A 70271-nucleotide genomic window follows, 5' to 3' on the forward strand; every position below is an offset into this window, starting at 1 on the left:
GTAGGAGCCAAAACATGCATAGGGCAGATCAGAGACTACACACTCAGGCACCTCTAGACTGAGCATGATATTCTTGACTTGATATTCCTTGATATCCGAGCATATTGCATTTCGCATGAATCATATCAGTTTGTATACTCGTACATTCTCGTATTGGGCGATTGTCGCTCATGTCCTTGTTTTCATCTTGGGCACCCCATTCCACAGGGCAGGTATTAGGTTGGACGGTTCGGATGACCAAGGCAGTGGCTAGAGCAGTTGGGTTTTCTGTGGTGATCAAGTGGAGGTTTTATGTGGTTTATCATTTTCTCGTTCACAATTATGTTTTCGATATGGTTGTATTAATTTTTAAGACTGCTGTTATTTATTCTATTTTTCGTTTGGGTTAAGATGATTAAGTTATTTGGTTTCTGATGTTTAATTGTTGTTATTAAATCTTACAAACAAACTATAATAGCCACATCCACGATGAAATCTAAGTTTATAGCTCTCGACAAGTGTGTCGAAGAGGCTGAATGACCGCGTCCATTCTTAGAAGATGTTACAAGATGAGAAAAACTTTTGTCGGCTATATGTGTACATTGTGATAGTTAATCTGCGATTGGAAGGACACAAAATAATATATATAATGGTAAGTCCAGGCATATATGTTTTAGACATACTACCATTAGACAACTACTCTCAACTGAAGTTATCTCTATTGACTATGTAAAGTCAAAGGATAATATAACGGATCTACAAACCAAATGATTAAACAGAGAGTTGGTTGTTAAATCGTCTAGGGGAATGTGGATTAAGTCTATAGAATAAATTGGTGCGAAGGAAAAGCCAACATATACTGAGTGGAGATCCCAAGAACTAGGTTCAATGGGACAATCTAATTGCACTGATTTCTAGCTCATTCCTATGATGCAACAATGAATGGTGAGGATAAGTATACAACCTTTAATGATTATGATAAAATCGATAAAGAATCACCTATGTCAGAGAGAAGTGGGGCCGCTTCAAGGATTGTTAGGCTCAATTCTAGACCCTCTTGCAGAACAAGACGTGTGTTCATGGCCAAAACGAACACGATCATGAGAACTAAATAGTATCAGAGAGAGTCATGTGTGCAGTATATCTTAATTTACATAAACAACAGAACAGTTCAAGGACATCATGTCTACTGGTCAGCTAGTAAAAAAAATATATTTCATACGTGAAGTTACAAAAAGTAAATCTACATATCCTATGAAGGATTCAAATGTAGAACTTTATCATCAAGATTTATATAAATTTTCATTCATGTGGGGGATTGTTGAAAATTTGAATCAAATTTAGAGTTTGAATGAAATTTTCCAGGGATAGCGCTAAGATTACGGACCAAAGCCAGACCCCTTATTTAGCTGTAACATTGAACTAATAGTTACCTATAGGCAGGAGTGAGGAGCTTGTGACTCATAAATATGGGAGTTTTGGCTCTCCACATTCTTCAGTTAGTTGTGGCTCATGATTATAGAAATGTCTTTTGACTTTCCACATTTTTAGGTTGATTGAAAACTTTATGCTCTTCATATTCTTGAGTTGATTGAAAGATTAATTGAGTTAATTAATCTTGCATGACTCTTGGTGTGTATTTTGGGGCTTATAAATAGTATGTTCATTTCATCATTTCAAATACATGAAAATGATTTTTAAAACACTCAAGATCTCTATCAAGCATTTTCTTGCATTTCATATTGCTAGCTTTCCATTTGGCCTCCGTTAAATTTTGATGATAAAGTAAAGGTACGTTTTCAGTTCGTCGGTGTAGTTACTTTGTGCTAAGTTGCTGCAAGGTTTTTGTCATTGTATCCGTCGGAGGGGACAAATCTGTTTTAAGAAAACTATACTTCGTACAGACCTTGGTTTGATTTATTGTTCTCTTATTGTTCTTTTATACACGATATTCATATTTTTAATAAAATATTCATTTTCGTTTATTGCTTTATCTTTAGGAGATTGTTTTCATTCTCTGTTTTTATATTTTATCTTTACGAGATTGTTTTCATTCTCTGCTTTTATATTTTGTTATTAGCAACTTGGCTAACAATTACTTAATGGAGATGCTCTTGTCACCATAAACCACCTGCATAGGGCGGTTGCCGCCACCGCTGCACGGCAATTAGGGAGCTGAGCATAACGGCCATTATGTTGTTTCGAAGAGTTTGCACCGATAGAATACTGTTCTTGGATGGATCCTTTAATTTCACATAAAAAAGGATTCAAAACTTATTTCCAGTTATCGGCCTTTCAATTCTAGAATAACATTCAAAGAACAGCTGTCAAGGAAACCTGAAAGTGATTTCGACTTATTCCGACAGCAATGTATGATTAATCTTAATTAGAATGCTTGAAAACATATAGTAGATAGCTCAAAGTAGTTGTCGTCATCCTTCAACTTTGAAATCCATCGAATCAGTCTTGATCGTGTGTATATATATATATATATATATATATATATATATATATATATATATATATATATATATATATATATATATAACGCCCACAAGCTTTAGTTTTGTCCATTCATAATTGAAAAAAAATTTATATTAGACAAATCAAATTTATATATATATATATATATATGTATATATATATATATATATATATATATATATATATATATATATATACTAGAAAAGTGCACGTACGTTGTACGTGAACAACTAAACTGCTGAAAATATATGAATAAAATTTTGATAATATTTAAATGAATTAAAATATGGATAATAGCATTTATCAATTGAAACAAATCAAATCACAAAAAATAAAAATCATGATCATAGACGGTATATGAATCAGAAAAGTTATCTTATCCATATGACACAATTTTCAATATGCTTCTTGGTTGATATTGACAACTCAGCAGCTCTTTGTCGTGGTTTTTATAATATGTCTATAACTATTTTAGTATACTAAACAAGTATATGATCATCTTTAACGCTTATTATGTTATTTAGAATCATCATTGGGGATTCTTGTAGTTTGCTTATCTATCACGACATTTTTTTCAATTTTCTACATTATTTTATCTGGTAATCTTATATTTCGACTATTATTTTTTGAATGATTTTTCAGTTTATGACAATCATCAACTGTAATTCCTAAGAAAAAATTCTTTTAGTCGTGATAGGTTTTCACTTGTGAGTAAAAGTATGTATAACTTATACATCTTTCAACAACATAACCAATGAATGATGTTGTAATTTCTTCAACATCGTGATATTTGTAATATCAATTTTATATATTTAATATCAATATTATTAACATATAATTATAAGGTTAATAAATTAGAACTTTTTATATATAGCTATAAGGTTAATATATCTACTCAAATTACTATATTAGAACTGTTTCCTCGTTACCATTAAAAAAAAATGTTTCCTCGTTTAATTTGATGCAATTCAGGAAAATCATCTCGTTAGTTATTTTTTTAGGAGTGGGTCTCATGTGAGACCGTCTCACAGATCATGATCTGTGAGACGGGTCAACCATACTCATATGCACAATAAAAAGTAATATTCTTAGCATAAAAAATAATAATTTTTCATGGATGACCCAAATAAGATATTCGTCTCACAAATACGACCCGTGAGACCGTCTCACATAAGTTTTTGCATTTTTTATAAGCTTTGGAACAATGATTGCGTTCATCATATCATGATAATAATATAGTTTCAATCTCATTTGTTGTGTCTAGAATATAATATTATATTATTCATTGAAACGAAACAAATTTTCTTCTATCGAGTTTATATTTTGTTTATAATATTTTATATCTTGTGGAATGACATAGAAAATTAATTATTGTATTTTACAAATTTTGAGAAGAGACATGAATAACATAATTAAGATGCAAATGAGATAATAAATATATTCAAATATATATAAAAGTTTTTTTTTTCAATATCTCATCTAATCATACAACTGTTTAGATTTCATGAGCATTTTATAATAGTCAAAACTAATTTGATGAAATATTGTAGAATTATATTTGTATTCCACTATTTGGCTAAGTGAATGTATTTGGCGAGGAGTTTTCAATACTACCATATTATATTTTATGAATTACCTGATTAGTCACTTTGACTAAATAAAAGACAAAAATAATCTCTTAGCCACCTCGAAATATATCGAGATGATATTAGATGAAATAAAGTGCAATTGGCTCAATGTCTCAATTTACTAAAAAAATCACAAAATTGATCTATTGTGTCCACAAAGATTTAGAATTGTTCTCATACTATTATAAATAGAATGAAAATTGTGTACACTTTGTTTTTCATGTATTTCTTTTTTTGGATGAAGAATTTATTCTTTTTGGAAACGATTTTATTCTCTTAGAAATATTGACATGGTATATGACATTCATACAACATAATCAACACAAATGACATATAACAATAAAACATATTAACAGTAGGGTAAAAAACTCATCTCATTGCAAGAACACTAAATGATTAGAGGAATCATATTATTTAGTAATATTTATTTAGCAGCATATATAAAAAAATTGACCAAATTACTTAAAAACAATGTTTGAAATCAGTTACGTACAAACATTTCTCTCAATCACGTGTCTCAATTGACACATAAAGAGTCTGAAAATATCTCTATTCTAAATGGGAGAAAGAAGTTGAAGTTTTTAAACTAACATAAAAAATGACTTAAATAACATCATGAATATGACGAATATTGTAAAACAAAAAATTGGTAATATAGTAAGCTTACAATTGAAAGTCATATATTTAATAGATAATTTATTATTTAAGGATATATTTTTGCATCATATATCGAAATTGATTAAATACTTAAATATTTGTATTGAAATAACTTACATATAAACATTTTCTCTCAATCATGTATTTATGTTGATACATAATTAATCTAAAAATATAACTATTTTAAATGAGAAAAATAAGTTTTATATGATCTTAATAGTTATTAATAATTTAATTTTATTAAACATCACTCATGTACATTCGTCTTCCTATCATTACCTTAATATTCGGAATATTAACAATTTTTTTTAATTTATAACATTATTATAGTAGTTTTCTATGATTTGATGTCAATGTATAATTAAAGTTTATTTTTTCTATGAATTTGATATCAATGTATAATTAAAGTTTATTATAGTAATTTTCTATGAATTTGATGTCAATGTATAATTAAAGTAATTAAATTTAAATTCAAAAGTAAAAGTAAAATAATAAATACCTTAACTAAGTATTTTGTTAATAATCCTATTAAACTAACGTAGAAAATAATTTAAAAAACCTCATGAACATGACAAATTATAAAATAAATAAAATGGTATGGTAAAATAATAATCTTATTAAACTAACGTAGAAAATAATTTAAAGAACCTGATGAGCATGACAATTTATAAAACAAACAAAATGGTAAAATAGTAAGTTTACAAATGAAAATCATATATTTATAAAAGTAAAATAGATGTAATATTATTATATTTTTTAAAATATGTAACATTAATTAAATTAAATTTAAAAAATAAAATGGTATGGTAAAATAATAATCTTATTAAACTAACGTAGAAAATAATTTAAAGAACCTGATGAGCATGACAATTTATAAAACAAACAAAATGGTAAAATAGTAAGTTTACAAATGAAAATCATATATTTATAAAACTAAAATAGATGTAATATTATTAATTTTTTTTAATATGTAACATTAATTAAATTAAATTTAAAAGTAAAATTAAATTAATAATTATATTGATTGAATTAATTACACTATTAATGATCATATTAAATTAACATATAAAATTACTTAAAAAACCTCATAAACATAACAAATTGTAAATAAATGAAAGGATAAAATAGTAAGCTCACAATTCAAACTCATATATTTATAATAGTAGTAGATAGTAGATAGTAGATAGATAGATAGTAGATATATATATATATATATATATTAAAATTTGATTCGTTTAATATAAATTGTTTTTCGATTATGAATGGATAAAACTAAAGTTTGTGGGCGTGAATCATGGATATTTTTTTTAATTATAATTTTGTTATTGCTTATATTCACAAGAAGATTGTTACGAGGTCTGCTGTAAGTCTTTTGTCATCTTCCCTTTTAATTTCTCATCACATACTAGATTTATATACGAACTTCTCGTTTTATATCTATTTAATTCATTCAAAAAAATGTTTTAAGTTTTTCAAGACTTAGTTAACACAAGTATATTAGTAAAACCAAGAAAAATACAAGTAAATATAGAAAGTATACAAGTAAATCAAACTATATATTATATTAACTATATTTTTTATTATATTAAATTATTTATCTATATATTATTATCTTATCTTTAACTTCAAACGGTGCCCAAACTTCTGTGCTTGAAAAACATTGAAACTCACTTTCGAAGCCGAACTTTAATATGTAATTTGACATGAAGTGATCGACCTCTCTAGTCTCTATCTATAATGAACTGTCTTATGTGCTAGCTAAAGAAAATCTGGCCTTTACTTGAACAATTCAGAGTGTGGGGAATTCTTCGCTGAGTTCTCACTCTTTTGAGATAGAATTATTGCCTTACTTTACAAAAGTGTTGATAAATAACACAAAAACTCCTGTGAGACGGTCTCATAGGTCAATTTTGTGACACGGATATTCTATATGGGTCACCCACGAAAAAATATTATTTTTTATATCAAAAATAATATTTATTATTGTAAATATGGACATGATTGATCCGTCTCACGAATAAACATCCGTGAGACCATCTCATGAAAGACCTACTCGATAAATAAAAGGCATATGTCCCCTAAACGTACACTCACTTATCTGTTAGATGAATTATAATTATATTATATTTACCTTATAAAAAAAAGAGAGATTATTACCTTAGCCGAATAAGGAATTACATAGGAAAATTACTTATTACCACAATTCAAAGGTTTTATCTTCCACAAAAACTTTTACAAAGATTTTCTGTCCTAATAACCTATAGGTTTTATAAGATATACAAAGATAATAAAAAATAATTTGGATGACGCAACTATCGGAAATATAAAAGTCCTATTTCGTAAGAGTACTGACGCGACACCAAAAAAATATTAATGTGATATGAGAAAAATGCTGACATAACATTTAAAATTACGGACTTGTCCAATGTCACGTACAACTGAACCAAAATATCAAAAAATTAAAATTTATTGAATCAAAACCAAATCTTAAAAAATTAGCAGACAAAACCCAACATTAAACAAATCGATGCACAAAAAAAAATTCCCTTTATTTATTGTTTCTCCACAAACAAATATTGCTACCAAATGAACAAAATACAATATTTTTTTGGCTCCTAAACACAAGTATGGGCGCCAATTAAGGAAAAAGAATATTGTCACTTTCATAAACAAGTTGCCCCGGCTAATATATATCTTGTAAGATAAGTGCCCAGTTAAGTTGAATATATGTATGAACAAAAAGACAAAACACTTATTGTTAAGTTGTGGAAAATAATGAAATTAATATTATATATATTTGGTATATATATATATATATATATATATATATATATATATATATATATATATGAACAAAAAGACAAAACACTTATTGTTAAGCTGTGGAAAATAATGAAATTAATATTATATATATTTGGAATATATTCAAATAAATCTCCTTAATCTCGTGGAATATGAATTTACAAACTGGGTTGTTCATAAAATCTGCTAATTAATTGTTGTCTCGAAAACACATATTATTCCTTCTCAAATTGCTTTTTTGTTACACACTCGATCAAACTTGAAGATCTGCATGCATGAACAGTTAAAGATCAATCATTATGTAAAAAAAAAATAAGATTTTAGATCTAACTCAAAAACAAAAGATAACTAAAAAAAATTGTCCAAACTCAAGAATAAACAACTGAAACGTGAAGTTTACATGATATTATCTTGTAGCGTATAAGACAATCTGAAATTTGATATCATGTTAAAATTTATACTATAATTCAACTTCAAAATCTAGATAGTCCGAAATTCATATATACAGTCTTCAAGTAATTAAATATGCTGGTGACATAATAAATACAGTAATTAATTCTGGTCAGATATATTTAACATATTATATATACGAAACAATATTAAATATAATGTCTTGTCATTGTCGCTTTGGCAAATTGAATGAACAAGTTAAAAATCGTAAAGTTTGAAGGAGTGGTGCACACCTCCCACTTGGGCTCCGGTCCAAACATTTCCGTCCCATGCATGCAAAAATCAAATTAACATTCTAAAAACGCGTGCGTCGTTTAGCTACTGCATGTTGTCCATCCATTCGAAACAAAAATCAAAGTGCATTTATTCTTCTCTTAGAAAAATTAGAGTGAGATTAAGGAAAAAAGTATGCTCTCTTAATTAATAATATAATACGAAACGAGACTGCAGAAACAAGGAAGTCACCATACACAGACGAAGCTAACTTTCTTTCTAGCTATTGCTGTGTGTCAACTCTCTCAACTGTGCGTTTTGTGATCAATGAAGCTTGTAATTTGTTCATTTTTAATCAAAATATTGTGTCATTTTCAATTGCTATTTGCGCATGCTAAATATCCATCAAGGTTGTATTTAGATTGATGTATTTCAAATATATTTATGTAGAAATAAGACAATAAACTTCAAATTCATATGTTTCGTGTTTATATATTGTTTTATGTTAATTAGGATGTATTTTAAGTTTATTCAATAATGAAGACATTTGAAATTCATTCTACTTTGTATAACTAAGTGTAAATCATTAGGATATGAATATCAGATTTCATCTATTATTTCATTCTTAACAATAAAATAATAATCAAAATTAATAGATTTCAAATCTATCCATCCAAATACAAACTTAAATTTTTTTTGAAGTGAAAGACATGGAATTAAGTCTATCATGCCAACTGTGAATACCCCATTTTCCTTCCATTATCATGACTCGTAAAATTATTTTTAAAGTGTGGACATGGAATTAAGTTTATCATGCCAACTGTGAATACCCCACTTCCCGTTCATTATCATGAGTTTGAAGCCTGGTCAGCAGCTATATATATGTAATATATATATGTGTGTGTGATGCAAGTTCCAGTTTTAAATGTCAAATTTCCAAATATATTTATTTCCATAATGAAAGAGTCAACTGGATCTGTAGTTTACAAAACATGCCTACTCCACATGAATTCTCATGTTGCATTTAATGAACGGCACAATAAAAAAACAGTATAAACTAATATTTCTCTTGTTTTCTGCTACATTTGCACTCACAAGACTTGCTTGCCAACGTTTCTTTTTCCATTAAGTATCATTACAGGTGGTCTCTGCATATTAATTGTGTGTGGAGATGGGAAACGAAGCGTGGAGACTGGAGCAGGTCGAAGAAGAAGAGGAAACTACTCTTCTTCTAGTAAGAAAATCAAAAACTGAGAAAAATGGTAGCAAAGTCTCCGAAACTTCTACTATTATTCATGGAATGAATTATAAAGTAATTTCTGAGAGTGATGGACAAGCAATTCAGTCAACTTTCACAGCGAATGGATCTCACAAAGAAGAACCTGATGGGGTTTTTGAAGACGAAGCGGAGAACCTTGTTTTCTTTGACAAAGTTCAAGGTAATAGTTAGTGCTTCTGCTACTCTCTTGGTTTCTTCACCTTTTTTGTTGGTTTCTGAGTCTTTGTTTGTTTAAGATTAGTATACTATTCTTTACTTAACCCAATCTCCATGCTCCTTATAACACCATCTGTCTATATAACAAAAGGCCCGGCCCTCCTCATGCATGATGTACCTGTTCCCCCATCTATATATCTTGTCTGTTATCATATACAAAGATATAATAGAACGTATTGCAGTTCCATTCTTGGATGCAAGACGCCTTAATTTACTGATTTGAATTCACATGAATTATAAAAATTTCTGCGCAAAAAAGAAATATAAAGATTCGATATCACGCAAACATTTGGTTAGTTTTAGGGGATAATGCGGAGAAGAGTGTACTTGGTTCCAGTTTACATATTGTAAGTTGTAAGATCAATCAGGACCGAGCAAATATCATATCTACTTGGCTGATAAATTCTTGAAACACTGGTATCTAATACTAACGTTTCTAATCCTAAAAATGTTGCTGAAGGATTATGGAAGTGTCGAATCTGCAGTTGGACATATCAGAATGGAAGTGTCTGTATTGACCACATTCAGAATCATAATGGGCAATTTCATAAGCCGATGCATGACAAAATTTTAAATTTTGAAACTGAAGGTCAGTAGATTTTAGATATTAATTCAAAAAATGGCTTGGATATGATACTACTTTTTTTAGAAGTTGGTTATATATGATGCTTGGACTAGGTAGAACTAGTAATTCTGTGTGTTCTTGAAGGGAGAATCTAAGAAATTTGGAAGAATAGTATATGAATCCAAGGTTAAGTTTACACTTTTAGATGTAACTGCCAACTTTAGTTTAAGTTTAGAAAGATCTTACACGAAAACATATGATTTCAGGTGTTGGGCATGGAAAGATGGAGGTATCATCTGAGAGTGATAAGGCCTCGGAAGAGATTGAAAGTGCAGATATTGATCTGATAGACGAGGAAACAGAATACGACGTCGAAACAGTGTTACAAAAACAAAACACGCATGATCTATACTGTCCTAATTGCAATTCTTGCATCACAGGAAGGGTTATTCTTCGCAAAAGAAAACGCAACAAAATTCAAATTTCGGTTAAGCGTGCCAAAACAGAAAATCCACCAGTTCAGGAATCTGATGATCAAGTTCATCCTCACCATATTATTGGTGCAGAAGAAGATCGTGACTCAGGGCCCGATTTATTTAGATGTTTATCATGCTTCAGCTTTTTTATGCCAACTGGTACCGATTCGTGCATTGCTAATGAATTTTATAGGATAAACAGGAAAAATCTACTTGTCAGTTATTATGTAGTTAGCATATTCAATTCAAAAAAACTGTACCTATTCAGGAAACGGGTTCAAGTTTTGGAAATTTGGGGACAAAAGTAGGAAAGAAAATGTCCGGGATGAACAAGTACCACGTAAAAAGAGCTGGTTTCCCTCCATATTTGCACCACACAACCAGAACACAGCAATTGAGCAAGGTAATTAATTCACTTGGCTCCTTCCATTGTTCTTTACGTATTTCATTTAACTGATTAAGGCACGGTAAGGTACGGTACAGATGTTTCTCGTGCTTCTGAACCACTTTTAGGGACTGGTAAAAATTATGACACTTTGGAATGTGAAGATAAGATCTTATTGTCTCCAAGGCATGATCATTCCACAAATGGTAATCAGCTTTAACTTCTCCCATTAAAATTCTAATAGGACCAGCACTGCTGAATTCATGGTTTTTGATGAATGCCATCAAATTTTATTTTCAGATGCTAAAATGGAACAGCATGAAATAGTCGCTGGCTATCATTTGAAAGAACCGATAATAAGCAACGACCAGCTTGAAGTAGTCTCTGGCTATTATTTGAAAGAACCAATAATAAGCAAGGAGCCGCTTGCAGTATTCGCTGGTTATCATTTGAAAGAACCAATAAGAGGCGATGAAGAGGTTGGAGTAGTAGCTGGCTATCACTTGAAAGAACCAGTTATAAGCAAAGATGTCCAAGTCACTCATGGCAGTGATCTATCGGTAACAACACTTACAGTAGACGAAACAGAAATTGTTAATGAAGAACCTGCACAAGATGCTATCTCCGTTTCAAGAAAAGGTGGATCAAATCTGGTGATCTTCTCAAACGAATATGGATCTACGACTATTGAGAAATCCGAGGAAGGCCAAATATTCATTCAGACAGCTCAAAAGGGAAGCACTGGTACGTAGAAGGTTTTCACCTTGAATCTTTCATACCTATTAGTCCTTACAAGGATAATCATTATGTCCTTTAAACCGAGAGGCCAAGTATATCCAACTCAAATTTATTAAGAAGTTACTACAAAGACCAAATTAGAAGTCCAAACAGGGGAGCCAATAAAAACCATTGTTCTTTATGTATTTCATTTAATTGATTAAGGCACAGTAAGGTACGGTACAGATGTTCGTCGTGCTTCTGAAGCACTTTTAGGGACTGTGGAAAACGATGACACTTTGGAATGTGAAGATAAGATCTTATTGTCTCCAAGTCATGAACATTTCACAAATGGAATAGTAGTAATATATGGTTCGGGAAATGAACCACGGAAAATAATGGAGAAGATAGGTATGGTAATCAGCTTTAACTTCTCCCATTAAAAGTCTAATAGGACGAGCCCTGCAGAATTCATGGTTTTTGATGAATGCCACCAAATTTTATTTTCAGATGCTAAAATGGAACAGCAAGAAATACTCACTGGCTATCATTTGAAAGAACCGATAATAAGTAATGACCAGTTTGAAGTAGTCTCTGGCTATTATTTGAAAGAACCAATAATAAGCAAGGAGCCGCTTGCAGTATTCGCTGGTTATCATTTGAAAGAACCAATAAGAGGCGATGAAGAGGTTGGAGTAGTAGCTGGCTATCACTTGAAAGAACCAGTTATAAGCAAAGATGTCCCAGTCACTCATGACAGTAATCTATTGGTAACAACATTTACAGTAGAAGAAACAGAAATTGTTAATGAAGAACCTGCACAAGATGCTATCTCCGTTTCAAGAAAAGGTGGATCAAATCTGGTGATCTTCTCAAACGATGGATCTACGACTATTGAGAAATCCGAGGAAGGCCAAATACTCATTCAGACAGGCACTGGTACGTAGAAGGTTTTGACCTTGAATCTTTCATAGATTTTAGTCCTCACAAGGATAATCATTCTGTCCTTTAAACCGAGAGGCCAAGTATATCCAACTGAAATTTCTCAAGTTAACTACAAAGACAAATTAGAAGTCCAAACTGGGGAGCCAATAAAAGTTGATAGTATTTTATCCATTAAAGGCACCTCCACCGTAAATGATGGTAGTATCTTATCCAATCTTAAAGCAATCATCTGGCATCCTTTAACATTTTCTAATTTTTATCATGTAAAAAGCAACCATAAGTCTTCCTTCAACATTTCTTTTCTATTTTTTATCGTGCGATCTTTTGATGCAGGGGAGGATACTGTAATAACTATAGACTCGTATCCAGCCACTGAAATAATTCGAGGCATAGTCATTCCAGCAGAAACAGCCATTCCGACACAACCTACCACTCAGAATGGTATACCAGCGCAAGGACGAACAGAGGATGTTAGAAGAAATTCTAAAATAGAAGTTATTAAAAGCATAGTTTATGGTGGATTGGCGGAGTTGATTACCAGCCTAGGTGTTGTGTCATCTGCAGCTGGAGGTGATGCCACCACATGTAAGCATCATATAAACATTCTCATTACAATAAAGTGCTAGATCTATGGTTTTATATAATCTTCTTCTCTTGAATCACAGTGAATATTCTAGCTCTCGGAATGGCCAATCTGATAGGAGGATTCTTCGTCATTTGTCACAATGTAAGGACACTCACCCCTTTGAAACAAGAATTATCATCTACGTGTAAACATAAACAGGAAGATAAGTTGATAATACTAAAATTGCAGCTTTGGGAACTAAGATGTGAGCAGACAGACCAAGTAAACAGTCAAAGTCGATACCAAGAGCTCCTAGGCCAAAGGCAGAACTTCAAACTTCACGCAATAGTTTGCGTTCTATCATATCTCATATTTGGTTTAACGCCTATCGTAGTGTATGGTTTTTCATTCCGGCAAAGTGAAGAAAGTGAACTAAAACTTGTGGTGGTAGGAGCAGTCTCTCTCGTGTGCATTATTGCTCTATCTATTGGAAAAGCCTATGTGTGTAGACCGCCTAAGGCTTACATAAAAACAGTCGTAAATTTTGTTATATTGGGGTTCATGGCCTCAGGAATTTCATATGCTGCTGGTGTGCTGGTGAAGAGATTTTTGGAGAGGCTTGGTCTGTTCCAATCAACTTCAGTTTCTGATATGATTTTTAATCGAGACACAACATGGGCTTCTTATTGAGTGTCGAGTCTTTATTTCTCCATTTCCTTGTAAGAATTCACCTCTTTGTCCAAAACTCACGCCTGGATCCCATAGCTTTTGTTGGTTTGACTTCTGCACTGAGTGTTTGATTTATGTATTATGAGTTCTGCATTTTCAAATTGGAAACTCTTGGATTACGTGTTCAAATGGTTTCCTTGCTAAATTTTTTTTTTGAAACCCAACGACAAACTTGAACAATTTATCAGCTGTCCGATATACAAGTTACATCTATGGATTAATATCAAAGAGATAGCAAGTTACATAATGAAAATGTCACTGCTAAATGTATTAGATGTCTGATAAGCAAGTACATCTATGGAGTCATGAAGGTTGATAAAAGTATAGTTAAAGTGATGTAAATATATGCTAACCACCTAACAATCTTGAAAATTTTAAAATATAAATATGAAAATTCATACTTAAAATCATACACAACAAAAAACATAAGATAATTTGTTGGTGCAGTTCGTTTGCCTCTTACGCAGCATTGGTCGCTTTCTTGTCGAAAAACCGTCATGTCCCATTTCTGCTCAGCTTATTGGTTCCCTCTTTACATCCTCGACCTTCGGAGGCCCAAAGAACTTGAGCATGCATGCATGTATGTATATCATTTCATCAATGAAAATACACTAAAAAGTTGTTGAAAACAATTCAGATAATTCCCAAATATAACCATCCATCTTTACATTCTTTCTTCACGCCATCCCTTGGTATTTAACTCACGACTAAGGTAAAGCCAATCATATCCCACCACATCGTAGTTCAAGAAAGAGGAAACAACATTAATCCTTTCTGCCTATCCGTTTGAGCAGCCAAGCCCAGAAGCCAACGCTTTTTGTTCCACTTGACTCAACAGGCTCTCTGAATTTAGCCTTCTCGCTGAGTTCCTCAAATGATTTCACGATGTTCTGAAGTCTCGCAACAAACTCAATCAACGAAGAAGTAAATGATGCAAGTGACAATGCACTAGCACTTTCATACGTCCTTGCCTCTCTCTCATTGGAAATGGAATCGTTAATAAGTGAGAGACGTGATGGCCACATTGTTTGCTGTCTAAGCACATTTTCTCCAGAACCCCATTGTGAAACAGATATGACACTAGCGTTTGGATTATGTGGATCAAAATTTCGTATTGACAGAGATGATTTAAGATAGGCTGATTCACTGAGGGAATTCATTACAAATGGCCTTTTTTCGTTATCCTTAATTTCTTGGAGTTGTTCAGGATCTGAGAACTTTCCTGGCAGTTTTCCACTTTCCCAACTCTCTGCATTTACCAAAAGGTACGACTTTTGGTCAATCATCATCTGCAAATCCTCTGCAGCATCATGAACCTCCAAGAGTATGTCTTGTGGGCTAAGTTTCTCCATTCTCTCTACTTTTTCACCCAGAAGTCGCAACACATTAGCTCCTTCAGTCCCAACTTTCTGAATCCTATCCTTAAAAACTTGTCTTAGTTCTGTCGATGACTGTTAACGGAAGAGTTTAAATGTGAGAAAAGGAATCCATGAGCCAGGATAATCCTTTTTTGAAACTTTTTTGGCTCCACACAAAAATAAGAAAAAAGTCATGAACCGCTGCAGAATTCAGAGGAATGTCAAGCAGAACATTTTCAAGGCTCACATAATATGATTAAAGATGAATTTTGGATAATAACAAAGTTTTTGCAGCCTTAATCTCAGGTTCACTTAACAGTGCACAGACCTAAAGATAATAGGATTAGGAAACAAATCTAACCTCAAGCGACACCATGAAAGAACGCACACATCTAAATTACCTGTATTTCTGAAAGTATACACCCATGCATCGCCATCACCATGAATGCACAATGCCTCAAAGCGCCGCTGACTTTAACATATTCGTTCCAAGGATAATTGAACATTCTGTAACGGCCATGAGGCGGTTCCCATACAGCAAAATTTAACTGAAAAATGAAACGAAGAAGCTAAAAAAACAGATCATATTTTCTCTACAGAGCATAAAAGTGTGCGTACTAATCAAGAAGCATACCAAAGACTCCTCTTGGCTAATTGACTCCACCGCAGCTCTATATCCACTATACAAAGGATCATCTGACGCCTGGTAAAGTAGAATTTTTGAAGGTATTCTACTGTATTCAATAGACTGCAAGTACATGTTGATACAGCCTAGACATACAACATGAAATGTAAAGTTCAAGAATAGAAATTTCACAAACAAACATCGATTATTAATACACATGAATTTGGTACTCGTTTAACTAAACCGTAACCTTCCAGTGAAGTAGCAACACCCCTGAAATTCTTAACGACAAGCTTGTGCAAATCCTCCCCAGACCAAATTGGGTAAATACATACATTCACAAGCAAACATATACCAGCCCCAATAGCAATAAGCAGCAATCTCGAAACAGCTGTTTCAACAAATTTTGAAGATCCTGATACCAATACCATACAATACGTCAACAAGAACACCCTAAACCCATACTCATACTGCTTCATCGCTGGATGCAACTTCAAGTAGCTAGCGAGAAAAGCTAGAACACGGAAAAGCATGAACACCAGTTAATGCCACTGTCCAATTTCAGGAGAACAAAATCACATCGGTCAATTAAAACAGACCTGCCACAAAAATCCCGATTACAATAAACACTTCTTGAATCCGTCCAGCCATCTCAGACAAATGTCCAATCCCAAGAGCCAGTACTCCAGCAGACAAGGTCCCCAGTGCCCGGTTGAAACCTTTACTTAGGGTAGCTCCTATATAAAAGCAGCCCATCAACTACGTAAATTTCTGCAAACTATTGATCGATATATAAAAAATCTACAAACTAGAAAATAAATGGCAAACGATTCATGAGGAAAAAATAACCAAACTACAATAGATGAACTATTTCAATAGCAATGAAACAATGAAACAACATGTTACCTAATGCTGAATTAACACACAATAATAACGCTAAGGATAAAGGATTAAGGCACAAACAAAAAAGAACAAGTCAAAAGCAAAACTCAGTGAACCAAACGCAATAAAGGAGAACAACTTACAGACAAAAATTTTAAAACATAGCAAATATTCAAGAAGTCTCACATATTTAAAAACATCCAGCTCAGACGAAACATATTCAGAAGCTAGGGAATAAAGCTACCAAATCCACCACACAACAGCAACATTAAACATCTGTTGTAGTCAAGCAAAGGAAAAATCGTAACTTACCTACGCTAAATTCAAACACAACAACAACAGTAAGAATAGCCCAGATGTAGTGTTGGCTAATATAATTACTGGGCTTTTTAAAAAACACAAGCAACGACACCAGAGACAAAGCAATGCTCATTTTAGCCGCAAACACCACTTTTCTCGGGTCGGATCTTCCCATTTCAAACGAACCAACTGCAATTTGCTTAACATCGCTCCACAACTTGGAAAACTTTTGACCCATGACACGAAAAATCCGGTGCAAACAGCCTTCATCTGCGACGTAAGAATCACCAAATCCAACGTTAGAGTAGATTCCCCGCGAAAGCAATCTCTCTTTGCTTCTCTCTACAAAACTTTGCCTCAGTGATCCATAATTTGCAGCCATCAGCTGATAGTGTTACAAAAAAAACATGAACAAATAGAAATAGCCGTGCAAGAATTTGGGTTATGGGCTAATTTTTTTTATAGAAGCGATCAAATCAACGGATGAAGTTTCAGAATTCCAACAGGCAGAATAAAGCTGCCTCGAATCTTGATAGTCAAAGTGTCGTTTGCCGTAGATAAAAAAGAAAAAAACTTTCCCAATAGATGTGTGGAAAGGTAAGTTGATGAAAAAAACAATCTTTGTTCTCTTTTGATACAAGTAGACAATCATAATAATAATAAAAAAAATATTTATTAAATAGAGATATATTATTAAAAAATATAAAAAAAATTGTTAATTAAATATTTTATATATTAATATATTTAAGACAAACAAAAAAAAATTATATAATGGAGACATAATAAGAGATCTTGTTCTATCTTATCAATGTTTCTAAGTGGTCGCGGGGTGCTTGTGAAAGCAGATTACACAATAGTGTTAAATTACAAATTAGCCCACAGATTGTCTGGCCACTAGAACGAAAATAAATGGCAACCATACATAGATGATGAGGACAAAGAATTACTATGCGGTGTGTGTATAAAACTTTGATTCATTGAGGGGTGGCGTGTGGCTCTCCAAAGTTTTATCCAAAGATCCAATCCAACTCACAGCAATGGCTGCCGGTGCATCTTCTTCTTTCACTGCCAACCTCTCTGCCAAATCCAATTCCACTCCTAGATTCTTGCAGGTCATAATATCATCTCATTGATTCCGGGAATCAAACGCTTCGATTCTTATTTCTCTGACGTGTGTGTTTTTTGTTTTACATTAAGCAGAAGAGCAGTTTTCAAAGGTTGTCACTTCAAGATGCGAAAAGGGTCGGTGAGAGGATCCACAGTGCTGGTGTTGTGAGGATTGCGAGAAGGGGGATTGAGATCACGGCCAGGGCAGCAGCTGGTGCTGCTAAGAATATCGAGGTTGAAGTTGACAAGCCATTAGGCTTGACTCTAGGCCAAAAGCCAGGTGGCGGAGTGGTGATAACTGTAAGCTAAGTACTATCATCATCCATTATTGTTGGTTCTTCTTAATGCCTACTAAAGAATGTTTCTGCAGGGTGTGGAAAGTGGTGGCAACGCTGCAAAAGCAGGACTGAAGGTTGGGGACCAGGTGACATACACCAGCAGCTTCTTCGGGGATGAACTTTGGCCTGCTGATAAGCTGGGATTCACCAAAACCGCCATCCAAGCTAAGCCGGATTCAGTCTATTTCGTTGTTAGCAGGTACACACATTTCACTTTTGAAACAAGATTGATTAAACCACCTACATACATCCATTAATATGTGATTGCAGAGGTGTGGAAGTTGATGTGAAAAGGCTACCCAAGCGTCCAGCTCCCCCTACCTTTGGAAGAAAGCTAACCGACGCTCAAAAGGCAATCATCTTAACTATACTATACCCTGTTTGATTTTCTTTCTATGCATTAATCACGATTGCCGGCTGGCCGGTCGGTCTGCAGGCGCGAGCTACTCACATATGCCTTGATTGTGGGTACATTTACACCCTGCAAAAATCTTTTGATGACCAAGTAAGTCATTGTGACTCTACGTAAGAAAACAAGAACAAGATATATGTATTAAATTGCCGATGTTCTTGATGAGTGCAGCCTGATGACTACGCCTGCCCCCAGTGTAGAGCCCCAAAGAAGAGGTTTTCAAGATACGATGTCAGTACAGGAAAGGCTGTCGGAGGGAATTCACCTCCCATTGCTGTTATCCTCGGACTTATTCTCGGGATTGGTGGTGTTGGAGCTTTGCTAGTTTATGGTCTTCAATGATTCTTGTATTTTATCTTCCAGAAAACATTTTTTTACAAATATGGAATCTGATATTAGCTTATTGTCTTACATTAATGATTAATGGATTTGGCCTTGTAATGGAGTGTGATTGAGTAAACAAGTGATCAAATATGAGGTCATGAGTCCCACTGAAGGATTAGTACTGTTCCGTCGTTGACTTTTTTTTCTTTTTTTAACACGAGCTTAATCACAATATAATATAAACCTGGTCCCCAAAAAAGATGTTCTCATGTAGCAATTAAATCTCCACATTTCGTTGATGTAACGTAGCGACGGTTGTGACGAAACGAAAATCTCAGTAAAGCGCCAAGAGGGTTGAGAAAACCGTCTAAAATTAGCTGTAATCCAATCTATCCAAGTTTTTGATGTGGGGTGGGCGACACGGCCTTTAGAGTGTGAAACAAACCTCAAATATGAGGTCATGCGTTCCACTGAAATCCCAACACGGTGAAGCTGCTGCATGGATTAGTATTCGTTGGTGACCCTTTTTTTTCTTAACATTTAAACACAACTTATATCTAGCAGCCAAGAACACCATGACCCCTGGGGTGAGTGGTTAGGTCAATCTACATGTGGGACACTGCCCTCACATAGTTTAGATGGACAAGATTCACACACATATGTGATTTTTAAAAAATTAATGGACTTCTGTATGTGTGACTAAATTTGGAATTAACCGGGGTGAGCTGCCACCGAAACAGAAAACCAGCCGCTCAATCACGATTTGAATTGATTTAAAAATTAATCAAACTAATTTTGATTTGGTTCCAGATTTTGCTTTTAAAAAAATTGAAACCAAACCGATGCGATGAACATATAATTTTTTAATAATATACATAGTTTATGTAATAATATATTTAGTTTATGAAAAATTGATGATAGGTTTGGTTTTAACAACTTAGTTTTTAACCTAGACAAAATTTACAGTGAGGAAGAAAAAGAGAATGGTTTAATATATGTATTATACAATACAATGTTAAATGGTTTAATACATGTACGTGTGTTGATATTTATCTTTAGAATTGCTCATCCGAACCAAGCCGGACAGAACCAAACCGAAACCTAGGTTTTATTTGGTTTACAACTTTATAAAATCGATAGCATAGGTTTCGTTCGAGTTTCTATCATAAACCTAACCAACTTCGGTTTCTGCTCAACGCCCTGACCCTATGGACCCCTATGCTGTAAGAAGTTAAGTTACACCAAGATTTGGGACTTTGATGCTTGGAAAAAGACCTTTTGCTTGATCAAAACCAGAAGATTCCAAACGATGAATATGTAATAAAAACAAGAATGAGCTGAGTTGGAAAATAAGCCTCTGTCTGTACTTGAAGTTCTACTGAGGTGAAATTACTATCAACTCCAGGTATAAAGACACTACTCTTTTGGCTTCTTGTTACATCATAAAATTTACCTTGATGAGCGAGCTAATTAAGGACATCAGAGTTTCATAAACACAAACAAAGAGGGGAAATAACTTTCGGAATCAACGCCTTTCAATTCACAGATTGATCGATTCTCGCGTCAGCCTGCATCGTGAAATTGACAAATAATCGTTAAAGAGCGAATTATTATTTTAAAGTGACTTCTAAGACAATCCAACCTTTTCAAAATGATGAAGGACCAACTGAAGAAAACCCAGCAGCCCTGTGTTCTTTCAACGTGCTTGCCAACCAGTCCAACCCCTCATACAAGCCATCTCCTTTAAGTGCACACGTCCCTTGTATATGCCATTTCCTATTTTTAAGATCATACAGACCCAGGCCTTCGCAAACTTCCATTGGTGTCATTGCTCCTTTCTGAACAAAAGAATGGTGCATAACTGAATAGAACACAATTCCGTGAATATATTCTTGCACTGCATAAGCATGATAATAAGTTGATAACCAGAATAATTGCACAAACAAATCTTGAAGCAGTTAGTGGGTATGCATATCACTGTGACCGTATCAAGAAATCTGTCTCCAGGTAATCTATTAGTGGAGCTGGATAGATAGAAGATTCGCTCTTTTATTAGAGCAGAAAACTTGAAATTTCTTGTTTTCGTTATCTGAAGGAACACCAACTTTCTGTCTTGGATTAAATTTTTCCACATGTTCCTACAGCATCCAAACAACTAGCATCTGGAGTTCTTTAGTTTTTTGTTCATAAGTTTCCTTTTCCCATATTTTCTAGGAATACAAACAAAGCCTAAATGTACTTGCAGGGAACTAACTCTCTCCGTAAATAATTTCTTGCTTGCAAACTACACAAATGACAAAATACCCACCTTCCAAATATGACAAGTGACAACGTTGGATCTTGATTGCTGTATTATCTGTTATCCAGATTGTTTTCCCATACCAGTCAAAATATATCAAACCCTAAATTATCCTCTAAATTGTTAAATTTACATTGTTGTACTATACAACGAGCAAAACAACAAATACCATTATTTGATGTAGTAAGGGATGACAATATCTGCTCCCTATTTATTTATCTTCTCAATACAGGCCGAAAATATATGTAACCCTAAATCATCATCTAAACTGGTCAAACTCACACTATTGTACAATTCCACAACCAAAGAGCAACAAAATATCTTGTATATAGTATCCAATGCAACCTCTCTTTGGACAAATACCAAAATTTGCAGGCATAGTTACATATAAATGTTCATTTTCCATCCACGAGATAGACAGACACTTACTGCAAAACTCGACTTAAAAGTTTCTCCTTTCAGTCACGAGCAAATGATGTAAGAACTCAGTTAGCCTAAGAAACTTTCAAGGAGAACCGCAGTCTCAGCCCACACTATACCCAAAAAGCATTCATATTTTTCTTAACCTAGTCTAGATGATTACTGAATGTTAGGGGTCACTATTAGATTGAGTAACTCAAAAGTTGATTAAAACATAGATAGACAAACTGTTGATGAAAAGCCAAGCTTCCTTAAATTGAACCAAGAAAAGTCAGTACGTAGCTTTGAATTTCCAGTGGCTGTTTCTTACATGTTTTCTGCATCTTAGTTAAAAAAATTCCATTAATAGCCCTCCTAAAGATCGCTTGAATTCCGATTTCCAAGAGAAAACAAAATATTTAAGTAAATTTGCAATACATCAAACAACGCTCCCGCCTCAAGCTGACTACAGTCTAGAAAAGGCTCAGGAAATTTGACAGAGGAGCAAATCTTATAGAAACCAAAACGAACAGAATTGACCAAACACAGGTCGCAACTCTTATTGAAAGACAAATTGAATTGAGAAAAGGTTCGGTCAAATATGCAATCAAAAGTTTTGAATGACTATCCATCTAAAAAATTAAGTTTGTTATGAGTGAGAACTTGTTTTTCGCTAAGTCTGCCTTAGCATGTAGAATTATTTGTTCATAAATGGGTAGAATTGATATTCGAATATAGCATATCTTTTTTGTCCTGGATTGATACCATGGTGACTACCTTAGCATAGAGAATTCTTAGTTCATAAACAGTAGCAATGATATTCAAACATAGCATCTCTTTTTTTGGCCTGGCTTCGTATCATGGTGCCTAACTTGAGAACAGTGAAGTTCTTCCAAAATTATTTTTTCATAAACTGGTAAGCAGTAAGAATTGAACATAGTATCTCTTTATTACAGTAACTAACTTATCTAAAAGTTTAAATTGTGTGAAGTTCTACCAAGCATTAAACCCTATGCATTTAAAACCTAAAGCTGGTTCAAATTTGATTTATATCTTAAAATATCAATTGCTTAGCTGTTATTGTTCATCAGATTTTCCAACTCCAACTCTAATTGCTTTTCTGAACTATATTACCATACCTACCACAAACTTTACTTCAACTTAAGGAGATCATCAAATTGACATACCATGTCTTGTTTGTTTGCAAAAACCAATAGAACAGCATTAAGCATGAAGGGGTCCCTGATGATGGCCTGACCAAAGAATAAAGCAAGTGAAAACTACTAGGTGGAGATGTTGACGCATATATCAATCATTAATAAATGAAACCTGAAACTCTGCCTTTGCTCTCCCAATTCTCTCTCTATCAAGTGAGTCCACAACAGTAGATCTACATAATAGAATAGATAAGCATTAGAAAATCGATCGAGCAAGAAACTCATTATGACAAGAAAAATTGAACAATGAGTGTATAGAAAGTCCTATAAAATATGGCAGGTGACACAATCGTGAGAACTACTTCAATAAAGTAGCCACTGAATATTAGAATGTGAACTCATTAACTATATTCACTTAGATGTCATGCCACCCAATGAGAGAATCCACATTCATTATGTTCTCGTTGTTACTTCAAAACCCATAGTTCCTTTCAATTTTTATCATTCAAAAGAAGTTTTACAAAAGTTAATTTCTCTCCATCAAAGAAAAATACGTACTGTAACTAAAATTTCCTGCAAACAGTCATCTTTTTCATCTCCCAATTACTTGTTCAATAATTACATCAGGATAAGAAGTATTCATTAACATCTTTGACCATCAGACTAGATGTTTTTGACCGCCTTAAAAATAAGAGCTAGTCACTCCAGACAACACAGAAGATGAAAAAATGGCAGCAGTGGAAAGGTGCTTGTTTAAGGGCTATATAGTGGATATTTACAGAGGTTTGATCTGCAAGGGTAAAAATAACAAACAGTTGCCAATACTGGGGGATTACAAGGAGCTAAACTTGCAAGGTTTTGTCTTGCTCCACACAATTGATGGATGTTGTATCAGGAACTTCTTGTTGAATTTGCATGTAGCTTTCCAAGGGCATGGATGGCAGAAAATGGTTGATTTGAAGGAAAAATAGTATATGAGTTCTTTAGGAGGCTTATGGACATAATTATACAACTTTTAAAGCCAAAGCTACATCAGTACAAATCATTACAGGGATTATAGAGCTATAAAATTTTACCAGGCCATCAGTGTTATTAAAGTAGTGCCTCCATAATGGTCGTAATTTTTCTTGTCCTCCCACATCCCACACCGTAAATATAACATTTTTATATTGAACCTTCTCCACATTAAAACCTGTATGCCAGCCATAAAATTCCATCATATTGGACTCTGACATCAGATGTAAACAATCCACATGCCATTCAAAGGCTCATGCATAAGCACAGTTGTAGACCAAAGAATAACATTAGGGACTCTAAAGATAAGACCATCCATGCTAATTTGTATTAATTAAGGATTTGAATTTGTTCCTAAAGCTCTGATAAAGGATTTTATAGTTATATGATTTGCACATTCATAACACAAAATGATCCTGAAAGCAATAAAATAATTCAATTAAATATTGAGCAATATATAGAAGACATCACTTTGACCATAAAATATCACTGATGAGGTTGCTCCAAGCGTGGATAAGACGGCCAATATCCAACATTTTGTTTCTTGCATCTAAATTCAAGCTATAGAAGAATTTAAAGTTCAAGATAGACATGAATATAGTAGAAGACAAAAGAAGAAGGTAGTAGTTGCAAAACAGCAACAGCGTGATGTAATTATTCATCATTCAAACTAAAAAAAAAACAAGCTGAACATCTTACCTAATGTTACAGCGATCGCAGTAAATGAACTCTTCAAAAACAGAAAGGACAGTCACTTTTAAGCTTTAAAAGATATTATTGTGACTAAAATGGATATACCGATTGTAGGAACTGTCGACAAAACTTCTCCAATGTGAAGCTTGTACAGTATAGTTGTCTTGCCAGCAGCGTCCAGCCCAAGCATCACAACCTATGACATTTAAAGAAAAATAGCAAACATGAACCAAGGCCAGTAAACTAGAATCCACATTTCAAATAAACATGAGGTCGATTTCTCACGAAAAAGTCATTTGATTATCTGAAACACAAACCTAAAACGACAAAAAGTTTTATGAACTAGCTCGATTATACAAAGAGAACATGCAAAATATAGTAATATGATTGCAGCAGTTTTTCCTCTATTACCATTTAGCAAGAGCCTAAAAGACGATTGATGGGAATATAAAACACATAACTAAGCCAAAATTTTCAATTTCACAACTGACCCAATGGTGATATTTTTAAAATTTCTCACCTGAGTCACAAATTTTCAGAACCAAGGGAACACGTCTCCCGTCAATCGGGAGGAATAATAACACATGGGTGGTAGGGAAGAAGAAGGAGCATACCCTAATGCAGAAAAGGTCGATACCTTGAATCTTAAAGCTAAACGACTACATCAGCTTTATAATTTCCTAAACCACTGGTAAATTAAACCTAACTACGTGTAAATGCGTGTGTGCAGCTGGGTTCACATGAAACAATAAAACTAATCAAAATTTCTTTTCGAAAATTATCGGAATTAACCAAAAATAGTGTTGTTTCTGGTCCATATATAAATTCACAAAACAAGAGGAATAAAAAAAACATACCCGCATCTCAGAATTGCCGAAGAAGGTATCGAAGAGCTTGCGAAAGGCTTGTCCCATCCCAGATTAATTTTGGGCAGAGAATAGAAAAAACAAATTCAGATCGAATAGATTTTATTTATATTTATTTAACGCGAAAAAAAACGAAGAGTGCCTTGATTTTTCATCATCTGTTATACTGTCAAGGGGCGATGGGTATTTCTTGATTTCTTCTCTCTTGCATCAACATTTAGTTCACAAAAAAATTCATTTATTTGAGATATGATTAACCAAACCACAAAAACTACTGTAAAATTATCTAATTGATCGTCAAATACATTTGATCATCGATTAATAACAAAAATATTATTTTTTTATTTAAAATTATTTTTTAAAATTAAAAATATATATATATATATATATATATATATATATATTAAGACATATTATGTCTTAAAATCTATTAGAAAGATTTATATGTAAATATAGATCGGATTAGGGGTGATCATGGTGCGGTTTTGCGGTTATTTTAAAAAAATTCAAACCGAATTGCCATGTTCGGTCGGTTAATATTTTGAAAAATTAATTGCGGTTTTACATGAAAAATTAGACTTACGGTTTTGAGTGGTTTCAAGCGGTTGCGGTCGGTTTGCGGTTTTTTTAATGAAAAATATTAGAACATATATTTTAATTTATTTGAAAACAACAACAATATATTGTCTTCAAATATAAAATATAGTTCAAAGCATAAAAAAATCAAAATAGATAAAACAATAATCAAGATTCAAAATTAAGTTAATAATTTAACAATACAACACATTCACAACAAAAATGACATTTACACTATTTTATACTTTTTTTTACTTTCAAACTTCAAACAAAAATTGTGGCAAAAGAACTTTATTAAAAGACTAATATGAAGAATAATTAAGAAAAAAATAGGTTTTATTTGTAAGAATAATAATTTTGAAGAGAGTTGTGATATAATGAATGATGACTTATTTATTTGAATATGTTATTTACAAATTATTATAATTCTAGGTCTAATATTATGACAAGCGGTTTAGGCGGTGTGGTTTGGTGCGGTTCTTGGCAAAAAAAAAAAACCGAACCGCATATGCGGTGCGGTTTATGATTAATATTTTTAATCGCGGTTTTTATAAAATATTGTGAAAAACGGTGCGGTGCAATTCGGTTCGGGCGGTTAGTAAAAAAATTTGATCACCCCTAGATCGGATCAACTTACACATGATTTTGAGTAGGTCTCATGTGAGACCGTCTCACGGATCCTCACGGATCCTAATCCGTAAGACGGGTCAACCCTACACATATTCACAATAAAAAGTAATACTCTTAGCATAAAAAGTAATATTTTTTAATGGATTATCCAAATAAAGATATGTCTCACAAAATACGACATGTGAGACCGTCTCACACAAGTTTTTGCCCATGATTTTTAAGTTTAATACAATCAAATTGATGAAAATAATTTATATTCACAATTATTACCTTGTAAACTATCAAAGTATTTTTATTAACAAATTGTCTTAATATTGTGTATATTTTATTACGTGAACGATCAAGTACATTAAATAAAACAAAAATTCATATGAGACGATATCATATATCTATTTTATGATACAAATTTTCGATCTGACACAACTTTTGAAAAAATATTATTTCAGAGGTAGCATAAGCATCATATGTACACATTGTTGGTTCCGAATAAAAAGATTACATATAAGAAATTCGGAATATGCTTAGACCACGACTAATTCGGTAAGCAGAACTGATGAATAGTAAATTAACATGATAGTTAATAACTTCACAAGCAAAAGACCAGAAAAATCACCAATTTAGTTAGGTAAAAACTTGTGTGAGACGTTTTCACGGATCGTATTTATAAGACTGATCTCTTATTTAGGTCATCTATGAAAAAGTATTATTTTTTATGCTAAGAGTGTTACTTTTTATCGTAAATATGGGTAAGGTTGACTCGTCTCACAGATTAAGATCCATGAGACGACTATGAGACCCACTCATTTAGTTATGTTAAAGCTTCAAACATTTGTTTAAAATAAAGGTTTAAAAAAAAAATCTTTATCCCCTCAAATAAATAAATAAATCTTGATGATCCTCCGTAACGGAGTGACGTTATCATTTTGGTCTATATAAGATTCCTTCGGCTTCTCAAACTACGCTGCTGGCTTCTTTTTGAACCACCGAAGAACAATCCATCAATTCTTACCTATTTGTACCAGACATGCCTTCTGGGAATGGAAAGGTATCTTTCAGGGGAAAAACATTTATTTATGTTGTTCTTGCACTTGAATTTATTCTGACTTTCTTGCTTGTTTTTTTTTTTTTTTGTTTTTGCAAATTCTTAGGATCCAAAAACTTCACGTCACAGCGATGGCGTGCAGCAGCCTCTTTTGAGAAGTGAATACGAGAATTTTTCGGTGGTTTCAGTCATTCTTCCGTGAGTTCTACTTCTTTTAATTTCATGTTTCCAGGCGTTTACTTTATGTAGTTAGATCGTTGGGTAGGTTTAAATCATGTTACGTTTTTGCTTGTGATTCGAAAAAGCTGAGGGACATGGGCTGCGTGGATTCTCAGTTGCGTAAACTTGACCTATCATGTGAACTAGTTGGGTTTTTGCTTCGACAAAATTTTCTCTGTTGTTCAGTTGCCATCATTTCTATAGAATTTTCAGTCATTATTTTTGTCGGCAGTGTGGTATTATAAGTTATAACTGAGGAATAAATGTCAGGTTCTTGTTCCCTGCTTTTGGCGGACTACTCTATGGATATGATATTGGAGCCACATCCTCTGCTACTATCTCTATGCAGGTACTGTTAACACCTTCAAGCGGACTCCTAGAAACTAATTATTCCCTGCTTTACATTGTCGTCGGCTTTATAGAAGCTTTGGTTTCTCATAGGCATAAATTATATGCCAGTTGAGGATATTACTCTTGTCCTATTTATCTACAAAAATTTGGACATTGAGTTATTAGGGATTCAGATGTTACATGATCATAAAGACTTACAATTTTATAGAACTATGCAAGTTCAGGGACCATTTACCACAATAAACTCAAGTTAGATGGATAGAGTATACCATGTTTAATGCTCTTATTTGAGCTTTTATTGATTCTATTAAACATTTGAACTTCGTACTGGATCCTTCATTTGATGGAATTGTGTTTATCCACTCTTACCACTAAGTTACCTTTGTGAATCTCATTTAAATGCATCAAGTGTTTCGACAAGTGGGGTAAAAGCAAACACCAGATAACTGAAGATTTTTGTATTGACTTATTGCTACTTCTATTGTTATTAGCTCAAAACTTTGAAAAGTGGGTAGGACAAACTTAATTATGCTTTAATAGCGTACTCAATTATCTTTAACCAAGAGTTGTGGAGTGTGAAATTTGCTGATTTTGAAAAGTAAATTAAAAACTTAATTGCTGTTTTTAGTACAACTTAGCCAATCTATATTATCGCCACTTAGTAACTGATATATAATTGGTTTCTGGTAACTTCTTCTGCAGTCTGCCGATTCAAGTGGGATTTCATGGTATAATTTATCATCAGTGGAAGTTGGTCTTGTTGTAAGCAATCTGTCCTTTCTTGGTTACAACAATATGCTATATATATACTTTTGGCATCATAATTTTTCAGCGACCTAGTTCTAATGGGATATCATATATATAATTTTTTTATCTCCTGATTATGGCAGACAAGTGGCTCATTATACGGTGCATTGATAGGCTCAATTTTGGCGTTTAATGTGGCAGACTTTCTTGGTTAGTTTAATTTATATTGATTGGCTTGAAGTATACAGCGAATGACATAATGTTTTAATTGTTGACTTCTCGTTATTGCTTGATACTACAGGAAGAAGGAAGGAACTAATTCTTTCCTCCTTGATGTACCTTGTTGGGGCGCTGATAACAGCTTTTGCTCCTGCTTTTGTCGTTTTGGTGATTGGGCGTTTCATTTATGGAATAGGAATTGGATTGGTGAGTACGCAAATCAAAGTGACCCCCTATTTTGATTGTCTACTCTCTGAAATTCTCTCCTGTTTTCTTTGTTTCATTTCTTTTACCATCTCATTTGCTTCTAAGATTATATGAGTGCCTGATGTTGTTTAACAATGGCTACCTTTTTTTCTGCAAGTTGCATTCTCACAATCTGATTGCTGTTTCACACTGATGCAAACGCATTATTAAATTTCCAGCTGAGAATGAACTGTTACAATCTGATAATGTACAAATTGACCTATTGGGTCGTAAAGTAGAGTCCAGGAAGGAAAATGAACCTTGACATATGAAATGTTCCATAAGAGGGGGTGATAGTAGCAGTTTGGTCTGGTTATTTAAATTCTTTATTGATCTCTTATGATTTCCTCCAATATTTGCAGGCAATGCATGCTGCTCCAATGTACATTGCCGAAACAGCTCCAAGTCAAATACGGGGACGGCTAATTTCCCTTAAGGAATTTTTTATTGTTCTTGGAATGCTTGTAAGTATCAAGTTTCTTGAGAGAGATTCCATACTTACATTTGAAGTGTCTTTTCGTTGAATATTTTGGTCGACTATGAATAAGCCTTTTGTGTAATGTTAACTTCATATATATCATCATATTTTGTATTAAGCGCCTGAATTTTGTTGTAGATGGGCTATATAGCTGGTAGCCTTTTGGTCGAGTCAGTTTCAGGCTGGCGCTACATCTATGGAATTAGTTCTCCTTTGGCATTCATCATGGGAATTGGGATGTGGTGGCTGCCGCCATCACCCAGATGGATTCTTCTGCAAGCCATACAGGGAAAAGGAGACATGCAGGGTTTAAGAGATTCTGCTATTACTTGCTTGTGTCGGCTGAGAGGTGAAGCTATTGTTGATTCGGCATCTCAAAAGGTTGATGAAATTTTATTGGAGCTTTCTCAAATGCAAGAAGAGCGAGAAGCTTCAATAGCTGAGATGTTTCAGGGAAAATGCTTGAAAGCGCTTCAAATTGGTGGTGGGCTTGTTGTATTTCAGCAGGTATGTGTCATTGTATCTTTCTTTTTCTTGTACATACCCAACGTTGCAATATAAGCTCATGCCTCTTGGTCTTCTAATGGCAGATAACAGGGCAACCAAGTGTCTTGTACTATGCCACAACAATTTTTCAGGTATATTGTTTGAATCAACAGTGAAGTTTAGTTTATGTTACTTTAGTTGACAGAATGCTATACGTATGATAGAGCGCAGGATTTTCTGCAGCATCAGATGCAACAAAGGTGTCAGTTCTACTTGGTTTCCTGAAGGTAAGCAGATTCTACGGTGGTTCTCTTGTTTACCTTTCTTTAAATATATACCTATGCATATATTTGTATGTCCAAGACAAGTAATCCTGAAAAGATAATTCCTTACCACATGGCTAATTGGTTGGCCGCATGCTCAGATTCAGTTCAGTTAATTATTATTCTTATATTTTTTTTCTTTCTTCTTTTCTCATTCACATACCCCTTTCTGGCATATTGCATCAGTATTAGCATAGCAGTGGCATTTTATATTTACTTTTACGATAGCTGTGCTCACTCTTTGCTGTATTTTTAAAGTATACAGTTCGAAGATTTTTCCTTTCTTCCCTGTATTCATAAATTTGTATGTCATATTAAATTTACCTTTTTAATTCACTCAAATATTTGATTTCTTCACTTTTGTAGCTGGTTATGACCGGGGTAGCCGTTCTAATTATTGATAGATTGGGGAGACGACCTCTGCTCCTTGGCGGTGTATCTGGTATTGTAAGTCATGCCATTAGTTTCTAGGATCTATCATCGATTTTTAATACTCAGACTTATCGAATTTCAGGTTATTTGTGATATTATTTATTCAACTCTAAGATAAAGTCCTAATAGTATTTTGATAACGCGGCAGGTAATATCTCTATTTTTCTTGGGATCTTATTACACTTACCTAGGTGACATACCTGCTGTAGCTGTCGCTGCCTTGCTCATATATGTTGGATGTTACCAGGTAGCTACCAACGTTCTTATCGTTTTCTACTATTCTCTTTAGTCTTCTGGTGCCTTTTGTACTAGAAGGGTCAGAATCAGATGATTAGGCAAGTTTTAATTGTGCCAGTCGGTAAGAGTATGATTTTGTTTGGCTAAAACTACGACTCTTTACTGTTTAACTTGGTGCATCTAATGGGTTGTATACCTTTCTTTGAGAACAGGGTAACAGTGTTTCCATCTATTCTGTGATATATAGCTTGTTTATATTATTTTAATTGGATATCACGGTGAAATTTGTTACGTCATTTCGTAAAGTTGAACGCATTTAACATTTTGCTAGTATATTTGTACAGTTATCATTTGGTCCCATTGGTTGGCTGATGATTTCAGAAGTGTTCCCCTTGCGTCTAAGAGGTCGAGGATTGAGCGTAGCAGTTCTACTGAATTTTGGCGCAAATGCGCTTGTGACCTTTGCGTTTTCTCCTCTGAAGGTGCCAGTTTTTCACTGAACATTCTTGTTTGTTATCTCCTGATCTAATTATGTAAAACATACGTCTGGTGCAATTCATATATATGCTTACGACGACTAGATTTGACTGTGATTGCAGGAGTTGGTTGGAGCTGGGATTCTTTTTTTCATATTCGGGGGCATAGCAGTGTTGTCTCTCATATTCATCTTCTTTGTTGTACCAGAGACGAAAGGGCTTTCCCTTGAAGAAATTGAGGCTAAACTGCTTTAAACTTACCATCTACTCCGTCTGATGTCTATCATTATTTATTAGAGAAGCAGATTTCATGTTGTAAACGAATAATACTGGAATAAAATCCTGTTAGCTTGGAGTGGTCACTATACTAGGATTTTCCTGTCCTGTCCTGTCCTTCTTACAAGTACAATTAATTTTAATTTTGTGGTATTCCTTCCATATTTCCCCTGCCGACTTACTAATTTACCAAGTTCAATCACGCTATCTAAAATCCACGCTTCTGCTTAGATTTTTGGTTCTTGACTTGTGATACAAATTTTATTGCTATCAATAAGAATTTAAATTATATCAAATGAGTTGTTTATTTCGAGGAAATTTGTTGTTTTTTTAATTTAATATAGGCTTTATTTTGTCGCATAGGTCGTATTAGAGAACATCGATATCAAATAAGTAATATTTGTGAATATAGTGGTTTTGAGAAAAAAAAAAAAAAAAAAAAAGTAAAGCAAAAAAAAAAATCAAAGTTATTAGATGAAAACCAAACACTGACAAGTTATATGTACCAAAACACACTAACTTATATGATTAAAATTGTTATATTTCCTATATAAGTAAGTCGCACATACAAAAACACATACTAAGATCTCCAAATTGAAACCCTAGTACCAACCCAGTTTTTGTGATAGTGAGTCCGTCACCGCCTTTTTGAATTAATTAATGTTGAATTATCTTATTACAATAGTGTTTGAGATAGTTTTTAGGAAACACTTCTTATATTTTAGCTACATGAAAGTGCTTTTGAGTGTGTGTGAATGTCAATTTTATCTTCAATTTCTATAACTTTTATAAAAAAAACCTGGAAGTAAGAGTGTGATGTTTTTTTCTTACTTCTGTTTTATTTATGGTTTAAAAGACATTTATATACTTAAAATATTTGTCATTTTATATTTATTTTTTTAAACAATATTTTGCATTTTTATATAATTTGCATTTCCAAAATTTTTTATACACATTTTGTGCATTTATACAAATTTTGTAATTTTTTTATATTTTTAATAATTATAATTTTGTTCAAACATTCATGTTATAAAAAATTAATTAATTTTGATACAATATTAATAATAATGATGGCAAAAACTTGTGTGAGACGGTCTCACGGGTCGTATTTGTGAGACGGATCTCTTATTTGGGTTATCCATGAAAAAGTATTACTTTTATGCTAAGAGTATTACTTTTTGAATAAAATTCAAATTTGAATATGAAGTCTTTGAAAATATAAATTATATTTAAATATTTGCATTGATTATATCATTTCATTTATTTTCGTATATGATTTTGACTTTTGTGTTATTTTTATATATTTTTAATTTAAATTAAATTTTTTAAAAGAATGTTATCCTAAAAAAAATTTATATTGTTGTTCATAAATTATTATTATTATAATTTTAATATAAAATTTTTTAACATGTATTTAAAAATAATTAAAATTTTAATCAAAAAATGTTCATATAATAAATGATAAAAAATTATATATTTTTAAAAATATCATATATTATTAAAAAATTTGATAGATAAATTTTATCTGATTTTTTTTAATTTTTAAAATCTTTTTATTAGTAATATTTTACTCAACTAAAATAAAAAAGTCAATATTTTCTTTTGATAGTTACATATATATATATATATATATATATATATATATATATATAATAAATTAAATATTATTATTATATTAATAATTTTAAATATTTATTCAACACTAAAATTTATTAATTTTAATCATTAATTAAGTGAAATAAAATATAAAACTAAAATTTTAGTTTTAACTCATTTGATAATGAAGGAGTATACATATAAGAAGATTTTTTATCCGATTAAATAAATAATCAGATATGGAGATTTTTGAGTAGGGAGATGGAGGCAAATCTTGAATAATCCTACTTATATTATCTTCCTTCGACCCGTCGCCCTTCATTCCTCGCGCAGCCTGCCAGCTGTTTCATCTCGCGATTTCCTTCATTTTCGCCGTTGATTAACTCATTTCTTGAGAAGCTCGATTTAGTGATGGGCAATATGTTTCGGGCCTAGCCCGTCGCTTTCAGCCGCGACCACCGCCCTCTGTCTCGATTTTGGCCTCGCGACCGCCATGTATCCGCCTTGCTCGACTTATTTTGAGTTTTGAGTATTAATCTCGATTTTCTAGCCTTTGTGAGTCGGTTTAACGACTGTCCCGAGGGTGAGAATTTCCCACTCGATTTTCGGTTCGATTATCGCGCTAGATATTGATTATTGTTGGATTTTTGTGCAGGTACCAAAGTTTCTTGATTGAGGTAAACCCAACAAATCTAGTTGCGTGTCGAACTATTAGATTCGACTTTTAGGTGAATTATTTAAGTTTCGATAATTTGAACTACGATATTTCGATGAATTGTTGGAATTGAGTTTTAGCCTAAAATGTGAACAATTCGAATTTTTTAATAAACATATTCTATGGTTCCGATATGTTTATGAAATTTTTGGTAAATAAATATTTACGATAAATTGGTTGCGCAAATTTAGCGAAGATGAACTATTGTATTTTCAGTTGTGTTAATTTTAGCATAAAATGCGGAAATCGAAATAATTGTTGGTGTGGAGTTGAGAGAGTTGAAAATTGCCGGTTTAACATGTTAGAGTATTTAAATAAAATAATTGGTGCGGATTTTGGGAAAATAATCCGCTGTTGCTAATTTTCGGAAATTATTAGTGTTTCGGTTATTTATTGGTGAAATAAGTGATGAGTTTCAATTCGTGTATCTTATCAGTTCAGACTTGAAATTGTGATTTATTGTGATTTATGGCTATTATGTTTTCCGAAAAAGATTGGTACTTTTTCCAAAGAATTACCTAGGTATTCCGACTATTGACGTGAAAATAGCTCGTAGCTTATGTTTGTGCTATAAAGCCTCAATATTTCATGCAAGTTAATGTATCCTGTTTTGTAGTTTATTATTTATGTAATCTACTTAATAAGGAAATCGCAGTTACTGTCTGTAGAAAGATTGAAATTATTGTTGGATAAAGCAATGATGTTCCGTTGTTATGTTCCCATCCCTGAAGAATGAACCCTAGTATTTTGTCCTATGTTCTAACTGTTATGAGACATGTCATAAAATATTTGCACTCACAGCCTGTATTGCTTTTTGAGCATGATTTTTTTCGCCTGCCACTTTGTTATAATTTGAAGTAATAGATTCTTGTGGGAAAACATGTTATTTCCGTAATGTGTTGGGTTTTTTTGTTTACTTTTTACATAACTAATGCGTTGTTTTGTTTTCCTTATTGTCCATAATTATACGTTGTCCATTCATAGCGTGTCCCTCGACAGGTCACTTTCAGATTTTTGGGACGTCATGGAGCGAACAACAAAAAACTTTCCTCAGCTAGTGTTTGGAAGCAAAACATCCGAGTTGCTCTGTCGAGAAGCACTTGTAAGTTTCTTACCAACTTGGATAATATAGTGTTGAATAATGATTATTAACTTTCGACTTTGTTGATTCATCTTGACTAATTCAACCGATTAAGTGGAGAAATAAAGTTTCCTTAAATATTTTATAGATATAGATAAAATTCCAATGTTAGATTCCATGTAGTTCTGCATTCTTCAGTTTTAATTATGAGAAAGTTACACTTAAAAAAAAAGGTGCTATTCTTTTATACGTATAGTTGCATATAAATTAATTTGTATTATCATTAAATGTAATACAAAAAATAAAGAGTAAATTGAATTTTGATTAAATTTATATTTTTCAATTTTAATTGTCAATCGTTATATATTTTCAGATATGTTTCTTTATCATTCAGCTTTTTATGAATCTTGTATAATTCACATTGATGGATTCAGCTGTGAATTCCATGAAAGGCTTGCTGGTTCACTTTTCTTTGTTATTTAAATATGAACAGTTCAATAACCAGCAAAATATCATTGTGCTGTTGGTCCTCTTTATTGAATCCCGGAGAAGCATATAATAATAAAATCAAATGGCTGCTAGTTTCTCTCTCTTTGTTAAACATCTCTTAATTTGAAACTTGAACTAATTTTAGCTAATTATGGTGCGGCGATGTTTCTTATGCATTGGAAAGTTGCAGGAACTGAGACCTTATCACCACATCATAAGCGGTTGATTCCCCCATGTTCTTTTGTGTCAGGAGGCCTGCTAGAACTAACAAATTCCTCATTTTGAAATTGGGGATTCATGGCACTTTTCTTAATATTTTCGAAATTTACACCCGATATTTTTCAACATCACGTAGCCCTGTGGAGTGTTACCCAAGTATGAGCAATATATCTTTTGATCCAGTCGAGAAATGCAGAGATTTTGAAAGACAACGGAAGATTGATGTTGTTATTGCTAAAGTTCGTGGATTGAAAAGTGAAGAGGAAATTTTACAGTGTCTAATAAGTGATTCTGCATGTAAGTCAATAGAAATCCCGAGTATCTTGATTGATGAGCTACTCAATCGCTTTCAAGATGACTGGAAATCTGCTTTGGGTATTTTTAGATGGGCGGAAACATGTTCTGCCAATAAACCCTTGCCTGAATCGTACGATAAGTTGGTGGATATATTAGGGAAGATGAAGAAAATGGAAAAGATGAGGGCACTTGTGGAAGAAATGAATGAAGATCATATCGTGTCTCTAAATACCATAGCAAAGGTCATGAGACGATTTGCTGGTGCTGGAGAGTGGAAACAAGCTGTAAAAACTTTTGACGAGCTAGAAAAGTTTGGATTGGAGAAGAATACAGAATCCATGAACTTGTTACTCGATACTCTTTGCAAAGAGAATAAAGTTGAGCAGGCACGTGCAATATTCTTGGAACTAAAGTCACATATTCCACCAAATGCAAACACATTTAACATTTTTATACATGGTTGGTGCAAAATGAAGAGGATAGAGGAGGCATATTGGACAATTCAAGAGATAAAAGGGCACGGTTTTCGCCCATGTGTCATCAGCTACTCCACAATTATTCAGTTCTATTGCTTCCAATGCCAGTTTTGGAAGGTCTATGAGCTGCTTGATGAAATGGAAGCTCAAGGATGTCATCCTAATATTGTGACCTTTACGACAATTATGCATTGTCTGACTAAGTCTGGAGAAATCAAGGAAGCATTACAGGTGGCTGAAAGAATAAAATTAGCTGGATGTAAACCCGATGTGCTGTTTTACAATGCCTTGATTCACTCGTTAAGAAGGGCTGGTTGCCTGGAGGATGCTATTAATGTATTTACAAAAGAGATGCCCCATAATAAAGTAATCCCAAACACATCGACTTTCAATACCATGATCTCTATGTTCTGCCACCATGGACAAGAGCAACGAGCAGTGCAATATTTAAGGGATTTGGAAAATTCACCATATTGTAAACCTGACGTTCAGTCATTCTATCCACTGATAAAGTCATATTTCAGAGCTGGGAAGACGGGTGAGTGTTTGACGAAGTTGGTGGATATCATGGTTAAGAAGCACCATTTATGTCTTGATTTAGCAACATACACATTATTGATTCATGGACTGTGCAGAAATAACGGTTGTGAGTGGGCTTACCAGCTTTTCAGGGATATGATCACTCAAGGATTGAAACCTAGATATCTTACATGTTCATTTCTTTTGAAAGAGATCAAAGAAAAGAACATGTGTGATGAAGTTGAGTGGATTGAAGACTATGTGAAAAGAATGGAATCACCTTAAATGGCCATTGTTTTTTGTCTTACTTTTTATATTGATGCATTCACAACTTGCCTAGCACTACCAAAAAAAAAAGAGGCTAGCGACGGTTTGGTGGTCCGTAACCGGAGGTCGCGTCGCCTTTTATGACCGACGGTTTCTCAGTAACCGTTACAAATTAGCGACGGTTTTGTTGAATGTAACCGTCCGCTAATTTAGCGACGGTTACAAAACCGACGGTTACTTAGCGACGGTTATATACAAACTGTCGATAATTCGCTGAATGAAAGCGACGGTTTTGTCATAAATCGTCGCTATATTAACCGACGGTTTTTGGAAAAACCGTAGCTTAATGAACCGACGGTTTTTAATCAACCATCGCTAACGGTTTTTTCTAAAACCGTCGCTTTCTTTTTAAATTTCCTTAAATACGTAGTGATTGAAAAAAATTAACAACAAAATTTGAGAAATGTAATCATATTATTAATCTACAAATAATAATACAAGTGTTTGGTACGAATGTCGTAAAAAAAAAAAGAAAAATCGTGGCTATGGTGACTGGGTCTCGTCATCGTCGTCGTTGTCTCCATCCCCATACCCATGCGTCGGAGGAACATAACTCTGTGATAATCTATAGATACGAGATGAAGAACCAACTGCTGCGCCATGGGATCGACCCCTGTGAGAACTGCCTCGTCCAAGCAGCGTGCGGCCTGATGTATGTGCAGTAGCTCCCTGTGACAAACCTGCAACTAGGAATCGGACATGCTCCTCTAGTGACGTCATGCGATCTCTTAGCATGGCGTTCTCCGCCTCCGTAGCCTGCATCCTCTCGTAAAGCTCATCGTTACGGCGTAACGATGAGTCTAGAGTATTGCGCATGTCTGCCATCTGTTGGGACTCAGACGACTGACCGACACCCGATGACTCACCACGTCGACCCGGAGCCATCTCATCGGGATATAAGGTGCTGGCCATCGACCCACACCCGTACATCCTCCCCTTCTTCTTACCCCCAACCACATGCTTGAACATGCTGTTCACCGACTATGGGCTGGGGACAGCAGGCTCTGATCCATCATCTGCTGGAGTTATCGACTCAGCCATGTAGCGCTCCATCTCCTCCTGTGATGTTGATAAAAAATGAATCAAATCAATTTTTCTTAATGTAACATTAATGAGAATAACGAAGTTTAATAAACTAACGTTGAGCAGGCGGAATAGCGTGTCAACGAAAGATCCATCTTCATGTCGATGTGTGTGAACGTATAGCTCGCAGTACCACTGCCGCTGCTCAGGTGTCACATACCTTCACGACCAACCGGGATCGTATGTCTGCAGTGAGAACTGTCTCGATATGTATCTCGAGACACTGCTATTATTTGGATAAAATCTATAATCAGGAAAACATGTCATTGTAATCATTTTCCTAAAAGTATTCAATAATTAGGACGAACTTTTTTCAAACAACTACTTTAACTTGTAAAAAAAAATGTACTAAAAATGTACTTACATCCCATCCAAGATGGTAAGCTCAAGTCTGTGATCAGGCGGTGGAGGAGGCGAGGAATCATCGCGATTTCCAGACATAGTATGTAAACTGCAAACTCAAAAATTTGTTAAGACAAATTTCTCAACACCAACAGAAAATTCACCACTTCAGAACTCATTTTTCAACCTACGATACATCCAACTTATATCTTATGATTTACAAAATTAATAATCTACTCATTTTTCTCATGATTTGCTGTTAAGTCTGCAAAGAATAAACTCAACTCGGTAAGAGCCTCCCAAACATCTCGTGGTAACAACTCTTTGAATACTACAGGAATTAGTCAATGTATGAATACATGACAGTCATGACTTTTCATACCAAACATCCTCAACTTGTTCATGTCTATGCCACGCGCCATTTTAGAAACATACCCTTCAGAGAATCTAACTTCTTTGAGCCATCTAAAAATCACTTGCCGGGCATGCTTGTCAAGTGTGTAATTTACTTTCGGAAATTTTCCGTCATTTGTAGATGGATGCAACTCGGTGTGGAGAAAAATGAGTAGATTATTAATTTTGTATATCATGAGATAGAAGTTGGATGTATCGTAGGTTGAAAAATGAGTTCTGAAGTGGTGAATTTTATGTTGCTGTTGAGACATTTGTATTAACAAATTTTTGAGTTTGCAGTTTACATACTATGTCTGGAAATCGCGATGATTCCCCGTCTCCTCCACCGCCTGATCACAGACTTGAGCTTACCATCTTGGATGGGATGTAAGTACATTTTTTTACAAGTTAAAGTAGTTGTTTGAAAAAGTTCGTCCTAATTATTGAATACTTTTAGGAAAATGATTACAATGACATGTTTTCCTGATTATAGATTTTATCCAAATAATAGCAGTGTCTCGAGATATATATCGAGACAAATTTCACTGCAGACATGCGATCCCGGTTGGTCGTGGAGGTATGTGACACCTGAGCAGCGGCAGTGGTACTGGGAGCTATACGTTCACACACATCGAACATAAAGATGGATCTTTCGTTGACACGCGATCCCGCCTACTCAACGTAAGTTTATTAAACTTCGTTATTCTCATTAACGTTACATTAAGAAAAATCGATTTGATTCATTTTTTATCAACATCACAGTAGGAGATGGAGCGCTACATGGCTGAGTCGATAACTCCAGCAGATGATGGATCAGAGCCTGCTGTCCCCAGCCCACAGTCGGTGAACATCATGTTCATGCATGTGGTTGGGGGGAAGAAGAAGGGGAGGATGTACGGGTGTGGGTCGATGGCTAGCACCCTTATATCCCGATGAGATGGCTCCAGGTCGACGTGGTGAGTCATCGGGTGTCGGTCAGTCGTCTGAGTCCCAGCAGATGGCAGACATGCGCCATACTCTAGACTCATCGTTACGCCGTAACGATGAGCTTTACGAGAGGATGCAGGCTACAGAGGCAGGAGAACGCCATGCTAAGAGATCGCATGACGTCACTAGAGGAGCATGTCCGATTCCTAGTTGCAGGCTTGTCATAGGGAGCTACTGCGCATACATCAGGCCGCACGCTGCTTGGACGAGACAGTTCTCACAGGGGTCGATCCCGTGGCGCAAGCAGTTGGTTCTTCATCTCGTACCAACAGATTATCACAGAGTTATATTCCTCTTACACAGGGGTACGGGGATGGTGACGATGATGAGACCCAGTCACCGTAGCTAAGTTTTTTTATTATTTTTTTTATGACATTTGTATCAAATACTTCTATTATAAATTGTAGATTAGTATTATGATTATATTTCTCACATTTTGTTAATTTTTTTTCAATTATACAGCACAATATATTTTTATATCAGTACGTATTTATGGAAGTTTTTTTTAAAAAAAATAGAAGTTGGAGTTTAGCGACGGTTCATTGCAAATCGTCGCCAAATTAAGCGACGGTTGTGTAAAAACCGTCGCTTCCATATAGCTACGGTTGTTAATAAACGGTTGCTTAATTAAGCGACCGTTTGCAATGAACCGTCGTTTAGTTTAACGACGGTGTGTAATAAACCGTCGCCTAAGCCAGCGACGGTTTTTTATGAACCGTCGTTTAATATAACGACGGTGTTTAACGAACCGTCGCTTAAATCAGCGACGGTTTGAAAGATAACTGTCGCTAAATAGCGACGGTGTGCATCAACAAAACCGTCGCTAAATTGTCACGGGTATTGAATAACCGTCAATTAGGTTAGGCGACGACACCTCCCGTTACGGATCACCAAACCGACGCTAGAACCGTCGCTTAACCCTTGTTGCGACGGCTTTAGCGACGGTCTTAATCGTCGCTAGCTTTTTTTTTTGTAGTGCCAAAAAGTCCTTAAATGAAAGAAAAACTGTTAGTGAATTCATGGTAAAAAAAAAGCCCACCTTGATAACTTATTATTTGTCTGGTTGATGAACTCGAGCCAATATAAATTCATATGATATAATTTGACTAGTTTACATTGATTACAATATATAGTCAGCGGTAAAACCTTTAAAAATAAATTTTGAAGCTAAATTCGTACAGGTTAATTTTGTTTAAGAGTTTAAAAATTAATATAAACTAAAATACAAGTCCAAAAATCATGAATATTTTAATAAATTGTCGAGAATGCACCCATGAATGTTCGGCCAGTGAAATCTCGACCATCAGAGTGGCGCGTGAAATTTGCGCACCGTCGCGTGGAGGAGTTCCAGCCATCATGCAAGGCCATAATTTTTACAATGACTTCGTTTTCACTTTTGTGTTGAAAATATTTTGAAATTCTGAACCAGAAGCACCAAGATTTTGAAAACACAAGAATAATTATTTGACTTGCTTCGGTCGTCCAAATTCCAAAAGTAGTTTTTTCGGGGAGTGTGAGGATAATCTGCTGAAACATTTGTAAACTAAAAAATATTTTCAACAACTTTTATTTTAAAACAGAATTGAAAATCGTTCCCGGAAAATGAGAAAAAACAAGCTAGAACTAGGTACCTTACAACTAATTTTCTCGAAATATTTCAGAAACTCTTCTTCATGGTTTCAAATTTTTTGGGATTATCCCCTTGATCTTGTTACACCTCCAGTACACTATGGTTTCTGGGCAATAAAAAGTTGTTGTATAAAAATATGAAGATTTTTTTAATCAAAGTTTAATATTTTTCTCTTGTTTTTTCTCTTCCACATATTCTCTCCTCTCTACAAAACTACATTATTTCTCTCATTAAGCCACAGGAAATTGACCATTTAAATGTGAGAAAAACAACTTGGAAGGGGTCTATTCATAGGCAATACACATGTCTTCCATCCTAAACAAATCATGACTCTTTTTGATTGTTAATTAAAGTTTATAGGAAGTTAAAGTGCATAATTATACAATCTATATTATATAATTGTTAATAATAGTTTATATCATTATTATAATATGTGCATAAATATATTCTTTATTTATTTGGTAATGTATAATTTTTAATATAGAACAATTATGTATATAATATATTTAGAAGAATAATATATGTATCATTATTAAATATTATATAAGTATTTAGTAAATTATTTATTAATTATTTTAATTCAAAAAAATATTCCATTTTTATGAAATACTCATATCAAATTTCTGAAGCGTTACATTTTTTCTTTCAAATATAATAGAGAATAAAAAACATAGAAGATATTTAATTGAATTCAAGAATATTTTCATAATTTATCATACAAAATGTAAATATACATATAACCTTAAGGCTGTGTTTGGTTGAGTGGATTAAATAAGAATAGATTAATAGTCAAATATTTATCGTTAAAATTTTAAGATGTTTTAATAATCATTTTGACCCGGTTTAAGATCCAATTTTATTAATCAAATAGTTATCCATAAAATTGGATCTTAAATCGGGTCAAAATGATTATTAAAACAACTTAAAATTTTAACGATAAATATTTGACTATTAATCTATCCTTATTTAATCCACTCAACCAAACACATCATAAGCGTACGTCTAACATTTTCCAAATATGAATCAAGCAAGTTTGTTTCCCATAGTTGTTGCTGACTTAGATTAACTGACATAAGATCGATAGAAATATTTAAGTACATATTAACCGAAAATATTACAAATAAATACTACGTTGATATGTTTTGATTTTTATTAATAAAAAAACATTAGTTTATTATTTAAGAGGTTCAATTTTTTAAGTTCGATTCAGACCTTCGAAGTTTTATGTATGATTCTTGATTAAAGTAAGACAAAAACTTGTATGAGACTAGGGCTGGCAAAAATAAAAAAATTGAAAGGGATCGGGAATATAGGATATTCCCGACAGGATTCCCGACCCGACCCGAATATATTAATAAATTTAAATATTTAATTTTATTTGAAAAAGAGACTAAAATACTAATTTTATTTATTGAATTAAAATATATTTTTTAAAATTTAATCTATACATAATATTTATACTTATTTGGGTTATTTTATATATATTTAAGATTTTATTAACTTATACGTATATATTCTTAAATTAGTTGGTCATATTACTAGTTAGAGAACAAATGGAAAACGAAAAGAAATTTAAAAAAAAATCAAGAATAGTATAGAATGTATTTTTGTGCACCCATCATTTGCTTTTAAGATATATGAAAAATATTGTTTCGCTTAGGTATATTTTAGTAAAATTCAAATACAATCATAATACTAACACGTTTTAGTAATTTTATATTTATATTAAGTATATTTTACAATGACAAGCTACATTTAATTTTATCCGTCAAAAAAATAAAACATAAATGAATCTTATTAATTTGATTTGATTAAAAAAATATTAAATTTTATACTTAAAATATATATTTTTATAAATATAAATCGGATCAAACTCTAGGCCATATTAAAAAGTGAAAATATTTAAAACATTCTTCAAATTTAATTTCTCATATCTAACAACAACAATAATAAAATGAAATGATGAAAATAAAAAATGAACATAATGAATGACTCAATCTTGGTCATAATAATGAAAATTCAGTGATAATACTGCATTCTGTGCAAAAGATCTTTGAGAATCCAACTGTACAAAGCTACATGATTTGCAGGAATTTTCTGAATGTCCATTACCGCAAACTTCGTTCCGAATTTCTCCGAATTTTGTCTGTTCATTTCTGTACGAATCGCCTTGATTTTCTTGCTTGAATCATTCGTATCTTCCGCGTATTTCACACTCTGTTCTTTTTCGCATGAATCACTTTTCTTGCTCCCTAAGAATCATGAACTGTAGATGAACATAAAATCCAATGAAAGAAGTGTTTTCTTGATATTTAGTACCTGAATGGAGAAGCTAACCACGATTTGAGATCCTTCCTTTTCTGGACAAATAAAAAATATTTATCGGATTTTTGTCTCCCTTCCCGACCCTATCCGAACTTCGGTCCCGATATTTGTCGGGTATCGGGAATCTTTTTTATTCCAATTCTTATCGAGATCTAAAACGGGTCCCTACCCGATCCCAGTCCTATATGAGACGGTCTTATGAGTCGTATTTTGTGGGACGGATTTATATTTGAGTCATCTATGAAAAAATATTATTTTTTATATTAAGAGTATTACTTTTTATTGTGAATATCTGTAAGGTGACATGTCTCATAGATAAAGATTTATGAGACCGTCTCACAAAAGACATGTTTATAGATTAAACATGATGTAAAAACCATAGGGACTCTTTGTTTCACTTGAAATTTGATGTTGGAATAAATAGAAATTATTGTTTAGTGTGGATATTGTATAGTGGATGGGAATTGTGGAAGTCGGCTTCCCCGCTTGGCTGCCCACGACTCTCTCTCAATCTACTGTAACTAAATTTTCGGGCAAGGCAAATATGGTGTCTCTCTCTCTCATCTCCTTATCCTCAGTTTCCATGCTTTTATCTCCATCCCTCACTCCTCTTACCACATGCAACTATCCCCTTCTCAACCGTAAATGTATTCGTTCCCACTTTTCTTCATCCTTTCGTTTTCATCCCAATTCAATTTCTCATTTTTCTTCTATGCCGATTAATGGAGATGAATTTGCGGGCAGCAGAAATGACTCTGATGGGTTAGGAGAATCTAGTACGGACAACGACGAAGGAGCCCATCACCGCCATGAATTATGCAGGGAGTCTTCTGCCGCCCTTCCTGAAAGATGGCATGTTTTGGGGCTCGGCCAGGCCATGGTAAATTTCTAGTTTGTTGCTCCATTTTTTTTCTTTTGATTTTTGAATTTTTTGTTTCTTTTGCGGGATGGGACGTGGATAATTTGGATTAGCTATGCGAAGAACGCTCGTTTAGAGCTGGTTACCTAAGGTTGTGTTTGAATTGGAGGGTTTGGGAGTAAAGGGTTTCAAATAGTCGAAACAAATCCATCCAACTGTTATTATTATTATTATAGTATTGGATTTCAATTTCTTACTTAACAAGGGCGTTTGAAATCCTAAGCTGTTTTTTTTAAAAATTAGGCACCCCAAACTTATTTTTTAAGATCTTATTTGATTGTCTTTAAAGCACAATTTAAAACTGGGGGGATTGGAGCAAAACTAAACTAATGGGTATTAGAATGAAATAACATGTATGGAGGCAGTTGTTTCATATACAATCTATTCGCTTGCAAGTGTTAAAAAGCATTAGTTTTCGTTTGAAAGAACAGAGCTTGAGGAAGTTTTCCAGTCAAGCAGTTCAATGCTCATGCTTCTGGTTTTTTGAAAAGTTGAACTTAGTTGTTGTTTTTTGGGGACAATGGTAGGTCGATTTTTCTGGCGTGGTTGACTATGATTTTCTGCATAGACTTGAATTAGAGAAGGGCTCGAGGAAAGTAGTGAATCATGAAGAAAGGGGAAGAATTTTGCAGGCTATGGATGGACGAAGCTACATGGCTGCAGCTGGTGGTTCTCTTTCAAATAGTTTGGTGGCCTTGGCCAGGCTTGGCAGGCAACCTATTGGAGGCCCAGCGCTAAATGTTGCTATGGTTGGCAGTGTTGGAAGTGATCCTTTAGGTGGATTCTATAGGTAGATTTTCTTTGCATTTTTTTAATGAAGAATTTCTTTTAAAAAAGGTATAAATTTATGTTTTTAGCTTCAATATAAAAATCTATCGTCATCAAACGGTTTTCTTTGCGTTGTTTTAGTATTAAAACATTTGCCTTTTCCTGCTGCACGATTAACTTTTCTTGAGGTAGGGATTTTACTTTTAGAGTGCTCTATCATTGACCTGCACTAGATTATGTGATGCCTTTTCCTCACCAGAATCTCGAGTGGACTAGGCCACTGGACGGGGCGAGTTGTCCACCATGATCAAAATATTCATGACCATGTTTTTGACTCAGTTAACATGCACAAGGCAAATAAATTTGGGAATTCTCATTTCTAACTTCCAAAATTAATAAATATTAAACATATTTAAACGGAACCAAGCAAATAAATTTTCGCGGCAAGGTCTAACTGCCGGAAGCATGACTGAGACATATAATAGATGGAATGGGACTTAAACATCTGAACAGGAACTATTAGAATACAAATGGAACACAATTTAATGATGGCATTTAAGAACTGATTTACTTAGCCGAGAATTTAACTAGGTGATTTTATCTGTTCATGAAAAACGAAATAAACAAATGTAAGATAATTTATTACTCTACATCTCTATCAAAAAAATAAACAATCTTAAACTTTGGTGGTGGAGATCATGTATTTTAAGTCTTAGGCAACTCTCCCCTGTTCTAACATTCCGACTTTTGACTTTCTGATTCTCAGCTCCCAATATCTCAGACTCTCAACACATGTGGGCAAATGGTGAGTTGCCAATTCAAGAAGGACAAGCGGAAAACAACTATAAATGATAACAGAAAAATCTTATAACATATATTAGACAATTTGTAGAAACGAACTTAACCACACATTTATACTGAACAAAAATTAGAACAGAGCTTGTAATACATATAATTGTGGTTTCAAATACATTATTTCCCTTACATTTCTCGTATCACGAGTCCTGGTCTCAGTCCATACTTGTTGAGAGTGTGTAATAGCAAAAACTTACTCTTTTGTCTTGGATCTTATGCAATTATATTATTGTGTTTTGCATTCAGTATTGTCTTAGAACTTCTTGCCTCTGCTATTATAGAAATTCTTATGGAAACTAAGTTATCATAACTCTGTAATTCAATTCTGTATACATGCTTGAAGATTGTTATGGTCTTTCATAAACCAAGGGATTTCCATTAAGTAATTCTGCAATAATCTCGCAGAAATCTTAGCCTTCACGTTTATGTTACTTAGGAGATATTTCTTTTCTTGCTAACATGGGACAACAAATTGGCAATTCACACATGCATTCAATAAAGCTGGTCTGTCTCTATCACTTTTCTCTACCAATTCTCAACTGAGTCAACTCTACCCATCGTGTCTGTCTCTGCTGGATATAGTTTTTGTTGTTGGGTACCCGTGCCACTTAACATTCAAACTATTGCTTGCCTTAATCGGAAATTGGTCTATCTTCGCAATGTGGCAGTCCAAAGATCTATCTGATATTTTTATTCATGTCCAAATATTTATTTCCCGCAGTCTCAACAAACCAATTCCATATACTGACTGCTTAGTATCAGCTCGAACAGCACATTGATATTTGCCGACCCTTACAGATTTTGCTTAGATCGAACTTTGCAAGTGAATATAAGTTTTCTTTTCTGCACCAGTGAAGGATGGAACTCCTTTCAGGATGAGCAGCTGACTACTTTCTACCAATTTCTCTGTATTTGACAAATAACAGATTGTTCTCTGACTACTTAGTAATCAGATGAGAAAATTGCAATTTTAGCCCGGTAAATTGACTAGTTTTAGATTTTATTTATGTAATTTGTCAAAGTTTGGTTTTCATCCAATAACTTGGAATTTTTTTTTTGCTCCTTTTATGCCTCAACCACTAAATCCATCGAATATGGTTTATTTGACATTGATGTTTTCCCACGTGACACATGTGACGATAATAAAACTTCTTTTATACACATTAAAACTTGTTTTTATTTAAGTTGATTTTAACGTGCATAGTATAGACTCCATTTTTGTCGTGAGTAATGTAGGAAGGGCATCAATATCAAATAAGATTTAATATGTCTAATATATTTTTTATTCTCGTCACATGTGTCACGTAGGAGAGTATCAGTGCCAAATAAACAATATTTGGTGGGTTTAATGATTTCGGAAAAAAAGAGACCAAAACAAAAAAACAAAATTCAAGTTACTTGATTAAAACCAAACTTTGAAAAGCTATAGGACAAGACACAAAACAGGTCAGCTTACAGGACTAAAATTGCAATTTACCTAATCAGTCGTTCAGCTCAGATAGCACAAAGAAATTTGCTGACCCTTACAGATTTTACTCAGATCTAAACTTCGGCGAGCAAATGTGAATTTCCTTTCTGCACCGGTGAAGGATGGGACTACTGGAACAGTCATTGTTTTGACAACTCCTGATGCTCAACGGACAATGCTTTCATACCAGGTAAATAACATTTTTGTAGCTGACAAAATTCAGAAGTTTTAGAAATTAACAAAGCTGTGGAAGAACCTAATTGGGTACTACAGTTCTATACAGAGTTTAAGGTGAACACTTAATTCTATTGATCCTTTTAGATGAGTATGACAAAATAAAGGAAGCAATTATTCTCCCTAGCTCCCTATTTTATGCTGCATTCTAAACCACAATTTCCACCCAGAGCCACATAAAACTAACGTACTGTGAGGGCCACAAGCCAGAAATACTACTGTGTCCCTTTTTAGCTTCACAATTGCTACTTATACGGCCACGTTTTATAATTTGGTAACTACCTTAATCTATTGATTATCTGAAAGTTGTTAGAAAATTAGAATTTCAAACCTATTGTATGATATATAGTTTAGTGTTTCTAAAAAAATTCAAGACAAATAATTTCTATTGTTGATAAATACTTTTGCGCTGTCGGCCGTCGGAATGTGACATATAATTAGGGGCCTAGGAAGTAGTTTTTTTTTTTAAAATGGCACATTTCTCAACCACCTCGTGGATTCTACAGAACACTATCAAGATTCAGCCCATGGGTTTCATTTGATACTATATTGATTATTCTCCAAGTCGTTTTAAAAAGTTCCAGATTCAATATTTCTTTCAACCAAAGAGTAGTGATGAACTCCAAACCAGTCATACTTTTTAATGATATATGTGTATTATCACTGTTATCGGATCAGTCAACAACATTAGGCATTATTTTTTAACTTCTCATATTATGTAAGACAAGATTGTTCCACGAGTTTCTCAATAATAAGTCCTGTTTTGTTAAATCAGGGTACATCTTCAAGGGTAAATTATGATCCCTCCTTGGCCAGCTTGATTTCCAAAACTAGTATATTAATCGTTGAAGGATACTTGTTTGAATTTCCTGACACAATCAAAACAATTACCATGGCGTGTGAGGAGGCCCGAAGGTGTGGTGCTTTTGTTGCCATCACAGCATCAGATGTCACGTGCATTGAGAAACATTATGATGATTTCTGGTAAACATTACACCCACCTTACATCGCTGCATTTATAAAAAAAACTACTCAATTGATTGTACACTTCAATAATCACTAGATGGCTGCATCGATTAATTATGAGAATTGGCATTACTCTCATGATAGCTGATTGTATTGTCATGAATCAAACAAATGTAATATCTAACATCATGAGATGCTTATTATAAACACTTTCATGTTGATGTGACTTTTTAAAGGAAATTATTTTTGTTATTACTAATCTCTTTTTGGGGTTATCATGTGGAATTATTTAGATAGAAGCTTTACCGGATTGTGATTTGTATGCATACAACCTGAGATGTGTCGGATGCCAACTCTATGAAATAAGAAACTGTTGGCTGTTGAATTCAAAATCACTCTTTATGAACAGATAAAACTACAGAGTACTGCAAAAGATGGCTGTGCTTCTCTCTTTGGTTCTATTGAAATGCATCATAGATTTTTTACCTGAAAAAACTTAAAATTATGTTTTAAAAAAAACTTGTTAAAAAAAGAGAGAGATGCATCCACATAGTTTGTGAGGGTTGTATCTGCGTTGTGATTATTTCATTAATCGTTACTAACTCCCTACATTGGTCTTGCTCTATTGCATCCACTGAAAATAAAATGAGCTAATCTACTCTATGATTATTTCGTGGAATCAATCTGACTTTTGAACTTTATTGGCTAGGAATATAATGGCAAACTATGCCGACATTATCTTTGCAAACAGCGACGAAGCAAGAACTTTTTGTGATTTTTCTTCAAAAGAAAGCCCTGTTTCGGCCACAAGGTACCTGAGCCATTTTGTTCCATATGTTTCGGTGACAGATGGTCCTAGAGGCTCTTATATTGGTGTGAAGGGGGAAGCTGTTTACATCCCGCCTTCACATTGTGTTCCAGTGGATACCTGTGGAGCAGGGGATGCTTATGCATCTGGAATATTGTATGGTATATTACGCGGCATATATGATTTGAGAGATATGGGTAAACTAGCTGCTAAACTTGCATCTGTGGTAGTTTCACAACAAGGAACGCGGTTGAAGGTACACGATGCTATAAGGTTGGCTGAGTCATTTGCATTCCATCATGAAAGCTCCACAATCTTCTCAGATGTAGGTTCCGATCAAATTTCCAGCTTATAATTTGATTTACTTGAATGATGGAAATGCAAAAATATCACACATGCTAATCTCTATGTCGGACCAGTATATTTTTATTTGTTAGCTTATTTTTCTTGACTATTCGAAATGTTTTTATTCATTTGTTATTGTAGTTGCATATTCTTCGCGGTTTCAAATTTATTCATCAGGTTTAGAGTTGTACCAGAATGCTTTACAAATGTAGCCACATGACCTCTTTGTATCATGACTCATGAGATATTGATTTTCTTGAAATTTTTAGCTAAAAAGATGTATAAAATATGCAATCGTCGTTTTGATTTACTGGATTAACTATTTTTTTCCAAATGGAACTGTTCCCACGTGCAATTTACTAGTTAAAATAAAAGATCAAGTCTGTTCAGAATCAGATGCTCGGATTTTTTAATGGTGCGATATCGCATTCTCTGTGAAGTCTGTAGAGAAGACTTGACACGTACGATGGTAGGGATATACGTTCCAATTTCTGTGGTCAATACAAGGGATGATGACGAGCGAGGTTTAAACTTTTTTGTTAAAAAATAAATTTCTTTCTTTTCAAATTTATCGAATTACTATATTCAACTAAAAAAAAACAAAAACACAACGGACTGATTGTGGGATGTTTAGCAAATTCACATGTCCTCATTTTAACGTTCGTGGCGTGTATAAAAATGTTTGCCAAGTCTTGATACAATTTTTCGAGCATTTGGTTTTTTTTTTTTTTTTTTTTTGTCTTCTCACCCGATCCACGTCTCGAATGTGTCAAAAACCAAAAACGAAGGTGAAAGCGAATAATGATACAGTGGTTGCCTCAAACGCTGGTTTGATACAACATTTGACAAGTCAACACATCTTTGACATAATAAATTAATTAAAAAATGAACTTTTTTTTGTGCAGATATATTATACACACAACTGGATGCAATGAGATGGAACGACGCATGGCAGGCTGAATGGACCCGAGGACTCCTCTTTCCACCATGAATATGGACGGGGCCTGAAAATACACAAGACAAATACGATCGCCACACGTGCATTAGTAACTCTCAGTTGCATGTCCATCGACAAAAGAATATAATAAGAATTTAAAAGCTACTATGGAAGGACGATTAAACCAAAACAGTAATGGAACGAACAAGGGACGTTCAGTTTTAAGTCCCTTCGACACTCGAACAAATTTTCACAAGGTAAAATCACCCCAAATGCAATTATTAAGAATTAGGAGTAGCTTTGAGATAATTTACCCTTCTCGAATTGAAGTTTAGTATTCCACCAAACTGCGCAGTATGCCATGGAAACACCCAAAAAATCGACATAAGCACTTCAGCTGGCACCCCAGAGCGCAATACTTCAAAAGGGAAGGAAGCCTCCTGCCGTATGGCGTATAGCACAAACTATGCCACTAGGTATGAAGACTATTGCTCAAGGAGCGGCAGAATAAACCATACATGTTGTAGAGCTCAAACCTTTAAACCTGCAAATTCAATACAGGATGCTGGCTAAGCGAGGGAATCTGAACTCCAAAACTGAGCCAGCTTCTACCGAGATCCCAAAAGGTTTAAATGATCTTCTGGATTGGTCCTTGACTAGGCATATCCACAAAAGCTATTTTTCCTCCTAAACATAAACAACAGATGCAGATACACACACAATGAACAAATGGATAAGAGGGCATCTGCAGGAAAAAGAAGTTAACAAGCCGAGAGCATATATACCTCTGCATATAATGGATTATCTATGCTCCGACTTCAGAAAAGGGCTCCAGTTCAAGTATCTTTTGGATCTTCTAGTGGCAAAGAAAATCAAACATATCACATTAACCGACCAAAAGTTAGAGTAGGTGTCAACCTTATGGAGACATTATTTGGTCGAAAAGTTAAGATGCAACAAATAACCACTATGAAAATTTAAAAGAAATTTCAAATTTAAATAGACCCCTAAAAGAATATGATGCAACGTCAGCATGCTGGCCAATGAATAATGCATCTCCCATATGTTTAGTTTGGCATTTAGTAAATACAGGTAAATTTTTTTACAATTTCTGGGAAACTTTTCTGGCAAACTAGAGTAATATATAAAAAATTCAATCATAAAATGACACAAATCATTCAGAGGGTATCACAAACTCCCGTCGATCTGAATCCAGGTGCAATTCCTAACTAGCTTCTCTGCGGCGATAGAGAAACAAAAATAATAGCCACATAAGGAGGTTCAAGAAGGGTTAACCAATGGAAACCATAAACCACAAAAGGGTCACTTTTTCCTATCATGCAATAACATCTTACATTTTAGACTACTAAAACCAAATTATAAGCAGTTACACCTCAATAACCTCACCTTTCAGGTGTATAGGTTGGTTCCATTGGAAAAAGAGAGAGAAGATGCTGCTAAATGGCAGTAACCTTGATGGCTGAAATACAACTGATAAAGGAGTTAAGATGCCATCACAATTTCCGGAAAATAATGGTTAACTTTCTGTAAAATGATGGAAAAAACACATGAAATAGTTTTTCTTCAAGTAATGATTTTGCTTACTATCAAACTAGCGAAGAGGGCAGCAGACAATGCAACTTGAGAAGAATTGTCTATTTGTTGCAATTAAAATCTAAGCTGTACATACATCAGAAGTCGGGAAAAAATAAGTTACTTCTCCTCTAGAAAAGGAGTACTGAGAGAAATATAAGATTGTGCAACGTTACCCTAAACAATACAGTCCTCTTATCTAGCAAATAATTTCTGAAAAGCAGTTCCATGAAAAAATAACTATCGACTCCTGGAGGATGGAAATGCATATAATATCCAGTTGCCTAAGTCTTGACCGATGGTTGGCATGCTACGGATATATTTGGACTCAATCTTTTGTATATGAACGACAAACAGCTAATTTTCGGATGAGCCTAATTTGGCATCTCTCTTCATTGCCATGTGTCTTTCAATCAACTTGTCCACGAAGTCTCGTATCTGCCCCAACAACAAAAATTGAATAGGAAATTAGAAGCCACAAAAAATTATCAAAAGAATCTAAATAACTTAAATCAAAACATTTATGCAAAAGATGAAAACCAACTCATAAACAGGAAACATACAGGGCCAACAGAAGCATGTAATGACACCAATATTTTGCTACTTCTTTACATAAGAAGGTGAAGACACCTTACTAACGCCCATAATAATTTTCCAGTCAAGAAACTTATGAATTTAAATTTTAGAAGTTCCAAAAACTGCAAGATCCTCCCTCCGAATCATCTCCAAGTGCATTAAGGTAAATGTCATACATCTGAAGCTGATAGTTTTGGTTCATTAAAAAATATCTACACGAAATGTTCCTTAAGATTATTTCATCTCAAAAAAATCTCACAATGAACGACCCAAAATTCGCATGATACTAGGAAGCAAAACTACAACATTTTAATTTATCTGAGCCTTTTATCCCGACATTTATATCAGTAAAAACATACCAAGTTTTTAGAATCAAATTATTAGCAGAAACCATTTGCCACTAAGCCAAATATATTCGGTAAATAAAACCTACAAAATTCAAAGTAATTGCAAATAGATCCCCACCTTGTTTTTGCGTCTGAAATCAAGAAACTCAGATACAGCCATAGCTTTCTCCACATCATTAGTATGTTCCATGACCTGGAAAAAAAATCTAAGTTCGCTGACAGAAGCAAAGTAAAAAACATGCAGTGTTGCAGTGTAAATCAAGGAGAAAACCTTGGTAGCGGTTTTCTTCATGATTGATTTGTAACCTTCTCTATCAATTTTCCTAGCTTTATAAAGAGGCATAAGCAATGAAGCAACATAGTCCACCACAGCATGTTTTAATCGCTCGGCTCCTCTAGGTTGATTGCCTTTTGATTCGTTGTTTAATGCAACGTACGAAGCAGAACTATCAATGGCCGCTGAACTAGGCTTCCTAGCATATAACTTTGAATTTACGTTTGAATCCTCCTCATCTGTTAAGTGCATTGTTCCATGAGAGAAGCCTGAACTTGCTGCAGCTGCTTGACTTTGCCATCTGTCAATAGCATTGTAATCTTTTATGCCCACACTTCCCTCACTATCAACCCAAGCTTTTGTGAATATGCTACTATCTACAGCTGCGTTTTCCCCAGAGTGTTCCCTGAAGTTCAACTGACTCGCCATCTCATTTGAACGGCTCTGTTGTGAACGATTATCAACTGACATCCTGGAATTCTCCAGGTTGATGCCAGCAGCTGAAAAATCAACTGACCAATCCCTTACTTTGCAGTTCCTAGAATCTATGTCAGATAAGAAATCTTGCTTGCCTATAGCAGCACCAGAAAAATTCTTTCTGATATCAGATTCATCCATATGGGTCCATTGTTCATGCGTAGCAAATTTGTGAAACGAAAGAATCTTGGGAAGCTGCGGCAATGAATTATGCATGACACCAGAAGCAGCATATGCCTGTAGCATATTACAAAGACAAACAAAAAGAAAAGAGGTGTAACAGATGGAAAGCTGCCCCATAGGCACATTGCTCAACCAAGTCCAACAATAGACAGAAAAGAAAGACCACCAATTGAGGATAACTTCATGGGTAAAAGAAATTTTTCGTCAGTTCACTGCTTTATGCTCAGTGCTTAAAGCCAAAGGTCACAAATTAGAAATATTTATGGCACCAGAAAGTCACAAAGTTTCAAAATTAAAAGCGAAAGAAGATAATAACACTAACATGATAAAAATAAGATTGTACATATTCTGAAAGCCACAATTTCTTTAAGCTCAAATCACAGTCAAAGAAACTAAAGGATCAACTTCCATTACTTCAGGTCAACTGAAAATCAATTGTCATCCTTCAATTATTTGCATAATGAGTAACACATTGACGCACACAAAAATATCCAGAAGAAATGGTCACACCACTAAGAATGCCCAAGAATTTCTATTTCGGTCCGAGAGCAGAAACCAAAGAAAGGCATATGTAATCATCCTTTCTAAGTGGAGTAGTTCGGAGAAATATTATACCAACTTCGAAAGGTGATCATCCATGGGAATCCACTTGTGGTTCCGAACATCAATTCGTATATACATAAAAATGACAAAAGATGTGACAAAGGATGGGTAAAAGATGTGATAAGTGAATAGGCAAAAGAAGGTGAAACAAGCAAACCTTGGCAGCTGCAATAGCTGCAGCTTGAGCTGCTTCTGCAGCAGCAATGGCAGCACTTTCTTCTTCAGAGATGGGAATTTCTTGATCTTTCTCCTCCACAACACTTTGAGATCCTATTGAACCATGAGAGCATGAGAATTGCACATCAGCTTTAGGGTCGATTCTTGTTTCTGATTTCATAGTTTTGTCAACCACTTTCTTAGTTCTTTCACTGGATGGGAATGGTCCCACGGATGCTGACATTTTTGAACTTCCCTTGCTCTCTGGTTCAACATGAATTGTGCGCCTAGGGGGTTTTCCAGACACTAGAGAAGATTTGCTTTTTGAATCCAATGTAGTTGATTGTCTGAGCAATTTAAGTCCCCCTTTAGAAGCCTTATCTTTGCGGAAAAGTTCAACCCATACATGGACGAGCTGGCTAGCAATGGCGCGTATATCACGACTGGTATGCACGCAGACTTTCTGTTTCACAGTTTTTCCAATACCTAAGCATGATAAAAGAAAAGATAATTGATATGGTTTCTAAAAAAGCATTCAGAAAAAATGTGAAACTTTGCCAGATCATCTCAACAAGATATATCACAGGAAGCCAAAATAAGATATAAAAATCTCAATTGATCATCGATGAGTTTAAAAAGAGGCTGCAATTTAACTGTTTTCTCGAGGGGAAGAAATAACACTTCCAAGGAAAACCTGTAAGATCAACCGAGTAAAAGAAGTCTCAAACATATTTGGGTGCTTTAAATACTTCCACTCGCATCTAAAAACTTTGTCATTGCGAAGTATAGATTAAAGAAATGGGATGGCCCATGGGTTTTCATTAAAATATGCATAAGTTGTTATTCAACTAATGCATTAGAAAAAGAGAGGGCAAGGAATAAAGGTGAATGTGTGGTGAGCACCTGATGATCTAACTGCAAGTAAATCAGTTGAAATAAGTACAAGTAGACGAACGCAATGACGCAAGAGCTGAGTTCCATCCTTCCCAAGGAATCCTGTCATGTACCATAAAATTCAGTCAATAACAGATATTTCAGTAAAAGCAAGTGCAGCGCAAACTTCACATCCATGAGAGCACTTACCAGAATCCATGAGTTAAGCACACTGAGCCCTTCTTTAGTGCTGGCAAAGGTCTTTAAAAATCCAACAGGAAGTCTTAACAGCTCTTTAGCCAGACAGAGTCTCCCAGATGACGTTTTTGCCGTGAAAAACATGTCCTTTAACATAGAGCCCCGAGTCAAAAGGCGAGAGGCATCTAGTGAATTCTCACACAAACCATCGGAGAACTCTAATGCCTCAAGTCTCTCAACTATGTCCCTCATCTCACTCTTTCCAATATCCAAATGACGCTTTGCAGCCTCCATGGCCTCAACTTCGGTAGTATAATCGGTCCCTGTTTTCAATATATCCATAATTCGTATAGCCTCTCGGAGTCCACTCATCATTGCACCACCAACAGTGTCAGGATGCTCCTTGCATGTGGCTTCACCAGCAAAAAATAAACAATTCTCCACTGGTTTTCCCAAAATATCATAGTCTTCTCCAGATGCTCCCACAGCAACATAAGAGTAAGCACCATAACAGTACGGATCTCTGCCCCAATCAGTTACTACAGATGCTACTGGATCAGATACTCTATCCTCCCCAAAAAGTTTCCGTAGAATAAGTAAGGCATGATTTACATGATCTAAAGTGCTAATATTTTGGCCTTCTATGGCAGCCATACCAACAACCAAGGCTATAAGAACAGGTGCCCCCACAGTTTTCTTGACATTCCAGAACATGAAGCACCGCCCTCGCTGATCTGTAGTTTCAGCAGCAACACCAAAGTAATCGATTGTCTCGTCCCAAAACACTTCAGGAAATTCTAATACTACTTTATTTAGAACGCCAAAGCCGAGTCGCTGGATAGATTGATGTTTCCATTGAGGTAACGGAGGCGAAAAATTGATAGTTTCAGCTTTCAGGCACCCAAGTGGCACAGTGACCAGTACAGCATCACCCGAAAACTCCTTACCATTGGATGTAGAAATTTTAACCTTGTTATGCAGCTCATTATTCATCTCATGACACTTTACATCATAGGATATTTTGGTAACTACATGATCCAGGTAAATGCAAAGTCCTTCACCAAGAGATTCAACAACCGCACTGTAACCTCCTTTAATCATACAATGAGCTCCACCAAATCCTCCATACACATCATCCTGATTCCAGTTTGGAAGTGACACATCTTGAAGCAAAGCAGCACAACCATACTCTAAGTGAGCAAAATGCCAATCCATGACTCTCCTCTCAATAGGATTCAAACTCTTTGTTTTAGAATCTTGAGCAATATGAACATCGTCTGCAGGTCTTCTGGTGGAACCAACGGTATCAGGAAATTTATCAGAATGCAATTTCCATGTCATCTTGTGCAGAGTGCGACATACGACATCTCTTAAGGCCATACTCTAAGCCTTCTTCAAGAGACATTTTCATGGCATGTTCGCCTTTTTCAGCAACCAGCCGTACCATGTCATCGAGTAAGCCATTATATTCTGCTTCCAAGCTCTCGTCAAGATCTGCAGGAACTTTCTGACCGGTCACAATATCATAAAGCGGACAGTCACTGTTCAGTACAGTTAACTCAAGTCCCAACTGAGCACTAATCAATGAAGAAGGATCGGGCCTTCTTTCAGCTGCCACATCTGCCTCCACACCAGTAATGATGCTAGCCCCAAGATCTACTGGAACGCTTAATGAAGAACGGTCCGTATAAACACGGCCACCTATTCTGCTCCTGGCCTCAAGCACGGTAACATCGAAACCTTGTCGTTGCAGGTGACGTGCTGCAGTTAAGCCAGCAGGGCCAGCTCCAACAATTATTACACTATTCCTGTGCTCAGAATCATTATTTACATCTCTATGCTCACAATCTATGGAGCCCAATACAACAGTGGGCCTTTCTTTGGGGACCTCTACATATACAGCAGGCATTGAATCACGATCGGGGAGTGATTCTAGATGCATGGCAGGAAGCATAGTGTTGTCATCATCTCTGCCTGATGGGATTTTACCCAAATACTCCATATCTGACACATTTTTTTGGGATATAGGATAAGGGTAACTGCCTGCTTGACATTCCTCGGGAGGGCATCCTTCAAAGACTAGAGGGGCAGATGATTCTAAGGCCTGAAGATTGACAAGTCCATCTCCTCTCTTGCATTGTCTCGGCAGTTTTTCATCGGTAAATGCATCATAATTCATTTCCTTGACATAAGTATTTTCCTTCTCATGGATAAAACTAACTCCATCCTCTAAATCAGCAGGAGGAGGTCCACCAGTTTCTTTGGGCTTCAGAAGTTTTGAGTCATGCTTAATGATATTTTCTACTTTTTCCTTTCCAGAAGGAACCCCAAAATTTACATAACCCTGTAGAAATACATATAGCGATCTTAAAAACTATTTGATTGACTAAAAACTTTTGATATTCAATTCTATACAGCTAAAAATCATCAAAGCAAAAAAAAAAACAATCAATGCAAGCATTTCACAGTCACAGCCAAATTAAATAAGCACCAAGCAAAATAAATTTAATGGATTCAAGAAGCTTACATGTTGATCGAGAAAGGTGTGGACATCTCGAATTAGAGAAGCATGTGGACCTTCACCCACTAGAGGAGTGCTGGAAACTCCAAAATCTGCCAGGGACAAAATGCGACTAACATCTTTGTTCCACACACTCAAAATATGGTTCCTACAAAATTTCAAATGATTAAGCCCCAAAAATTTGGTAGCAATTATCATGTTAAGAACACAATATGGTTCCTACAAAATTTCAAATGATTAAGCCCCAAAATTTGGTAGCAATTATCATGTTAAGAATACAATTTAAATTCAGATAAATATATTCAATAATAGCCAGTTCAAGTAGAAAATGTCACCCTGGTATTTTACTCAATAAAAACAAGTAGCAGAAGGGAAGTTTTGCCGTTCAAATTCATTTCGTAACTCGCAAGATTATGAACCGAAATAGCTCCAACTATTATCCTATATACTGAAAAACTTTTGCAATTACTGTGTGAATAAAGAAGTTGTAAAAGGAAATTTTTCCATTCAAAATAATATCACAAAATCGCTTGTGATGGACCAGATATAGCTGCAACTATGTTCTTACATAATGAATAACTTTAAAAATACCGTGTGAATAATGAGCCTCTTGCTTCAAACCTAACCATTTCAACACTCCTCTCTCAAAATCACAAGAAAATCAGTAATGAAATGAGCAACAAGCAAAACCCTTGGGATCGATTCCTCAAACTTAAAATAAATATCATATAAAATCCAAATCACTAGCAACAGAAATAAGTTGGCAGCTCTGAATACCTACAAACAGTAGCAGGCTACACAGTTAGTCAGGCGATACAAGTAACACAGTTGAGACTCCTAAATAAACCTACATAAACATCCTAAGAAAATAGTAACTAAATGGACAGATCTAAGTTTACGTGCACAGTTATCATTACCTAGTACAAATAAATAAAAATGATCAATTCTCCTCCAGTAGATGATAGAACCACTTAAAATTATGATAACCTTGTTCAGAAAAAGTAGGAGGTCGAACAAAATACTAAACACTGACCTGCATTCCAAGTATTCCTGAAGCCCACCTTTGCGTTTCAGGACTTCCTTAAACTTGATTTTCTCAATGGGACTAAATGCACGAGCTTTTAGCCCTGCCATTACAGCTGCCGCCTTTCCATTTTCAGCATCCACAGCCATCGATGAATTTACTTTTTCCCTGGTTTTATCTACAACCCCATGACTAACAAGAAACTCTTGACCCTGCATCAATATTTCCCAATCAGCGTCACCTTCATAAGCCATGTCCTCACGCCGACACTTTCTAGCATTCCGTGTGACCCGCTCGATTACCGATATACTGCTTTGTTTAGCTTCGGAATCACACCATGTTTCTTCTCGACAGCTTCCTTGATGATCCAGGATAACAGATGAATACAAGGTCTGATTTACCTCGTCATCCTCAGAAGGATAATTACAGTTTAGGGGGCACGTATGGTCAAGCAACCCATTGGAAGCTTCAATATTTTTCTGAGACAAATCTTTGCTTCTTTTTCTCAAGCATTTCTTTTCTAAACAGAATCCTGGAACTTCTGCATCTACTGAAGTACAATTTATCTTCCCAGTTTGAGGCATCAGTGTCGAAGTATCACTGAAATGTGAATTCATCTGATCCCTTGCATATCTGTTATTACAGGTCCCGACAACAGCTCCATCAAATGGAAGCAAACAATTGTTATCAGCTTCCACAGAAAAAACCCCACAACTTCTATCGTGAATATTGTTAGAACAAGGGGGCTCAACGTTAAAACCCGGAAGGTCCCCACTGGTTTCAGAGTTGATATCACCATCTTGGACATTATAGATCTTACCTGAGCATTCCCTCAACCTAGAATGAGATCTTTCAACCAAGGACGATTTCTCTAAGATTGCATTGAAAGATGTACCATCCTTGTCATTAGATTTTGATAAATGATTCGTAACTGATGAAAAAGAAGAAAGCTCTTGCTTTGAATCAGTGCAAGATAAATTCCCCTGTGCACCATTTAGGTCTTCAGTTAAACAGCCATCAACAGTTTGATGGATCAAGGTTGAGTTTATTGAACCCTGACCATGAACTACATGTACCCTGTTAATAGATACTGGGAGATTCTTGACTAATTTCGATGAAGCTCTAGATTTCACAGGTGGAGCCTCTGAGCCAGCAATTGAATTTGGTTTTGATTCAACAACTAAAACTTTGGTTTCTTTTACCTGCTCCAACCTTGAAGAATTGCAAGATTTCCATATTACATCAGATTGCACTTTCTGAAAAAGGGGAGATAGTGAATTCTCTACAGCTCCATCCCCTAGTTCTGAAGTATCCTCTTTCCCATCACGGGGCAAACAATTTTCGGATATCCGGTGATCTACATTACCATCACATTCAGGGTCCCTTGCAACTGACTTCTTTGCATCTGAGATAGGCTTTAGTCTCTTACTTTTCCTTTTAGCCTTCACCTTTAGATCGTCGAAAACAGTAGCATCCCCAGGAGAACCACCTGCACCGCTATCTTTCAGCTGCACCTCGAAAATCTTATCTACGTATAATCTCCCATCCTTTGCATGCCCCCTGGTAGACTGACCCGATGGCTCCAACAAATTGTTACTCGAGTCTTTCCCCACGACAACCTGAGCTCCACTACACCTTTTTGGACCCCTCAACTTCTTCCTAAAATTTGCTAATGTGTCCTCCATGCCACCTAACTCCTCGTCCTCAACGTCAATCTTCTCGACAGTTTTAACCTTATTTCCACTTTCATCAGGAACCACTTTAGTTTTTTTGGATCTTTTTTTACCTTTCAGCTTCATCAATGCCCCAATTGGCTCGTCATCACCTGAATCAAATAATGCTTCCGTAGGTACAATTTTCCTCTTCAAACCCATTTTATTTTCCTTCTCATCCATCCCTTACCCAGAGTCTGTCACTCCACATCCAAACCTAACCCTAATCTCAATTTCAATGGGGATTTTAATTTTTTTATTTTTTATTTTGTCTCGATCAGTTTTATACCTTCGGGAAGCTAATTTGGTCATACCTTTATTTCTATTTTAGTCAATGACCTTCCTTTCATATTTTCTGCTATTAATTATTTAAAATTCATTAATCCATTTCCAAAAAAATTAAATCCATTAACCTAGTCGGGTGGTCATATAACAAGGCGTCTCATTTAATCACTATCAGTTGTTTTTTTCGAGTAAATATAGATCAGATCAGATCAGATCGGAAAGACAAATAAACCAGACTAAATTGTGTTTTTTTAATTAATGATGACTTGGATTGATTTTATAATTAATTAAACATAAAAATGAATTTCTTCAAAGTTTTGATAAAAACAAATCAAACCGAATAATGAAAATTTCTATATATATTACATTTATAAAAAAAAAAGTTAGGCTTTCTAATATTTCAATTGAAGTTTAATGAATATAGTATATGCCGTCAAAAGTGGATGACGGAATTAAGTGAGGTTGGTGTGAACATTGTTCAAATAGAAAATAAATAAAAGAATATGTTTTATATGATTTTGTGAGACATCAGTTTTGAAATTGTGTTCGGACGAAAGTTCACACTGAAATCATGCATCTACAAATAGATGCATCATTTGATATTTCAATGTATAATATTCGAGTTTTTCTATCATCTCATAGCAGTTGAGTACTTGGTTCTATAATGTTTTGAGGTGTTTGTTCTCTTGTGTGTTCTATTTGGAAATACAATGAATGGCTGTACACCATAAAATATTATAGTGAAATTCATTTCATCTTGTCCGTGGTTTTTACCCCGCTAGTTTTTAAGAGTTTTTTTCGTAAATCTCGGTGTCCGATTTTATACTTTATTTTCATATTTTTATTTCAAGATATCGCATCTAGGACCAACAACTGGTATCAGAGCCTTGATTTAAAATTTTTTAAAATTCTGAGTATGATATGCGATTGCAGTCTATATTGATCTTCCACATCGGAAAATTTCTTTTGAATTTTTTTTATTAAGATGGGATTATTTTGTTCAGTCTACTAAATTGTTGTAGACATAATGATGGGCAGGAACAAGATAGCAAAGTTCAATGGAATTTTATGCCGTGGAAAATAAAGATGCAAGCAATTTTAAAAAAGAAGAATTGTTTGACAGGTGTTGGAGATACATCGAGGGAAATGATGGATGATGGAAAGTGGAATGAGATGAATGATAATGTTATTATCAATTTACACTTGGCTATAATAGACGAAGTACTGTCAAGTATCTCTGAGATAAAGACGTCAAAAACTATCCGAATATTTTGACAAAGATATACGAAAGTCAAGTCACCACACAAAAAGTTTCAAACCTCCTCTATCTCACGTTAAGATTTTATAAAAAGGTGGGCTTGGGCACAAGCTCAACTTCTTCGATTAGGCTACCACCTTGGTTTAGTTAATACTCTTCGGATAATGGAATCATCATCAATGACTGATAATATCAACATTCTAAATACTCCATTTGCCAAACTCACCTCTATGGGACATAAAATAGAGGAAAAAGAACGTGCAAAGCTTCAACTTCAAAATCTACCATATTCATACATTCAACTTTTCATCAATTTAATCAACAATATTCTCACAAGGTTTTTAAACTTCGATGATGTCTTAATTGTGATTCTCATATAATAGTCGATGCAATAATAAAGAAGATATGTTAGTAACTTCAAAGCAAATAGAGGCTTTACCTATTATAAGAAGGATATTTATAAATTGTGACTCCAATGAGAGTCAAAGGCAAGAGAGATCAAAATCAAAGAGTAAGAAGAAATATTCAATACTCTAAATGTGGCGGTAAAGGGCACTTCAAGAAAAAATGTATGAGTATCGAGAAGAATTCTCAAGTAAATGTGGTCAATACTTTAGGATGTGGTAAAATATTATTCAGCAAAACAACAATAATTGTAGAAGGCAGACACAAATTTTGTAATACATGGATTATAGATTCAGGAGCGACGTGACACATGATGTCTTGAAGAGAATGGTTCGATCAGTATGAACCATTCTCAGAATGATCTGTATTCATGAGAAATGATCATGCATATGGAATCGTTGGAGTTGGTACTATCAAAATAAAAAAAATTGATGATGTCATTCGCACCACATAGGAGGTACGACATGTGAATGTGCTGACAAAGAATCTTTTGTCATTTGGGCAATTGGATGATATCGGATGGAAAACCCGTATCGAGAATGAGATCATAAAAATTTTGAAGAGCACATTTGTGGTTATGAAACTGAAAAAAGTTGCTAAAAATATGTATGTATTTTTTGGAAAAACGCACAAAGAGAAAGAACTAATTGTTACATCGATTGGTTCAAGAGATAAAAGTGTTACGACATAGAAAGCTCGGACACATGTCAGAATAAATGTTGGAAATTCTTTCAGAACAGAAGCTATTGTTGGAGATTACAAAAGTGTCTCTATTCTTTTGTGAGTATTGTGTTACCAGTAAGCAACACAAATTAAAGTTTGATACTTTCACTGCCAAAAACAAAAACATATTAGAGCCGATTCATTCGGATGTTTAGCAAGCATCAATTGTATCCCTATGAGGAGCGATATAATTTGTCTCGTTCATTGATGATTTCTCTAGGAGATGTTGGGTGTATCCAATCATAAGGAAATCAAATATTTTCCAGATCTTCAAAGATTTCAAAGCACGTGTTGAACCTGATTCTGAAAAGAAAAAATGTCTGAGGACTGACAATGGAAAGTAATAAATCAATGACGAATTTGATGTGTCAACATGAGAGCATCAAAAGATAGTTCATGATGACTTACACATATCAACATAATGGAGTGACATAGCGGATGAATAGAACCTTGTTGGACAAAACAAGAGGTATGTTGAGGACCGTGGGTCTAGATAAGTCATTTTAGGCGGAAGCAGTCAAAACTGCTCTTTATATTGTCAATCGTTCTCTTTCAGTGACGATTGATCTGTAGACTCCGATGGAGATGTGGACTAGGAAGCCGATTGATTAGTCTCGTTTTCATGCATTTGGAAGTCTAATGTGCATTCTGTGCAATGATCAAGAAAGATCGAAGTTGGATTCGAAATCCAAAAAATGTACCTTATGGGTTATGTTGACGAAGTAAAGTGGTTTCGCTTGTGGGATTCTACTGTCCACATACTTGTCCTCAACATATATGTTATCTTCGAAGAAAATAAATTAAAGAGAGATAAATGCACACTGAATTCAGAAAATGCAATAATTCAGGTGGAAATAAAACAGACGAAGATCAAATTTATTGTGAAGTAGTACCAGATCACGATGAACAATAACATGTTGAGTCTAAGGTTTCCAAAGTAAGGCAGTTATCTCGAGAGAGAATACCACTATGTTGGTTTTTAGATTATGTTACTCAAAGCAATATTTCTGTTAATAGAGGATGATGAGCTATCAAGTTTTCATGAGGCTACTCAAAGCTCGGATGTATTCCTGTGGATGACAGAAATGCAGAAAGAATTGGATACATTAGACAAGAATAAAACTTAGGATCTTGTTACACTACCACGAGGGAACAAACTATTGGTAACAGATGGGTCTATAAGACAAATGTGATGACAATAACCAAGTGGATCGGTATCGTGTTACTGGTAAAAAGGTATACTCAGAAAGAAGACATTGACTTCAATGAGATATTTTCTCCCGTGGTTCGGCTTACAACAGTCAGATTAATGTTGACATTATGTGCTGTTTTTTATCTACATATAGATCAATTAGATGTGAAAACGACATTTAGTCATGGAGATCTTGAGAAAAAAAATCTATATTCTCCAGCCATAAGGTTTGTAGAAACAAGGCAAAGAGAACTTTGTTTGTAGGTTGAACAAATCTCTGTACGGTCTCAAACATGCGCCGAGGTGTTGATACAAGATATTTGATTCCTATATCACGAGTCTTAGATGCAACAGATTCGGTGTAAACCCTTGTACATATTTCAATATGTCTGGTGATGATTATATCATTGTTTTTGTATGTGGACGATATGTTGGTAGTAGGTTCCAACAAATATCAAGTCCAAGAATTGAATGCACAATTGGCTAAAAATTTGACATGAAGTAATTGAGACCATCAAACATGATTCCAGGGATACAAGTTCACCTAGACAAAAGTTACAGAAAGATTTGGCTTTTCCTAAACAATTACTTGAAGAAAGTCTTGCAACGCTTCAATATGCAAGATAGTAAGCCAATATCAACCCATATTCATGTTAATTTCAAATTATCTTCCGAAATGTGTCATAGCAGTGAAGCTGAGAGGGTTGAGATATCTCGAATACAATATGCATCAGCGGTGATAAGTTTGATGTTCGACATTATCTTTACAAGATTGGATATTGCTCAAGCAGTGAGAGCAGTTAGTCAGTATACGGTTATTCATGGACGATAGTATTGGAGTACTGATAAGAGGATTCTTATGTACATTAAGGGTACCTCAAATGCTGAATTATGTTATGAAGGATCAGATTTTACATTTAGAGGTTATGTCGATTCAGATTATGCATGTGATCCTGATAAGATAAAATATATTGTTGGTCATGTGTTTACACTTGCAGGGGAGCAGTAGGGTATGTTTCAAAATTGCAAATAGTTGTGATTTTATGTACAATGGAGATAGAATACATGACAAGCTACTCAAGTTTGAAATGAGACAATATGGATAAAAGGTTATTGGAGGAGATCAGACACAAACAAAATAATGTTCTTTTGTTTTGTGACAGTCAAAGTGTCTCGCACATTGTAAGGAATCCATCACTTCATTGTAAGACTAAACACATTGGAGTTCATTTCATTTTGTGTGATAAGTAGTAGAAGAAGGAAGTGTAAATATGCAGAAGATTTATACATAATATAACATAGCTGATATTCTGAACAAACAGTGAACATTTACAATTTTGAGTGATGTAGATCCTCGAGTGGTCTAGCCGAAACGTAAGCAACCGGTAATGACAAAATTGAAAAGATGTGTGGAGATACGTTCGATTCTCAATCAAATATCCAAGTGGAAGAAATGTCGGCAAAGATGGATGGTGGAATTAAATGAGGTGGGTGGTGTGAGCATTGTTCAAAGAAAGAAAAATCAAAGAACAAGTTTTATATAATTTTGTTAGGCATCAACTTTGAAATTGTGTTCGGACGAATCCTACCCGTGATTTTTACCATAATAATTTTTATGTGTTTTCACGTAAATCTCGATGTTTAATTTTATACTTTATTTTCATATTATTATCTCAAGATGCTGCACCTGAGACCAACAATATATATGTATTAATAAAATCAAACGAAAAATAGATAGAGATGTAAACGAACTAAGCCGCTTGCGAGCTACTCGGAGCTCGACTCGCTAAAAAGCTTGTTTGAGACTGCTTGTTAAGCTTATAGAACCGAGCTCGAGCTTAGCTCGACTCGCTAAAAAGCTTGTTCGAGACTGTTTGTTAAGCTTATCAAACCGAGCTCGAGCTTCAAGATGTTTGACTGACTGGTTCGGAAGCTCGAGCTCAACTTTTTGGGGTAGCTTGTTGGACCATGACTTTTTGTCTCACATTGCTATTTTGTGAAATGTAAGAGATTAAAATGTTATAAATGAAAAGAATACCCTTTAATTCCTCATATCGTAGTTGTCTTTTTGGCTTAAAATGCTCGACGATATCTAAAACGAGTTTGTTTAATAAGTAAAAATGAGTTTTTTTTAACGAGATTGAAAACGAGTTCGCTTAATGGGCTAAGCTCGAGCTAGGATCGTTAAACATGACAAACGAGCTATTAACAAATCAGGCTCGAACTATTCGCTAGCTTAATAATTTTCAAATGAGTCGAACTCGAACCTAATAATAAAATCTCTAATCGAGTTCAATCATATATATATATATATCATAAACGAATCGACCTCGAGCATGATAATGTTCGGCTCGGCTCATTTACATCCCTACGTTGCAGCATGTTTGCACGACGATCCTCAGCTAGAATGCATCAGAAAGCTTGACTCGAGGGGGGGAAATGTTGGGCTTGGATCAAAAAGGGTCCGTAGCCTCCGTTACCACCTACCCATGACATGCAATCAAACTAATAAATAGAGAAATGGCTGGAAATGGCCAGAGAAAAAACAATAGTGGACATGATACATGCACTTTTTGGAATATATATATATATATATATATATATATATATATATATATATATATATATATATTTCAAAATCGATTATTCCCATTCTTAACAAAAACTTGTGTGAGACGGTCTCACGAGTCATATTTTGTGAGACATATCTCTTATTTGTGTCATCCATGAAAAAGTATTACTTTTTATTGTGAATAACGAGCTATTAACGAATCAGGCTCGAACTATTCGCTAGCTTAATAATTTCCAAATGAGTCGAGCTCGAACCTAATAATAAAATCTCTAATCGAGTTCAATCATATATATATATATATCATAAATGAATCAAGCTCGAGCCTGATAATGTTCGGCTCGACTTATTTACATCCCTACGTTATAGCATGTTTGCACGACGATCCTCAGCCAGAATGCATCAGAAAGCTTGACTCGAGGGGGAAATGTTGGGCTTGGATCAAAAAAGGTCCGTACCTCGGTTACCACCTACCCATGACATGCTATCAAACTAATAAATAGAGAAATGGCTGGAAATGGTTTTCCAGGAAAGGCAAAAACTTGTGTGAGACGGTCTCACGGGTCTTATTTGTGAGACGGATCTCTTATTTGGGTTATCCATAAAAAAGTATTACTTTTTATGCTAAGAGTATTACTTTTTATTGTGAATATGGATAGGTTTGACCCGTCTCACAGATTAATATCCGTGAGACGGTCTCACATAAGACCCATTCTCCAGGAAAAACAATAGTGGACATGATACATGCACTTTTTGGAATATATATATATATATATATATATATATATATATATATATATATATTTCAAAATCGATTATTCCCATTCTTAACAAAAATTTGTGTGAGCCGGTCTCACATGTCATATTTTGTGAGATATATATCTTATTTGTGAATCCATGAAAAAGTATTACTCTTTATGC

General features: G+C 34.5%; 8 protein-coding genes and 1 long non-coding RNA gene across 14 annotated transcripts; 5 read left to right on the forward strand and 4 right to left on the reverse strand.

Moving 5' to 3' along the window:
- Positions 1-9114: 9114 nt before the first annotated feature.
- On the forward strand, positions 9115-14498 carry LOC140826694 (membrane protein of ER body-like protein). Of its 3 annotated transcripts, XM_073189202.1 has the most exons (9): positions 9120-9652; positions 10169-10297; positions 10540-10908; positions 11018-11152; positions 11233-11340; positions 11435-11878; positions 13130-13381; positions 13462-13523; positions 13611-14498. In XM_073189202.1, the coding sequence occupies exons 1-9, from the start codon at positions 9385-9387 to the stop codon at positions 14049-14051; spliced, it is 2208 nt and encodes a 735-aa protein (XP_073045303.1). In that variant the 5' UTR covers positions 9120-9384; the 3' UTR covers positions 14052-14498. The 3 variants fall into 3 exon arrangements, with proteins under 3 accessions (XP_073045314.1, XP_073045303.1, XP_073045307.1); XM_073189206.1 differs by lacking the exon at positions 10169-10297 and having other exon boundaries at positions 9121-9652; XM_073189213.1 differs by lacking the exons at positions 13130-13381; positions 13462-13523; positions 13611-14498 and adding an exon at positions 12362-12970 and having other exon boundaries at positions 9115-9652.
- On the reverse strand, positions 14330-17843 carry LOC140826715 (aluminum-activated malate transporter 4-like). The gene is made up of 6 exons (XM_073189221.1): positions 17268-17843; positions 16673-16810; positions 16324-16587; positions 16083-16219; positions 15850-15996; positions 14330-15541 (listed from the first exon to the last, which is right to left on the reverse strand). Exons 1-6 carry the CDS (start codon positions 17635-17637, stop codon positions 14855-14857), a joined length of 1743 nt encoding a protein of 580 aa, XP_073045322.1. The 5' UTR covers positions 17638-17843; the 3' UTR covers positions 14330-14854.
- A 350-nt stretch (positions 17844-18193) lies between these two features.
- On the forward strand, positions 18194-19523 carry LOC140826726 (uncharacterized). Its single transcript, XM_073189230.1, has 6 exons — positions 18194-18367; positions 18456-18662; positions 18733-18899; positions 18971-19052; positions 19137-19205; positions 19284-19523. The coding sequence occupies exons 1-6, from the start codon at positions 18293-18295 to the stop codon at positions 19452-19454; spliced, it is 771 nt and encodes a 256-aa protein (XP_073045331.1). The 5' UTR covers positions 18194-18292; the 3' UTR covers positions 19455-19523.
- A 1211-nt stretch (positions 19524-20734) lies between these two features.
- On the reverse strand, positions 20735-26097 carry LOC140826737 (uncharacterized). The gene is made up of 7 exons (XM_073189237.1): positions 25856-26097; positions 25104-25194; positions 24363-24483; positions 23464-23518; positions 23322-23387; positions 21079-21274; positions 20735-21004 (listed from the first exon to the last, which is right to left on the reverse strand). The coding sequence occupies exons 1-6, from the start codon at positions 25910-25912 to the stop codon at positions 21083-21085; spliced, it is 582 nt and encodes a 193-aa protein (XP_073045338.1). The 5' UTR covers positions 25913-26097; the 3' UTR covers positions 20735-21004; positions 21079-21082.
- A 1824-nt stretch (positions 26098-27921) lies between these two features.
- On the forward strand, positions 27922-32764 carry LOC140826746 (D-xylose-proton symporter-like 2). The gene is made up of 14 exons (XM_073189249.1): positions 27922-28115; positions 28219-28310; positions 28602-28680; positions 29385-29444; positions 29573-29639; positions 29731-29855; positions 30257-30358; positions 30511-30879; positions 30963-31010; positions 31083-31145; positions 31548-31628; positions 31762-31860; positions 32195-32332; positions 32450-32764. The coding sequence occupies exons 1-14, from the start codon at positions 28095-28097 to the stop codon at positions 32579-32581; spliced, it is 1476 nt and encodes a 491-aa protein (XP_073045350.1). The 5' UTR covers positions 27922-28094; the 3' UTR covers positions 32582-32764.
- A 1693-nt stretch (positions 32765-34457) lies between these two features.
- Positions 34458-38301, forward strand: LOC140826755 (pentatricopeptide repeat-containing protein At3g04130, mitochondrial). Of its 4 annotated transcripts, none has more exons than XM_073189260.1 (4): positions 34458-34781; positions 34854-34875; positions 35898-36015; positions 36668-38301. In XM_073189260.1, the coding sequence occupies exon 4, from the start codon at positions 36717-36719 to the stop codon at positions 38277-38279; it is 1563 nt and encodes a 520-aa protein (XP_073045361.1). In that variant the 5' UTR covers positions 34458-34781; positions 34854-34875; positions 35898-36015; positions 36668-36716; the 3' UTR covers positions 38280-38301. The 4 variants fall into 4 exon arrangements, with proteins under 4 accessions (XP_073045361.1, XP_073045365.1, XP_073045371.1 ...); XM_073189264.1 differs by having other exon boundaries at positions 36674-38301; XM_073189270.1 differs by having other exon boundaries at positions 35924-36015.
- A 151-nt stretch (positions 38302-38452) lies between these two features.
- LOC140826780 (uncharacterized) lies at positions 38453-40660 on the reverse strand. Its single transcript, XR_012116867.1, has 3 exons — positions 39769-40660; positions 39462-39648; positions 38453-39380 (listed from the first exon to the last, which is right to left on the reverse strand). It is a non-coding gene; the product is annotated as an uncharacterized lncRNA (long non-coding RNA).
- A 4853-nt stretch (positions 40661-45513) lies between these two features.
- Positions 45514-51553, forward strand: LOC140826783 (uncharacterized). The gene is made up of 5 exons (XM_073189288.1): positions 45514-45961; positions 46528-46790; positions 49164-49281; positions 50101-50309; positions 51001-51553. The coding sequence occupies exons 1-5, from the start codon at positions 45539-45541 to the stop codon at positions 51452-51454; spliced, it is 1467 nt and encodes a 488-aa protein (XP_073045389.1). The 5' UTR covers positions 45514-45538; the 3' UTR covers positions 51455-51553.
- A 680-nt stretch (positions 51554-52233) lies between these two features.
- On the reverse strand, positions 52234-63195 carry LOC140826793 (lysine-specific histone demethylase 1 homolog 3). Its single transcript, XM_073189294.1, is given in 14 exon segments — positions 52234-52448; positions 52696-53068; positions 53167-53234; positions 53789-53861; positions 53987-54061; positions 54151-54412; positions 55016-55090; positions 55169-55885; positions 56592-57076; positions 57494-57586; positions 57670-58984; positions 58986-60005; positions 60189-60330; positions 61216-63195. Coding segments are annotated over 9 exon segments (5814 nt in total). The 5' UTR covers positions 63102-63195; the 3' UTR covers positions 52234-52448; positions 52696-53068; positions 53167-53234; positions 53789-53861; positions 53987-54061; positions 54151-54331.
- Positions 63196-70271: the final 7076 nt, after the last annotated feature.

Source organism: Primulina eburnea, chromosome 1, assembly GCF_022965805.1.
Source record: "Primulina eburnea isolate SZY01 chromosome 1, ASM2296580v1, whole genome shotgun sequence".
Classification (NCBI taxonomy): domain Eukaryota; kingdom Viridiplantae; phylum Streptophyta; class Magnoliopsida; order Lamiales; family Gesneriaceae; genus Primulina; species Primulina eburnea.

Excerpts from the sequence above, each read along its gene's own strand:
- LOC140826737 (XM_073189237.1), bottom strand. The coding sequence starts at position 25,912 with ATGGGACAAGCCTTTCGCAAGCTCTTCGATACCTTCTTCGGCAATTCT. Across the intron at positions 25,195-25,855 it reads TCGGCAATTCTGAGATGCGG|GTTGTGATGCTTGGGCTGGA; the intron begins GTATGTTTTTTT and ends TAAATGTCATAG. Across the intron at positions 23,388-23,463 it reads GAGCAAAGGCAGAGTTTCAG|GCCATCATCAGGGACCCCTT; the intron begins GTTTCATTTATT and ends TTCTTTGGTCAG.
- LOC140826726 (XM_073189230.1), top strand. The coding sequence starts at position 18,293 with ATGGCTGCCGGTGCATCTTCTTCTTTCACTGCCAACCTCTCTGCCAAA. Across the intron at positions 18,900-18,970 it reads GTCTATTTCGTTGTTAGCAG|AGGTGTGGAAGTTGATGTGA; the intron begins GTACACACATTT and ends ATGTGATTGCAG. Across the intron at positions 19,053-19,136 it reads AGCTAACCGACGCTCAAAAG|GCGCGAGCTACTCACATATG; the intron begins GCAATCATCTTA and ends GTCGGTCTGCAG.
- LOC140826746 (XM_073189249.1), top strand. The coding sequence starts at position 28,095 with ATGCCTTCTGGGAATGGAAAG. Across the intron at positions 29,445-29,572 it reads CAGTGGAAGTTGGTCTTGTT|ACAAGTGGCTCATTATACGG; the intron begins GTAAGCAATCTG and ends TGATTATGGCAG. Across the intron at positions 29,856-30,256 it reads ATGGAATAGGAATTGGATTG|GCAATGCATGCTGCTCCAAT; the intron begins GTGAGTACGCAA and ends CAATATTTGCAG.
- LOC140826755 (XM_073189255.1), top strand. The coding sequence starts at position 36,717 with ATGTTCTTTTGTGTCAGGAGGCCTGCTAGAACTAACAAATTCCTCATT.
- LOC140826715 (XM_073189221.1), bottom strand. The coding sequence starts at position 17,637 with ATGGCTGCAAATTATGGATCACTGAGGCAAAGTTTTGTAGAGAGAAGC. Across the intron at positions 16,220-16,323 it reads TGTTGCTACTTCACTGGAAG|GCTGTATCAACATGTACTTG; the intron begins GTTACGGTTTAG and ends TTGTATGTCTAG. Across the intron at positions 15,542-15,849 it reads GTATACTTTCAGAAATACAG|TCATCGACAGAACTAAGACA; the intron begins GTAATTTAGATG and ends TTCCGTTAACAG.
- LOC140826783 (XM_073189288.1), top strand. The coding sequence starts at position 45,539 with ATGGGAATTGTGGAAGTCGGCTTCCCCGCTTGGCTGCCCACGACTCTC. Across the intron at positions 45,962-46,527 it reads TGGGGCTCGGCCAGGCCATG|GTCGATTTTTCTGGCGTGGT; the intron begins GTAAATTTCTAG and ends GGACAATGGTAG. Across the intron at positions 50,310-51,000 it reads AAACATTATGATGATTTCTG|GAATATAATGGCAAACTATG; the intron begins GTAAACATTACA and ends TTTATTGGCTAG.
- LOC140826694 (XM_073189202.1), top strand. The coding sequence starts at position 9,385 with ATGGGAAACGAAGCGTGGAGACTGGAGCAGGTCGAAGAAGAAGAGGAA. Across the intron at positions 11,153-11,232 it reads GAACACAGCAATTGAGCAAG|ATGTTTCTCGTGCTTCTGAA; the intron begins GTAATTAATTCA and ends GGTACGGTACAG. Across the intron at positions 11,341-11,434 it reads GCATGATCATTCCACAAATG|ATGCTAAAATGGAACAGCAT; the intron begins GTAATCAGCTTT and ends TTTTATTTTCAG.